The 72,089-nt window shown below is 34.6% G+C and overlaps 3 protein-coding genes and 2 non-coding genes across 6 annotated transcripts in view; 2 read left to right on the top strand and 3 right to left on the bottom strand.

Moving 5' to 3' along the window:
* LOC104596346 (uncharacterized) overlaps positions 1 to 16,430 on the bottom strand; it is a 17,907-nt gene extending 1,477 nt beyond the window's left edge. The window contains exons 1-5 of one of the 2 annotated variants that reach the window (XM_010257442.2): positions 16,292 to 16,430; positions 15,155 to 15,207; positions 9,194 to 9,677; positions 9,014 to 9,115; positions 8,493 to 8,553 (exon numbers count right to left, since the gene is read on the bottom strand). In XM_010257442.2, coding sequence (XP_010255744.1) covers positions 8,493 to 8,553; positions 9,014 to 9,115; positions 9,194 to 9,214 — 184 coding nt within the window. In that variant the 5' untranslated portion in view covers positions 9,215 to 9,677; positions 15,155 to 15,207; positions 16,292 to 16,430. Of the gene's footprint in view, positions 1 to 86; positions 7,664 to 8,492; positions 8,554 to 9,013; positions 9,116 to 9,193; positions 9,678 to 15,154; positions 15,208 to 16,291 lie in introns of those variants that run through there. The other variant, XM_088895329.1, reaches the window with a different exon arrangement.
* Positions 16,431 to 25,181: 8,751 nt separating this feature from the next.
* Positions 25,182 to 25,253, top strand: TRNAP-UGG (transfer RNA proline (anticodon UGG)). Its single transcript has one exon. It is a non-coding gene; the product is annotated as a tRNA-Pro (tRNA).
* Positions 25,254 to 29,290: 4,037 nt separating this feature from the next.
* Positions 29,291 to 35,084, top strand: LOC104596347 (Ribonuclease P protein subunit P38-like protein). Its single transcript, XM_010257444.3, has 4 exons — positions 29,291 to 30,140; positions 31,808 to 31,863; positions 31,958 to 32,150; positions 33,123 to 35,084. Exons 1-4 carry the CDS (start codon positions 29,352 to 29,354, stop codon positions 33,474 to 33,476), a joined length of 1,392 nt encoding a protein of 463 aa, XP_010255746.2. The 5' UTR covers positions 29,291 to 29,351; the 3' UTR covers positions 33,477 to 35,084.
* Positions 35,085 to 60,487: 25,403 nt separating this feature from the next.
* LOC104596348 (acyl-CoA-binding protein) lies at positions 60,488 to 63,472 on the bottom strand. The gene is made up of 4 exons (XM_010257445.2): positions 63,315 to 63,472; positions 61,073 to 61,190; positions 60,818 to 60,880; positions 60,488 to 60,729 (listed from the first exon to the last, which is right to left on the bottom strand). Exons 1-4 carry the CDS (start codon positions 63,324 to 63,326, stop codon positions 60,650 to 60,652), a joined length of 273 nt encoding a protein of 90 aa, XP_010255747.1. The 5' UTR covers positions 63,327 to 63,472; the 3' UTR covers positions 60,488 to 60,649.
* A 3,567-nt stretch (positions 63,473 to 67,039) lies between these two features.
* Positions 67,040 to 67,111, bottom strand: TRNAP-UGG (transfer RNA proline (anticodon UGG)). The gene has a single exon. It is a non-coding gene; the product is annotated as a tRNA-Pro (tRNA).
* Between the last annotated feature and the right edge of the window lie 4,978 nt (positions 67,112 to 72,089).

Here is a 72,089-nt window from a genome sequence, read left to right as displayed (position 1 = left end):
AGGAATAGATTTAGTCCTACGTCTCAAGAATGAGGCTATAGGAATATCATAGTGAAGAGGTGTAGGAGGAAAGCAAGATTCCCTACCTTCCTCTTCTTTTTTCCACATTCTTCATGTCCCAATCTTCTATCTTCTCCTTCACTTGTCTCTTTTTGCTGGAAATTCTAGAAGCAGACTAGTATTAACCAATAAAATGGCATTAGCCTTCTCTCCTACAAGGAGAGGGGTTTATATAGAGGAGGAAGGTGGTTAGGTAACTCCCCACCACCACTCTCTTCCTAGAGTGCCAAGTGTCAACTTAGAATGGTCTAAGAAAGGAAAAGAAAGCTCTTTCTTCGTAACACGTCACCCTACTTAAAGTGACTAAAGGGAAAAGAGCCCTCACTTCTTAAGGTGCCATGTGTCATTCCACTTAGGCTATGTTTGGTTTGAAGGAAAAGGTAGGGAAACCCATAAAACCAAACACAGCCTCAAAGTGATCAAGAGAAGAAAAAGAACCCTCTTGTTCTGATAGGACAGATGGCATCCCCTTTATAAATAAACGAGACACCTCAGAATTAAGTTTTATTAATTAATAGTTTTAATCCTTTTAGGGCCTACTATCCCATAAAATGGGCTCTACTGCAAGGCCATTAAATGCTTAATGAATCATTATTAAGGCCCAAATTAATTTAGGGCCTAATGTTCACTAAAATGGAATCCAGGCCCATTTCTTTATTAAATAAATTACCACAGCCCACTCATAGGACTGGGCTTAGAAAGGCTTTTTTTAAGCTGTAATTGGGAGTACTTTAATAAACTGCTCCCAATCCAGCAAAAATAAGGACTTAAGAAGAAGAACAGCATCAAGAGTGGTTTTTGCACCAAGGTGGGAACCAAGAACCATCTCAAGCATCTAAGCTTGAATTTTAAACAACAGAACCTAAATGTTAGAAGCCAAATATTTTACCTTTACTTCAGAATGTTGTTATTGTACTGTAAATTACCTATCCAGCTTTAGATTAATATAACCTCCAAATAGATGAAACAACAAAAAAAAAAAGTTCAGTAAAATAAAGTTTCTTCCTCATAAAGAGTCAACTGAGTTATCAGATTCCTTAAGATGAACCATTTAAGGAAAACACGATCCATCTCGCTGAAAACAGTGTTTTAAAAGCACAAGGGCAAGATGAGGTGTACGCCTATTTTAAGCAAAGGCATAAAATTAGAAAAAAAATTACAGCAATGCCCAAAAAAGATTGGCTCTTCCCACCCCTTATTTGGCCAAAGAATCTGCCATAGAATTAGCACTCCTCTTGGACCACTGAAACTGAATTTCCATGTTCTGAGTTAGCTCATTAATTTTCTTTTTTTAATTTAAGAACTTACACAGACTGAAGTCTTCCTTCTGCAGCCAACTAAGCCAGCCTAGAGTCGCCTTCCACCAACAGTTTTTTAATATTCAGCTGCTGGGCTCTTTTAATGCCTTCCAAAACTGCCAAAATTTCAGCTCTCGGAGAATCCCCCCAACCTATAGGACCTGAAAACATTGCAATAATTCGACCTTCTTCATCCCTGAACACTCCACCTATACCTGAAGGGCCTGGGTTTCCTTCACTGCTGCCATCAAAGTTCAACTTAATGAACCCCATAGTTGGAGGAGTCCAAGCTGGAATAGGGTAAGTATTCAAGGGAGCAGACCAAGCCACTTCTTTCCAATTTCTAATGATATCTCCTACTGAGTAACCTTCAAAGAGCTTCATAGTCTTGACCCAATGTACCACCCTCACAAAGATTAATTCAATGATGGCTTTCTTTTTCTTTCTTTTTCATGGAAAGTTCTTTGATTTCTTTCCTCCCACACCGTCCAACATACAGCTGCTCTTACACATTTCCACAAAATTTTACCTCTTTTTTAGACCCCTCACTGAAGTAGATTAAACAAGCTTTGCACATTTGGAGGGGAGGGCCACCAGTGCGGGGATAAACACCAATTAGGCCTTTTTCTTTTGAAGTCACAAGTGTTACACTTTTCTAGGACAGCTTCCCAACAGAAAGCACCTACTCTGGGAGGAACTGGTCTACCCCAAACTTCCAAGACTGGGAAAGGATAACCAAGGGCCGGGGGGAATTGGGTTAATTCTTTGAAAAAAGAAGAACAAGAGAAGATACCCGAGGGAGAAGGAACCCAAATCCTACTATCCAGCCTAGAGGGGTCAATTAACTACCTCATCCAGGATCTTAAGCAAATTTGCAATGGAGTCCAATTCAGAGTCTCTAAGATCCCTTCTAAAGCCTAGATTCCAAATAAGAGCAGAATTAGAAGAGGTCGGGAAGGTGGCTACTGGCTCATTTTTAAACCTTGCGAGGGAAAACAAGGAAGGGAACTGCTCTTTTAAAGGAGTGTCTCCCACCCAAATATGTTCCCAAAATTTCACAGTATTACCTGAGCAAAGGTCATACCTGATGAGAGGAAGGAAAGTTAGCATGGATAGACTTCCAAGGAAAAGCTCTTGTAGCCCTAGATGAGACTCCCGTATCCCAGCCATCTGCCTCTTGCCCATGAACACTTACGATTACTTGAGCCCACAGCTTATCTCTTTCCTTTGTCAGTCTCCATAACCATTTCCCCAAAAGAGCTTTGTTCTTTTTCTGTAAGGTTCCCAAACCAAGTCCACCATCACTTTTAGCTTTGGTAACCATATCCCACCTAACTCTATATGGTCCCTTTTTCTCCTCCCCTAGTTCCCACAAGAAATCCCTCATTAGTTTTTCCAAAACCCTACACACTCCCTCAGGAATTTTAAACACAGATAGAAAGTAAACAGGAAGGCTAGTCAAGGTTGACTTAATCAAAGTTATCCTACCACCCAAAGAGAGGTAGCTTTTCTTCCAAGATGCTAACCTTTTTGTGTATCTATCAATCACCGGATTCCAAAAACTCCTTTTACTAGGATTATCCCCTAGTAGAAGCCCCAAATATTTCAATGGCCACTGAGCAATCTCACAACCCAAGATTTGAGCCCTATCTTCCACCTCTCTAGCACTCATGTTAATGTCGATCACACAACTCTTATCAAAGTTGACTTTGAGGTTAGTCACTTGTTCAAACACATTAATCACCTTTTTTTAAATTCCTAACCCACCTAATCTCCTCCCCACCGCAAAACAGAATTGTGAGATTCGTAAATTGTAAATGAGTGACCAAAACCCTGTCCCTCCCAATTCTCCAACCCCTAACCAAGCTTCTAGAATCTGCCCTCTCAATAAGCCTCCCTAAAACTTCAGCAATCAAGGTAAAAAGGAAGGGGAAAAGGGGGTCGGTCCCCTTGCTCAATACCTTTAGAAGCTGGGAAGTGGTCTACCACCTTGCCATTCACCAGTATGGAGTAGTGGCAAGTCTTGATACACCCTTTTACCCAATTACACCACCTCTGCCCAAAACCAAAGGACTCTAGGACTTCCAACAAGAAAGACCAATCAACCAAATCATAAGCCTTTTCTAGATCCAATTTGCACACCAGCCCTTTCTTCCCTCTTCATTTTAAATCTTCCACACTCTCATTTTCTATTAAGATTTGATCCACAATTTGTCTGTTCTTCACAAAGGCACCTTGATTGGAAGAAATGATTGTGGGAAGCACCTCTCTAATTGTTCGAGATAAAACCTTAGCAATGATCTTATAGAGGCTATTAACCAAACTGATGGGTTTGAACTCTTTAGGGTGGCAAGCTCCCTCCTTTATTGGGATTAAGGCAATAAATGTAAAGTTCAGACCTGGATCAATCACCCCTCTTTCAAAGAATTCTGAGAACACAATTTGGATATCATCCTTAATTATCTCCCAATAGTCTTGATAAAAAGCCATCGTGAAACCATCAAGGCCTAGGGGCTGGGGCTTTAGCTCTATCCATTGAGAAGATGGCTTCCCTTATTTATTCTAGCTCAAACTTTCTTTCCAACCACTCAATCAACTCTTCAAGGAGCCTAGGCCAATTCAAACCTCCAATCCGTAATTTGTCATTTAGGGGCCTTCTGAAAATGGATTTGAAATGTTCCAAAAAATCCCCTGCAATCTCATTCTATTGGGTTAAAGTTATACCATCAACTACCAGCTTAGAAATGGAGTTCCTCTTCCTTCTGCCATTGGCTATAGCATGAAAAAATTGTGTTCCTATCTCCCTCCTTCACCCATTTGTGTCCAGATTTTTACTTCCAACCAATTTCCTCCTTAAAAAGTGTGTCCTCCAGATTTTTCCTCAACTCCCACATCAACTCTTTGTCCCTTTCCCCAAAACAACCTAGCTCTTTGCATCTAATTCCTTAATTTTGTTATAATCAACTGGTGTTTCCTTTCTTCTAACCTCCCAAAGTGAAGAATATTCCATTCCTTGATTTTGACTTTCAGCTCTTTTAACTTCCAATGGAATTTCATTCCTGCCCAATTTACGCTTGGATTGCTTTCATTCCACCACTCCTTCACTTTCTCCTTAAAGCCCAGGTGATGCAGCCACATATTCTCAAATCTAAAAGGGGAGGGTCCACTATTTCCAGCCTCAAACTTCCTTAGCAGAATTGGCCAATGGTCAGAAGCAACTCTAGGTAAAGCCCTTGACACCAGGTCTCCCCAATGTTCTTCCCAATCTGCAGTAAATAGGAATCTATCTAATTTGGAACAAATTGGTTCAGTCTAGAGGTTAGACCAGGTGATATTGTTATGTAATAGGTCCAGCTCCTTGAGTTCAAAAGCATTGATAAACTCATTAAACTTCCTCATACTGGTAGTATTCCTTTGCCACACTTTATTGCACTCCTCACTGAACCTAATCACATTGAAATCCCCTCCTAGACACCAAGGTCCTTCCCACAATCCTCTAATATCTCCCAGTTCTTCCCACAATTCATTCCTTCGTTTGTAGCTATTAGGGCCATAAACATTAGTTAAGACCCATTCGAACCCATCTTCCACTTGCTTGAATTTGATAGAAACTGAGAATCTTCCAATTAATTCTTCGACTCCCTTCACAACTTCATCCTTCCACAAAGTGAGTAACACTCCAGATGAGCCCCAAGAAGGGCTCATTACCCAACTAAGGCCATTTGCTCTCCATATGCTTCTAGCCCACCTCTTGTCAAAGGTCATGAGTTTAGATTCCTAGATTAGAAAAATGTCTGGGTTTTCTTTCCTTAGGACCTCCTTTATTAAAGCTCTCTTTCTTATATTCCCCAAGCCTCTCACATTCCAGCTCACAATCTTCATTACTCCAACTTAATCTATCCCCACCCTAACCTTCCTCCCTAAAATCCTCCTTTTCTTCCCCTACCCTTCCTCTCACTAAATTCTTTGTCCCCCTCCACATCCAATTTCAACCTCTCAACTTCACTTAACTTCCTTTTTCTCATCTTTCCTTTTTTTATTCCTCAAATAAACTTTCAACTCATTCGGATTTTTTAACTTGCAACCTAGATTTTTCTACAAATTCAGCTAGAGAATCATCTTTTCCTTCTCCCTTTTCAGTCTTTCCTCTTCTGTCTTCTTTAAGCCTCTCACTCATCCTCTCCTGCTCCATCTCTTCTTCAACTACTTTAGACCCACTATCCTTACTCTCAATCACCTTCTCCTTCTCTAACTCCACCCTAGTCAGATTATTAAGTTCTTCCATTATTAAATTCCACACCCTCTCACCCTCCTCCTGTATCTCCCCTGCACCACCAACTCTGTCAATTCCTGAACCATGGGCAATCGGAAAGTAAGCATGTCTGGAACCTGGAAGACAATCAACAGGGGCAGAGCCAGAGTTAGTATCAAAACCCGAACACAAGAACATACTTGGGTCTGAGAAAGGAGGACATTCAACAGCCGGCTGGGTTTCACAATTCGACAATAGAATAGGGTCTTGCAGGGCACAACCTAGACTTGATTCACCCTTATGAAAACTTCCGAGGCTCTACCGTTCATCCCCTCCTGAAATAACCATATTTGAAGATTGATAATCAGCCGTTGTCTTCTCAGAGGTCCCCCTGCCCATTGTTCATTTTCTGGCTTGTTTTTTTTCTACCCAAGGTTTGGTTTTCCCCCTTAGCATCCAAGGAGCGCTCGGCATCCTTTAACATCCCACAATCAGCAGATGGTTTCAGCACAGAGGTAACATCTTCAGCGTCCTCAGAAAAGAGAATGGCGGTACTAAAAGTGTCTTCCAACTCTTTATGACCAGCATTCTCCCCTAGACTATGGTTCTCTGCTTCCGACTCTCTCTCAAAGTCATCCTCCAGAGAATCACAGCTTACCCATCCGTCATCTTCCTCTTCAATATCTTGGGTTTGGCCTATCTTCTCCCATTTTATCCTGCTCCGCTTCTTTAGAACTTGCAACTGGAGCCCAACAAAAGTTTCACCTCAAGGGATTTTGTCCGTCTGAAATTTTTTGGCCTACACACGATTGCAGCACTTGTGGGGAAGATGATAGACCAACACTATGATCCTCCAATGCCTGCTTAGAGACCCGACTACGTTACCATTTAAAAAGTCACATGAGTCAGCTGTAACATCATGGCCCTCCTTTAGGGTTGACCCAGGCTGACCAAAATTTAAGCCAATTGGGTCAGAAAGGGTTGTGTGAATGCCATTTCTAGCTCTAAGTGGTCCCCTCCCCTGATCCGACTGAGTTCCCCTTCTAACCATTTCTGCAAAGGACGGATTGGTAGTAAAACCCTTTTTAATTTCAAAATTATTTGAAAACTTTTCCAAAAGATCCACTCGACTTTTGGAGCTTGACTTTTCAGTTTCCATAGAAGGCAGCTCCTTTTCTCTAGGCAGAACTTCCTCCCCAAGTTTACTGATGTGTCCATTCATCTTCTCCTTATTCCCACCAAGTGTTACCCATCTTGCCAGGTCATCATCGTCTTCAAGCTTCGATCTCCCATACCACTGTGACGCTTCCACTTCTGAGGCAACCCAGATCTTGTACCAGTAGCCATCTGCACAAAGACTGAACATTCTTGGCACAGCTTTGGGCTTAATACCAGCTATCCTTAGATTGACTGCTCTCAGATCTAAGGTCTTGAAAGAGAGAACACCACCCATCGCCAGCACTATTTTTTCCAGGAGGGTTTTTTGCCAAAAGTGAAAAGGTAAGCCCAGAAGCTTCAATTTGAAACTCCCATCAACAGAGGTTACTGTGTTAACCAAGGGGCACCAGTTTTCGATCACCACTGTTCCTTCCTTTGTTTTCACCGTGGTGAAGTCAATCACTTCATCCCCCACATCTAGAACTGCTTTCCTTTCGTTGAAGGGTATTAGAATGACAGTCTGATGGAGCCCAATCAAAGGTAATTTAGAAGTTCATAGACCAATACAAGAGGTGTAAAACACATAAATATGTATAAAAAAGTAACCAAAAAAGCAAACTTATAAAAGATGTCTGCCTAGCATGGATGCCTTTTGATGGAGACATTGCATAGGTTCAAGCAAGGTATATACCTCAAAATGCACTCTGCCAGTCTGCCTATGTGCCTGGGCATGAATTTCAAAACATTGTGCCTTACCTTAATCTTAGCAATCTAAAATCTCTCTCTTTGTCCCTAAAGTTCCTCTCTTGTTAAGCTCCAATCATTATTAAAATTTAGATCAAAAAGTTAAAAATACAAAAATTAAAATTACTTAATAATGTAATAAAACAAAATATCTTTTTTAGTTAGTTAAGACTTCAAAGCCACATATTCTAGTAGGTCATGATTAATAAAATATCTTCTATCACTTGTCTGTAATGTCTGCTTCTATGGCCCATTGGTCCAGATACTGCTTTGATTTATAAAGAACTTCATGTGTGTAAAAACCTTTGCAGTTCAACCATATCACAAATTAATACCCAAAGAAATAAGAAGCTACAAAAAGAAGGTTCTGCATATATTGAGAGTACTGACCATTGTCAATAGCAGTTCGGGCCCATGGAGATACAGGAATCTGTTAAGGGACATTGGAAGGATGATAAGAGGGATTAGGGTTCAGATAAGGTGGATCCCAAGGGAGGGGAACAGCATGGCAGACACACTAGGAAAGCAAATGGGTACATATAAGAAATAAGTATTGGGGAGATCATCTCAGGAGACCAGGGTGACCAGTATGATTATATACATGATAAAAGCTTGTCTTATTTGTTCTTCATTGAGAAAAGTTCTTTATTACCTTTTACATTCTTGATATGGAGTAAGATTAAGAGTATGCCCATATAATCATGCCAAATAAACAAAAATATCCAGGTTGAGTAAAGAAAGATTAGTGATTCACAATCCCAAAGAAATCATTCAAAAACTCAAACTTCATAACAACAAAAACAGAAATAAGAAAAAGGAATAGCTCGTGAACAATCTTATTCATGTCAAGACAAACAAGATGAATAGCAGCAATTACAAATAAAACCATTCAAATATTTCATGAAGATCTCATTTGCAAATTTCATAATAGAACAGAGGCCGCTCAAACCTTTATTGATTACAGATTTCCATTAGTATACCTTTTGCATCTTTAGACCTTGATGGATTTAATCCTTTTTGAGCATTTTGTGCTTTGTTGACCTGTATAATGTGTTCAATATAAGCTAAGCATACAACACAGTGGCTATAGTACAATAAAAGTTTACACAACTAACTTTTCTTTTTTGATTGTTGAAAATGCACAGGAAAAGGTGAAAGCACAAGTGCCAACTTACAGCATTAAAGAGCTTGACCACTTGAGCACCAGCAATAATTCAGAGATGCAAACCAAATTACTTGATAAAAGATTAGAAAAGGAAAAGAAAAACAAATTTTGAGGAAAATAAATGCCCCTTGCGACACAAAGCTCAACCAAAATCACATAACACGACATAATAAATATTAAATTACATTTGGCAATGACCATCCCTGTAGGATACATTTTTATTTTTGGTATCTATCTCATTCACATATTTAATTAGTAAACTCTCTTGCTAACAATGAAAAAAATGTAAAATTATATTAGGATTTTGGAAAACAGAGGGATTTAATAACAAATTACCAAATGTTTCTCCTTCTTAGCCTCCCCCTTAGACTTCCATTCAGCTTCTTCTTCAGCAAGCTTCTTGGCAACAAGCCTCTTCTGTGCGGACAAGACAGGACCCTGTGAAGACAGAAAAATCTTAGAGGGCTTACTTATTAATAAAGAAAAATCTAATAACTTGAACTGCTTACCACTTACCAGTGAATTATCTTGACACATTTGTCTTAGTGATCTTCATGAAGGCTACCCTGAATGCTCTACAACCTTCTGTGAACTTTGTCACTCCTGGCTGAGTTCTATCTTCCTCATCTTCAGAATCCCCCTTTTCTTCAACAGCACCAGGATCAGAGCCATCTATACCCTCCTCTTCACTAGAATTCCCAACTGAAAACTCTTTGTGATCAAGAGGCCTTGTATTAGCTTCTCCAACTTCAGGATTAGACTCATCGTCATCATCTGAATTGTACTCCCTTGCCCTCTTGCGAAACAACATTTTCATTTTCTTATCTATTTTGACCTTTTCTCCAGTACCCGAAAAGGCTTTTAATCTCTTCCTTTCCTTGCGACCCTTACTGCACCGAGATTTTCTCTTCTTAATGCCTTCTGTTTTTTCTGGCAGTTGAATTGCTGTATCCATGACCTAATATTTTGAAGTCCTATCTTCTTGGCTTCTAAAAAGATCCTAAGATATTGAAATCAATAACCACAAGAATTTGCAATTAGAAATTTCATATCAATACTAATCTAACATTTTTTAGGTCTGTTTTATGGGTGAATTTTACCATTGACCGAGTTGAAGGAAACATGAACTATGGGTTTTGGGGCAATAGGGACATAATTTATGCTTAGACCTTCAGAATTCACAAGACTTTGAAGAAAGCACAAGAAGGTTTTAGGATGTTAATGCTGCATCAAAAGTCCAAAACCATCGGTTGACTTTTTTGGGGAGGGTTTCATTTTAAGAATGGGGCGAGGTACCGGAGACAATATAAATTCTCTGTACAGACAATGAATGCAGAACAAAAGATAGTGGAAAATAACTTTGGTCTTAATGACCCCCAATCATGAGTATAAGTTTAGGTTTGGTTGTATTAATATTCAGACAGATTCAACTTTGCAACTTCACAAGTAATGAACCAATTTAGGTCCAAAATAAAACATTATGAGAATAGAACACAAGGCTAAAGATGGAGGCAAGACAATTGAGTCTTGGAAAGGCAATGTATAAGCCTCGAGGCAGTTTGAGGCATAAGCCTCAAAATAAAAATTTATTAAGGTCATATAGTCCATAAACAATAAAAGCATTAGAAAAACAAAAAAAAATTGAACTTTACATATTTTATGTGTGGCTTATTTATTATATTAATGGTATAATGACCGTTAGTTGTGTACATCAATCTTGCCATTGTGTCATTCTATGAAGAAGGGCAAATACAATTAGGAGAGTGGAAATAAGAGGTCAACTGGTGGAACAGGAAAAAGAGGTTGAAAAATGCCATTTTGTCTTTCTATGAAGAGCTTTATAGTGAGCCTTGTAAGCAAAGACCAAAGTTGGAAGGATTACAGTTTGGGACAAGGCTTAAAATTTTGCAATGTAGCAGCCTGTATCAACCGATACATACCGTTCTGGAAGGGGCCTGATACACAAAACATATAGAATTAGATAGTTTTGTGTTTTTTTTCACTCGTATCAGACTGATACGGGTATGTATCAGCCGATACAATACCAAAACAGACCAATACACACTATGTATCAACCGATACAATCCGAATTTAATTTCCCTCTCTTTCTACTTTTTAAATTCAAATTCAAATTCAAATTATCTCTTCTCTCTCATTTACATCACTTTTAATTAAGCCTTTGAATTTGAGACATCATTAAATGCTAATATTACTTAATTAAATGCTCATTTGAGTCACTTTTAATTAAGGCATCTGAGACGTTATTAAATGCTAATTAATCCAATATAATTTAATAAACCACCAAAATAGCTTGTTAAAAAACCATAAGTTGAAGGTAAGAAGTTTTGAATCCTAATCATTTATTCACAACGACAATTAGTCCACTATGCCATACCTTAATTAGTTGTCTTAATAATATGTATTTTGACTCTAATTAATGAAATCTTTTCAGAGTTATTGATAAAAAAATATATGTATTTTGACTCTTAAGTAATCTTTCTTCTCTTGTTAGATGTTTCTCAATAAATGCTAAAATTTGATTATTAAAATTTATATAATAAGGATTAATACAAATTATATTTATTTACTAAAAATTAAGGTATATATTAACTTATATACATAATAAATATTATCTAAATCTATATATAATAAATATTGACTAATAAATGGCTTCAAAAAAAGATTAACTGATAAATATTAATATATATACACACACATACATTTTAGTTCTTCTATTATTTTTCAACGTTTACCAATTTTGTCCTGATACTTTATAATTATATAAACCATTAAAGTATGGTTTTTATGTTTAAATAAATTAGTTATAACATATAAAACTCGTATTTGTTGTTGTTAACATTTTTCTAAGGATTTCTTGGGATTATCTAGTGTATCCATGCGTATCTTGATTTTTTGTCCATATCTGTGTGTATTCAAAGTGTATTTTGATACATCTCTTAAAATTACCTTTCTGATACACCTTACATTTCCAATACTTTGAACTGTGGTTTGGGATGCTTACTGATCTTATGCAGCAAATTTGGAAAAGCCCTTCTTTGAGGAGGTTAAGCAAGCAATTGATGAGATAGAAGGGGAAAAGGCCCTTGAGCATGATGGTTTCACCATTTTATTCTACAAGAAATATTGGGATCTCGTTAAACATGATCTGTTAAAGGTTTTAGAGGAATTCCACAGTTCAGAAGCTCTTGAAAGAAGCTTGAATGCAACGTTTATTTCTTTGATTCCTGAAAAGAAAGGATCTGCAGAGTTGAAGGACTTCAGACCTATTAGCTTGATTGGAAATGTTTACAAGGTTCTGGGTAAGAATCTAGCCACAAGGCTAAGGAAGGTGATGGGTGCTATTATTTCAGCATATCAAGGAGCTTGTGTTCAGAACAAACTTATTCAGGATGGAGTTCTTGTAGCTAATAAACTCATCAATTCAAGGAAGAAAAGTGGAAAGACAGGTTTGGTTTGCAAAAATTGATCTAGAGAATCCTATGATCATGTCAACTAGGATTTCTTGCATTATATGATGGCAAAAATGCACTTTGGTTCCAAATGGAGGAGCTGGATGAACGTATGTGTCACCACGCCAAAGTTCTCAGTGTTGATAAATGGTACTTCCAAAGGCAATTTCAAAAGTTGTAGAGGTTTGAGGCAAGGTGATTCACTATCATCTTTGTTATTTCTCATGGTGGTGGAGGGCCTAAGTAAATTGGCTGATAGAGGTTCAGACTTGGGTTGGTTGGAGGGTTTTGAAAGCTGTAGCTATGGCACTACAATGCCTCTATTACAGCTCATGGATGACACACACTTCTTCTGAAATGCTTCAACAACTCAAGTACTGAATTTAACACTCATCCTAAACTGGTTTGAGATGGTATCAGGTCTGAAAGTCAATTTATCCAAAAGTGAGATGTTAGCAGTTGGAGAAGTAACCGATGTTCATGAACTGGCCAAAATTTTAAGGTGCAACTGTGCAAGGTAGGTAGTTCCCACTTTCCCTACAAAGTACTTGGGGTTTCCCTTTGGAGCTAAATGTACTCCGAAGGCCATTTGGGACCCAATTTTAGAGAGGATGGACACGAAGATGACAGCTTGGAAAGCCCAGTACCTCTTGAAAGGGGGTAAAATCATACTCATCAAAAGTGTTTTGGCAAGTCTGCCTGCATATTGCATGTCCTTGGTCACGATTCCTTCAGAGGTGGCAGAAAAAATAGAAAAAAGGTGAAGGATTTCTTGTGGCTTGGTTGGAGGGATTAACTGAAATTCCATTTGGTGAATTTGGAGCAGGTTTGCAGGCTTATCTCTCGTGGTGGTCTGGGAATCTGACAGGTCGAAAATTTCAAAATTGCCTTACTAGGCAAGTGGCTATGGGGATTTTCGTTTGAACTCAACAACCTTTGGAGGAAAGTAGCTGCAGAGAAATACAGGGTAAGCAGCAACAGTTAGGATGCTGTGAGGCCACTTTTGCCATATAGTTGTGGTGTATGTAAAGGAATTTTTAAAGTTTTCCTAAGTTCAGCAGAGGCATAAAGTTTAAGTTAGGTGGTGGAAGGAAGTTAAGGTTGTGGTTAGACCCATAGTGTGGAGACAGTGCATTAAAGGACCTATTTTCTGCCCTTGGTTGCTGAATCATATGTGGTGGATAAGGCTGCAACTTGGGCCGGGTTGGCCTGAACCCAACCCGAAAAAGTTGGGTTGGGTTGATGCTTGGGTTAGGGTTAGGGTTGAAATTCATGAGCCTCACTTTAATTCGGGTTGGGTTAGGGTTGATCCCTTAGACAACCCAAGCCAACCCGAACCCGACTCTATAATACATGTCATATATAAATATATGTTATATGTAATATATAACATACATTGATTTGTTTAGATGCATGATATTTGTATAGCCCCCACCACATAGTATCATGTATTTCTTTTAAGATAATCGCTTCACTTAATCCTAATTGGAAAGACCAAAACCTTAATAACATTATTTTATGTTTTTTGAAAATTTCATTCTTCATCTCCTCTCTGTTGTTTGCCGCCAATAAAAGATCTATCATAAGTCATAACTCATAATAAACTATAGTCATTTCTAACACTTGTTTTTCTGAATTTTGTACCAAAAGAACAAAAAAAAACGTCAACAAACAAATACTAATGAAACATAGGATTAATATATGTAGTGAAAGTTCAGTTAAGATCTAAAATCAAGAAATTCTATGAGGTTTTAAGGGAGGGGAAGAAGGTCGGGTTGGGTTAGGGTTGAAGGAATTTAGTTAGGGTTAGGGTTGGGTAGGTTGGGTAGAAGGTCGGGTTGGGCTAGGGTCAGGGTTGGGGGTTTAGAACTTAGGGTTGGGCTAGGGTTGGCCTCAACCTGACTTGACCTGGCCCGACTTGCAGCCCTAGTGGTGGAAGGCAACAGAATTATCCGGAAAAGTGCCTCACAAAAGAGACAGTGCATTAAATGGCCAGCACAATTTGGTTGGGTGGTAGCCTTGGAAAAGTGCTTCACTAAAGAGATGCTCATAAAGAGAGGTTTCAACATTTCAACCTATGGTGCCTGTTATGCAATCAGGAAACAGAGACCTCAAACGACCTTTTTTTTGCATTGAACTTCAGTACAGCAGTGTGGAATCATTTCTTGAAGGCTATTAATCTAAATTGATGCTTCCCAAATACTGTTAAAGCACTCCTGGAAGTGTGGCAAGTTCCTAAAATGAGTAAAATAGGGAAATTGTGCTGATCATCTATTCCACTGAAAATCATTTGGGTTTTATGGTTTGAAAGAAACAACAGAATATTTTATCAGAAATCCACAACTAAAGCAAAGGTGATTAATTTGGTGGTTGCAACAGTTAAGGGACAGGTTGACTGTCCATATTGTATTTAAAGATAATATCTTTTTTACTTCGTTTTGGAATGTGGACTTTTTTTAAGTTCTTTATGGCTACACATGTACAGCTTCTCATTGTACAGATGACTATAAAATTTTGATTAATACAAAATACTTTACCCTTTCTCCAAAAAAAACTAACAAAATAAAAACTTGCCAAGATTATTTTTCTAAAATCTAAGCACTTTAAAAACAATATTATAATCAAATTAGCTAGTATTAAATACTTAATCACATTCCACAATACAAACTTTAAGCACACTATTAGATATACATACCAGCACACTACTAACCCAATAGTCAAATACAAAATATGGATCCTTAATGTGCAAATTTCTGTAGAAAATGCAAATTAAGAAATTAGAGAGCATGTAGCATCTCCATTGCAGTGGATTAGGATTACTCACTAAAATAGAAGAAGTGAACTTCATATAAAAATTTAGAAACTAATACCAATTGAATTCAAATAAGTTAATTATATTTATTGTGTCCAAAAGTTTCTATTAAAATCAAGACTTCATTTTCACTAATTTGAACATGTTTCAATAGTACTAACTAAGTTCATAAAAATGGAACTGCTGGACATTTACCAAATGGACTTGTTCGTCTGTTCCTGTTGTTGAAGACAAAGAAAGCAATTTACCTATGCAACAGAAAGACCAATAGAAAAAGAGTAAGGGAACAACAAAACAATTTGCATGTGACGTTTAAATCATTCTCAATAAAAAATCAATATACAAAAGCAAAATAAGATACATGTATCACGATTCACGAGAGTTACAAGGAAAAGATACCAATGTAAATAAAAAGCAGGTTTGTTGCAGCCCTAATAATATCTTGAAGTTTATAACTGTATGCTTATGCTTTGAACAATCAAGTCAGAACCAGAATTATGCAGATTGAAAACCAGACCATTCACCTCTCTGACATGCGTATAACATCTGGTCTAGTACAGTGTACAGAACCTCTTCAGAATTTTTTTTTTCTTGAAACAATAAAATAAAACGAAATATAACTTGCCATTTTTTTGCTTTTGATAGGTAAAACAAAAGTAAAACAGAATTTAGTGAATTAAACCCAAATAACATTGTTGGTGTTGGCTAATCTAGTTATGATGAACTTACAATGATATATAGAAACATCAAAAGGAAGTTTTATTTGTTCATTATTAAAATGAAGCACATAATGGAATATGCATCCATCCTTCGAATTTTGTTGGACTTTTGACCAAAGAAAACAAAGAACTTTGTTGGAATTAGGCTAGTCAGCTCAACTAAACTATGTTACCATTCAATTGCCAAGCCCGAGTTAAGATTTCACAAATACCAACCGACCCCAAGATTAATAGATAACAAACGTGACGAGATTTTAACTCAGAGTGTGAGCAATGCATTGGCTCAGCTTCTTTGCAAAAACCCGGAGGTTACTGTTTCACTGCTGGTTCAAACATTAAATAAATTATAACATTGCAAGTATACTATGAGCGTCGGAGTTTACTGCATTGGCAGGAAAAACAAATTTTAGGGATTCCAAATTTTTAAGGCAAAAAGTAAGAAGTCGTTAGAGTCTTTGGCTCTCTGCTGCTCTTCATAATTGTTTGAGCAGTTGAGGCCTTGGGGGATGAGTCCTTGAGTTTTTGTTGGATTGCAACACTACCACACTCCCTATGTTTCCCTATCTTTGACGCCCACAGAAGGAAGAAGAAGAAAGAGGCAGGACTGGACTACCTGTTCTCCGGTGGTGACTGGTTGCCGACACTATCTTCGAGTTCAATCTCAATATTCGGTGCGTTGGAGTTTGGACTTTGGAGTTTTGAATCTGTGTATCTCCGGCAAGCCCTAACTAGGGGTGGGCCCTGGGCCGTATGTGTGGTGTGTCAAAGGGGTGGGTTGGGCTGGGTGCGGGTTGAGTACCAACCGAAACCAGAAACCCGTTTGCAAATCATATTTATGGACGTTAATGGGAGTCCCACAAACCCGAGCCCGGTTCTCATGCAAGCAAAAACGAGTTCACATCTCCGCCCCACAGCACATCCCCGGTACATAAACGGGAGATGTTCCCAATACACGACGGGGATGTGCTGTGGGGGCATTGTGGGGGCGGAGATGTTGTCTCAGCAAAAACTTGGCTCATAAGTCATATTAGATACCAAAACCAAATGAATCCACACTGTGAATGTGTGCTGGGATTTTCTTGCTTTCACCATATTGAACATTTTTCTTTTTACTTTTTTATTGTTTTAAATGCATAAAAATATTTAAAATGATAATATATTTCATGTAAAACATCAGAAATTTCATAAAGTAAAAAACTTAAGTGAAAATAATAATAATAATAATAATAATAATAATAATAATAAACTCAGATCAGTCAGACATCGGAGTGTTAAGTTATGGCCTCTCGAAGTTTTCATATGTATGCGACCTACGACCGAATCACCGAGTCGAATGGGTCAGTGGTTTAACCATACGGATCAAACGGTTTTTGACCAAGTCAGCGATTTTTTACCTTCTCCGAGTTTTATTCAAACCAAACCCAAAATCTTGACCGAATAACAGTTTGAGCGATTCAACTAGCCAAATTAACGATAAATTGTACACATTGATATGAACCGTTTGCACCCCTATTTGTAGTGATTTTCATCTCAACTAGGGTTGTCATTTGAGTCAAGGGCCACTCAATAAGAGATTTGGTATAATTAGTTTGGACTTAAGATGGTTGGCCTACTTAAATGAATCAAACCCAATATTTAAAATTTGGTATATTTAATAATTGGATCAAGCTAAACTGAATATATAATAACACTTTAATCTCAATAATATCTAAGCTCATTTGAATTTTATATAGCATCTATGCTATATATATATATATACTTTACTTTTTATCCAACCTGTAAAAGTGATATCAAAATATTATAGTTGATACAAGGTTGTTTGTTTTTATCTTTTAATCTTATCCAACCTGTATGTATACATATATGTAATTATATATAGAGAGATTATAATCAATACATAATTCTATGCGAATGAGTTAAAGAGCCATAAATTTTTTTCTTTTTTTTTATTTGATTGCAGTGTTTTCGAACTGTCGTTTTAGACCATTTGACCCGAAAATTATTTAGGCAATTGATTTTGTTTCACGAATAACCCATTATTGGAATAAAAAATATTAATTCAAGCCGTCAAACCATTGATCCGTTCAACCCGGACAACAATTTGTGGTTTAGTAAAGATGCAAAGAAGATCTCAAAAAGAGAGAGAGAGAGAAAGAGTGAGAGAGAGAGAGAGAGATTTTATATCGAAGAGAAGTTAGATTTCATATCTAAGACATGTGTTTCTGTTAAGGCTGCAACTTGGGTCGGGGTGATGTTCGGGTTAGGGTTAGGGTTGACTCCTTAGACAACCCAACCCAACCCGAACCCGATTCTATAGTACGTGTCATATATAAATATATATTATATGTAATATATAACATACATTGATTTGTTTAGATGCTTGATATTTGTATAGCCCCACTACATAGTATCATGTATTTCTTTTAGGTCTCGTTTGCTTTTGGGTAAGTTACTTAGTTACCTGGAAAACACACATTTACCCATGTTCTTTTATTTGTCATGTAAATAAGGCAACGACCATTTTAGCCATAAAAATCCATTATTAAAAAGGGCACTTTTGTCCCATTCAAGTGTTGGCAACTTTCCCCCTATGTGGGAAAGTTATTTACCCACCTAGGATATGGGTAAGTGATACCCAGGAAAATAAACTTTCCCTGGTCCCTAGATAAATTTAAAAAAAGAACATGAGATTCTTGGTCAATGGGAATCAAAATCCCATTGACCAACTTTCCCCCCTCTCAAAATCCAAAAAAAGAATGCCCCCTTAAGATAATCACTTCACTTAATCCTAATCAGAAAGACTAAAACCTTAATAACATTAATTTATGTTTTTTGAAAATTTTATTCTTCATCTCCTCTATGTTGTTTGCCGCCTAAGAAAGATCTATCGTAAGTCATAACACTTGTTTTTTCTGAATTTTGTACCAAAAGAACAAAAAAAAAACGTCAATAAACAAGTACTAATGAAACAAAGGATTAATATATGTATTGAAAGTTGAGTTGAGATCTAAAATCGAGAAATTCTATGAGGTTTTAAGGAATGGAAAGAAGGTTGGGTTGGGCCCAACCTGAGCCCAACCCAACCTGAAATTGACTTTGGCTTGGGTTGGGTTGGGTTAGGGTGAAGGAAATTAGTTAGGGTTATGGTTAGGGTTGGGGGTTTAGAATTTAGGGTTGGGCTAGGGTTGGCCTCAACCCAACCTAACCTGGCCCGACTTGCAGCCCTAGTTTCTGTTGTTGCTGCCACCACCGTGGCTGTCATCATTGCCGTTAAATGTTGGTTCATCCTCCTCATCCTCCTTCTTCCTTTATTTCCTTTCATTTTTTTTTCCTTTATCTCCTTCCTTCCTTTCTTTCTTTAGTTCTTTTGCAATGGACAATCACTTGTAAAAGACTTTTTTTTTTTTTTTGCAAAACACTCATAAAAGACTAAGGAGTAACAATAGTTGTCCGATCATATTCAAACCGTTTGACCTGGATGGTTAAACCATTGACCCATAAATCAACGACCATTGTGGTTTCATTTCCGAGTCAATTTTTAAAACCTTGCATGATTGTTTGTTATGTTTATCTATGGAAATCAATTTTACTGCTAATTGGCTTGCCAAGTTGGGTCATGGTGGTTTGAGAAGTTAATGTTTTGGCAAGGTTTTAAAAACTGAACTAGACACCAAACTGTTATAAGGACCGGTTATTGGGTTAAATGGTCTGACATTCTGACTTGAAAAATAAATAAAATAAATAAACAACCAAAAAACCATTGTGGGTTTGACCGCCTGAATATACATTAACTTTTTTTATGGCTATGATGAGATGGGACTGTTAATAGTCCCAAATAAACTAAATGTACATTAACTTTTTTTATCTATATTTACTATATATATATATATATATATATTCTTTTCAAACTGAGCCTTATTAAATAACGATGCAAATACAAATATATACATTGCAAATCCCTATATACAATAGTTCTATAACTTGTATTTATACTACGCATATTTATATTTAACCTCTACCAAATATTTATATTTAGCCTTAGGAAACGAAAAACAGCCAGGCTTTTTCTTTTATATATATATATATATATATATAAATATATAAACCAGAGATTCAAAATAGTAGCTACACCCAATGGGAGTAGCCCATCCCCAAATGTCAGCACAAGAAAGACACTTAAGAAAGAAAAGCAAATAAGAAATCGAACTAAGATTTGAATGAGCACAATTAGCAAGCTAATCAGCAATTCGGTTCCCTTCCCAGAATATGTGTTTGTACTCCAATGCACTGTCCATTTTCTCGACCAAAGACTTGCAACCTTTAATGATCATTCTCAGTCTCCACGGAGGGTCCACCTGGTTTTTTAGACAGTCAATAACAAGTTTTAAATTGCCTTCAATGATAATGGAATTTTCGTTGAAATTGAAAGTAAGATTGTGAGCTTCCCAAGCTACACATGATGGCATCACTCCCAATGAAGCGTCGCCTAAACTTAAAATGACAATCCAAAACATCTGGACCGAACTAGATGATCAGATTGATTGACCCATAAACCGGTTAGTTAATCAGTTCCATTTCACCCTAAACCCGTTTTTGGCCAGAAATTGTGGATCTGATCAACAAACCACTGATTCAGGCGTCAAATCATCGATCCACACAATGGTTTTTTTGGTTGTTTTTTGTTTTTATTATTTACTATTTTTTTAAGTCAGAATGTCATACTGTTTAACCCAGGAACCGGTCCCTATAATAGTTCCATGTCCAATTCAGTTTTTAAAACCTTGCCAAAACATTAACCTCTCAAACCACCATATTATGACCCAACTTGGCAAGCCAATTAGTAGCAAAATTGATTTTCATAGATAAACATAACAAACAATCATGGAAGGTTTTAAAAACTGAACCGGAAATGGAACCATAGTGGTCGTCGATTTTCAGGTCAATGGTTCAACTATTTGGGTCAAACGGTTTGGGTGGTTTGAATACAATAGGACAATTATTGTCATTCTTTAGTCTTTTATGAGTGTTAAACACAAAAAAAAAAAAGTCTTTTACAAGTGGCTGTCGACTACAAAATAACTAAAGAAAGAAAGAAAAGAAGGAGATATACGATAAAAAAATGAAAAGAACGAGACAAAGGAGAAAAAGGAAAGAAATGAATGAAGGAGGGAAGAAAGAGGAGTAAGGGCCTACATTTAATGACAATGATGACAGCGACGGTGGCAGCAGCAAATAAACACATATTAGATATGAGATCTTGTTTCTCTCTTTTATGAGATATTGTTTTATGAAATCTCTCTCTCTTGAGATATGAGATTTGCTCTGGACCTTTACTAAACCATGCATTGTTGTTTGGGTTGAATGGGTCAACAATTTGATTGTCCGAGTCAATGTTTTTTATTCTTTTTTATCCCAAGAGTAAGTTATTGGTGAAACAGAACTAGTTGCCTAGATGGTTTTCGATTCAAATGGTCTAAAACAATTGTACGGGTATTGAATTGTCACATTTTAGAGTTCGGGAACCAAAATGACACTAGGCCCAAAGTATAAGGTACTAATTGGGAATTTTCCAGTATCTACCGTTAACTAGTTGTTAACCAGCTGTTAAGTAGTATTTGAAAAAAACACAAATGCCCTTTGAGTTTCATCTAATTTTCTTTATAAACCATGCAAATGTTTACAAAAAAATTAAAATAGAAGAAGCAAGGATTTGGGACTGTTAATTTTTTGTCAATGTTTGGATGGTTTATAAAGAAAATTAGATGACCTTCAAAGGGCATTTGTATCTTTTTCAAATACCACTTAACAACCGGTTAACAACTAGTTAACAGTAAGTACTGGATTTAAGGGTGTCAATGGACCGATTTTGGATTGACCCCATCCAATCCAAAATCAATTTGGATGGATTGGATGGACCAACAAGACAATATTGGATTGGACCAAATCTGGTCCAAATATTTATTAGATTGGATTGGACATGGTCCATCCATAATAAATTTATATTGGTTCAAACCAATTTCTGATCCATTGAAATAAGATAAGAATATAGGTATCAATGGATCGAGTTTGGATTAAAATCAATCTAAATCAAAACAAATTTAAACTGATTGGACGGTCCAAACATTGAATTGGACCAGTTCAAAATATTCATTGAATTGGACCAGTCCAAAATATTCATTGAATTGGATTGGACTTCATCCATTTATAATGGACTGACATAAGGCTAGATCGGATTGGACCCAAATTCAGTTAATTGACAGCATACGGTTTGAAAGTTCGGATATCTAATTATTGCATTTAAAAGTTTGGGGACTAAAACGACACTAAACCCAAAATACCAGTTACTAATTCGGAAATTTCCGAAGCTGACTTCATTTTTTTCCGTTAACACCGCTAGTCCGCCGCGAACCAAAACGTCAGGCCCAGCCCATCTCATCACTGCCATAAAAACAGAAAAACTCAAAAACCCAGTCCATGTCATATTGCCATCCATGCAAAAGCTCAAAGAACATCTGGGCCTGGAGGATTAGTCCAGACCATAACCTGTCAAAGTGGGCCCGTGTCCGTTTGTTTGACGAAAAAGTCCTGAAAGGCGGAAGTCAATGAATGAATTGAACTGAATGACTTATATTTTGTCTTGTAGTGAATGGATCATTACATAGGTCCTGATGAGCATGATCTTCTTAATACCTGAAATTGATGTTGGATTGATTTAAAAATTAAAATAATACTAATTTCTTTATTTATTAAAAGTTAAAACACAGCAATTAAGCAACAAGTCGTTCAGTTTTGTACTTTTGTTAGTCTTTTTAAAGAATAGGTCAATAATGATGAAGCTTATAGCCTTAGGTCTTCTGTCTTCACTCTTCGTGCATTGCTTCAATGGCACGAGGTGCAGTGGAGTCTCGTGCTCCATACCGTCCGTTCTTGGACTTTGGTCATCTCATCTCCTCAAATCAAAACCACATCAATCGCCGCATTGATCTCGAAACTCGACAAGGCAGCGAAACTCCCAGAGGAAAGTAAGACCCACCCGCCTACATTTTTCAGACCCCGACACCTTAATACACGGCTCAATGTAGGCAGGTCCTTTGCCCGGTGGTGGGACCCTGGGCGGATGGGACTGTCCGAGTGGGACCCACTCAATTCAACACCACCCATAGCCTCCCATTCTTTATTCTGTGAACCCACGAGTTTCCATGATCATTTTCTTGTGTGGCCCCACAGTACAATATTTGGACGGCCGAGAAGCATCAAATGATTCGGTGTGGTAGCACCCACCGTAAGCGAAACATGTACGACGCACCTCAAATCCTTGAAAATTGAACGATGGGCCTTGGGCCTTGCCGCCTTGGGGCCTTCAATAACTCGAGGCAATTATGGTTTTCAGCTCCTAGAGGGTACGATTATTAGAAAAAGGACGTCGTCAATTAATTGGCCCCGACACGATATCCATCAAAACACAAAGTACGTACATTAACAATAGTTTGATTGCCCTCGATCATGTGATAAATTACGTGACATGCCCTGGTTCTTGGGTTCTTTTGGGTCTGGGTGTACAGTGTACTGGGCCTACTGGCATCATCTGAATGGGAAAGGGTCGCGGAGGTTTCATCCTTCAACATTTTCCTTTCTGGTGTTGATATGTTTCAGCCTTTCGGGTGGGCCCGCTGCCCGCTGGCCATATCCTCACAAGCGAAATTACAAAAAGGGTACGATTCGATTCCATTCTCATGCTACGAATGGAAGCCTGCGTACTTGGGCCATGGTCCATAGGTCCATCCACTTGGACTGGAACTTGCCGCCCGGCCCACACCATTGTTTTATAGCGGTGTTAAGTGCTAACGGTTAAACCCATTCTGAGGACCATCGTTTTCAGTTCATCCCTGCACCCGTAACCATCCAAAACATGATTAAGTGTTGTTTGGTAACTTACTGAAATTGGCGCCCAAAAGCGGCAAATGTGAAAATGGGTTTTGATTTTGAATTTAAATTTGGTTTAAATCTTTTTCATGCAAATTTGGCTGCATCTGCTTCATTATTAGCTCTTAAAGAGGGTCTTCTCTAATTTGAATTTCTTTTGTTTTCCTTGTTTTGAGAATATGTATCATTGTCAGTAAGTAAAATACCGTCTTCTTCTTCTCCTTTTTTTTTTTTTTCTAATATGTGTTTTCTCAACCTTGTTTTTGTTTTTGAACAACAAAATCACCTATATATGAGTTTGTTTGAATCATACCAACTCACCTCACATTTAAATAGACTTAAATATCCATTTGAGTCACGAAATCAGTGTTTTCGAACTGTTGTTGATTTGGATGTCGAATTTTTCGGCCCAATAATCATTTAGGCAATCCATTTCATTTCACCCTTAATTCATTCTTTGGCCAAAAACCATTGATTTGATTAACAATCCATTCATCCGGATAGTCGAATTGTCAATTCATTTGATTCAACAATAACTTTTGACTTTTTTATAATTTTAATTATTTTTTAATTTATAATGAGCTATTCATTCAAATCGAACAATTGAAACGCTGGCCTAAGATGGTCAAAGCGATTCCGATTTTCAATCGGTTTTTAAAACATTGCACAATAATGAGAATGGTTTTATTTTTTATTTTTTAACGAAAAGTATTAACGTCACTAGAAAATGCATTATTTTCACGGACCTGATAGTTGTTTTTTGTTTCAGAAAAGCAAACCATTCACATTATTGAAGACCGCCAAACAAGTTCCAAAACAGTATTGAAGAGGGCATCTTCCAATTTGAAGGAAACACTTCCTGAATAGGTCAAACGCACAGATTGGGTTGTTGAAGAGGGCATCTTCCAATTTTGGAATATTTTCGGTATTTCACTTTCAGCACCTACTTTAATAGTTGTCAAACACCACCTTAGCCCGAGTGTTTGTAGGTTTGGTGTCAAGCTAGATCCTGTTTCTGTTTCCTCCTGTGCTGTGTTGTTGTATTAATTCCTTTCTTCTTAAATTTTCTTTCTATCATAAAACAAACACCACCTTAGAGACTTAAATATTATTGCACTAAAGAGGAAAACACAATTCAAATGAGGTGGTACGATAATGGCTTAAATGTTAGGACTTAGGAGAAACCAAAAAAAGATTAACCTGATATAATTAGTTCTATTAATATATATGTTTGCATTTTATGATTAATGATTTTCTTTTTAAATACATTGCAATAAATTAAAAAAAAAATAGGGATAAGTAGACCGCATTCCACCTCATAAATCTAAAATTACAGTCCCTTCTTACTAGCCCCCTATAAATCATATCATGCCCATGGATTTGGTGTCAATCCACCGACAGAATTCATCCCACCTGTACAACAGAACTAAGATTTCTAAGGGTAGGCTGAACAGTAAAAACTACAAAAATTTATCATATCTATGTTTTTGATAATGGTTTACCAAAACATTGGAGGGTATTGATTAACTCTGTTTATTATTAATTTGATTAGGTTAATAAATGATTTATTAAGCAAAGATGGGCATTTGGTCTAGTGGTATGATTCTCGCTTTGGGTGCGAGAGGTCCCGAGTTCGATTCTCGGAATGCCCCATTTAATTATTTTCACCACCTTAAACTTAAAAGACGCTTGTTTTTCAATAATATGTATTGACAAGTTGGTATTATTCTTTTTATATTTTTTGAAGAAGAAGTTGGTAATAGTTTCGTCCACTATACTTCCTTACATATATATTAAATGCATACCTTATCTACTTGTCAGTTGTCACATGCCTTTTCTCATCTCACACAAATTCTTCACCAAGAGGGGAGTTAAAGGAAAGGCCAAATTAATGTGTTGGTCAGGACTTATTATCATGCTAATGACACCAAAGTCTATAACATTAATATTATAATATTGTGTTCAAAATATATATTGGATCTTTCTTTTTTCTTATTTTCGCTCTTCTTGTTCTTAAAAACCAAGGATCAGGTCAAGATGGACCACTATATAAGGTTAGACTGTTATTAGATCCCTTTACAATATTGGTCTATGTTGACATTTAAAAATTGGATTATAATGATGGTTGAGCAGTTTTGGTTGGAAAAGGAAAATAAAAAATAAGGAATACAACTGACTTTTTGTTTTTAAAGTTTATCTATTTGGCTTTCAAATATTAATATATATTAAATAAATAATTTATTTCAAATTGAATAGGCTACAGGAGCTTCGGGTAGACCAAAAAGGACATGTGTTATAGTGAGAAACGACTTGAGCGGATGCTATTCTCATAATCCATATAGTTGGGATCATTGTTTTAAAAGACTCTTGAAGCGAGGCTATGAAAAAAGGCCTGAAGTCATTTGAGGCTTATGCCTTTGGGCCTTTGGCCTCAAAATGTCCATTCTTAGCCTCAACTATTCAACTTGCTAATGTGGAATATGAATGTTTACGTAAGGGCAAACATAAATTTAAGACAAAAAAGCCCGGTTTTGTATGTATTGGTGTAATTAGCAAATAAATAAACACACAAATAACAAAAAATGCATATAAAATGTGTAAGAAAATAGTTTGTTTTATTTTTCATGATTTGTTCTTACCCATTTGCCCATTTGTCCATTTATTATTATTATTATTTTTTGATTATTCCCTTTTTTCATTTATCTCATACCTAATATTTTATTTCTTCTAAAGCAATGAGCACATGCATAATATATATATATGGAATATGGTCACCCTTCACTAATGCATATTAGTGTAATAAATGAAATAGGAATGTCTTGTTCTTAAAACAATGTTGGTTCATATCCCTAAATTGAAAAGTTTGATGAGGAAAACAATAAAAACTACTTTGATAAGATTTTAATCCAAACTTTATTGTATGTTTGGGGTATCAATACCCCTTTTTAAGTTTTTTAATATTTTTTAAATTGGATAATATAAAATTAACATTGTAAAATTAAAAAAAAACTGAAAAAAAATTATACATGGTTCAAAGTGTCAATAATCAATACATCCCTTTCCGCTTATTGGGTGTATGGATACTTTGGACAATGAATCCATGTCTAATATATCATACAAGGCATATATAACCATAATTTTATGTTTTCATGTTTTTATTATTTATGGACTATATCCGTTTTTTTTTTTTTTTTCTCAAGACTTATGCCTCAAAACACCTTGAGGCTTACGCCTTGCATCTATGAGACATAACTGCCTCGCCTCCACCTTTAGCCTTTTTAAAACCTTGGTTGGGATAATGACCGACTGATGCCAATAAACAGATGAATATAACCATCAAAGTGAATAATCCGCCCAAGTTTTTTTATCTTAAAAAAAAAAAGATGAAGGTTTTACTTCTATTTATCATCATGGGGTATGTTGTGAAAGCTTTCATTAGAGCATCCTTGGGAACAATTGAGTTGATACACCTACAAATGTCGATTACCAAATATTTGAACTATTTCTTTTATTGATAATAACATATTTTACGGTTTTAATGGAATTGCTAATGGCTTTACGTCACAACCCCTCTAAGCTCTGAATGATTCATCTAAATTTTGTATTTTTTCTTTTGAAAATTTGGGAAAAACATGTGGCGACTTAGATTTATTCATAACCCATAGAAGAAGAGATTTAGTACAAGTTGAAGGGGTTAAAAGAGGTAAGGATAGATGGAATAGATGAAAACCTAAATGGACTTAGGTGAAAGTAGTAAAGTGCCCATGATTTTAAAATAAATATGACCGTAAAAAAATAATGGCGAAACAAGGTTTATGTAGCCGACCCATATAGTTATGACAAGGTTTAGATGATGATAAATTTATCCATTCTCATGTAATATATGAGTTTGGATATACTGACTATAACACATTGTTGGCCATGTTCATCAAACCACACATAAAAAACAGTGATTGTCTATATTATCAATATTCCTGATGTGCGGATTGGTGAGTGTGGCCAACAATATATTGTGGTCAATATATCCACACTCGCAAAAGCATGGGCATTTTTTTACACATTGCACGAGTTCCGTTTGGTATGTGTATAGAGTAATGTTTAATCTTTTTCCTCATTCGCGAGAGAAATAAAATCCAATTACATGGTTGAGAAAATTATGCAGTAAATAAGAGTTAGGGTCATCTATTAAAATACATTCCAACACACCACAAGGGCGGAGCTATGATTTTGTATTAAGGGGAAAGCTAGCAAGCATGGATAGAGGGCCAAAAGGTAGTAAACATAGGTAAGAGGGCCAAAATCTAAGCGCTTGTTTGGCATTGATGCCATTTGCTCTAGGAAATAGTGATACATCAGTGTCATGTTAGAAAAAACAATGCTTCCAATTAATGCTTGTTTGTTTGAAACCATTTAACCATATTTTAAAAATCGGTAAGGTGTGACTTGAAACAATGCTGAATTTAATCTTTGTTAGAGTTATAACTCATTGCTACCAACAGAAATATAAACATAAGATGACATTGATAAAGACACATCGTGGCACTGGAGATTGGCTCCGCCCCTGTCCCACCATGAAAGAGAGACCCCGTGTATAATGCATGCGGTGTGTGATGTTGAGAGGGTGTTGGAACATTTTATGATGGTAGACGATCATACAAAATAAGAGTAGGAAAATCTCCTATAAATAAAAACATATAAATACAAAGATGTTGTCAATGCACCGCTGCAAATGGCTATAAGCATGTTGCGAGGCTCGGTCGATGCCTTTGCAAATAACCCCTCAACGTTGTTTTGAATGAGCGTCTGGATCTTTTTCACAGAACGCATCTCAAACTGATTTCATAGATAGCATATCATGGCCACACATCGGAAAGTTTTCCGTACTTGTATTTATCATTGATGAGATATATTCGGAATACAGGGTGAGATGTGGCAATTGTTTGAATGCAGGGTTGTAGATTTGTAGTAGCCGAGCGCGAGGTACGTGGTATATTTGTGAATGCACCGAGCAGAGGACAACGTCGTAAATATGGGAAAGGATGGAAATGTCTAAATCTGATATCTCTTGGGAATTGGGCCAAGTTTTTGCATGGCCAGGCCAAGAATCTCTCCAGTTCACGTCCTGCCCTTGTCATCATGCCTTTTATCGCTGCTGATTCGCTCGGGGAGATGAAAGCCACGAAAAGCGCATGAAAATAATACACTAGTCACTACATGCAACGTTACGAGAGACTGTCCCTCCCTCCGTCCGGGTTCCGGGCTCCCCCACTCCTCCCCTCTCATCATTTCGCTGTAAAGATAACGATAATAAAAAGGTTTTGAGTCTTTTGACGTTTTGTTTTGTTTCTTACTTTCTTTCTAAGCCTGCTGTTTGGACACTTGTATAAGTATAAGCCCACCCCTGGCCTCACCTCAGACGGTCAGACCTCACCCCATTAATCAGTTATGGTCTTTAAAGAATTAAGGATTTCCGGATTAAGCAAGGTTTTATGGAAGCCTGGGATTTTGTCCATCCTATCCCTCTCGTTTGATTTTCTCCAACGAAGTCAACAGACAAACGGGGGACCTGTGTTGATGAAAGGGACCGTTAGTCCTAGTTTTAGTAAATTCGTGGTTTCCGAGGGGGCGTTTTGGTAAAAAGGGGAAACAAAACAAAATCAGTTTAACTTTTTAAAAAGCAACACAAACTTGGAAAGCTATCTCACATTTCCCAAACTCGATTGATCGAGAAGCTGGATTGCAGTCTCGTAATGGCGGCAGAAATCGCTGTTGCAGAAGAAACTCCGAAACCGTCGAACGACAACAGCAAGCTGCTTTCTTCGTATCTCGGCCTTAGCTTCGCCATTTTTCTAGGGTTTATCCCGAGAGCCTCATGGTCCTTGGTCTCCACGCTGCAGGCTCGGAATAGGAACCTGGCCATGAAGCTGTTCCAGGCGGAGGAGCAGATTAGGCAGATGAAGTCCAGGAGGAAAGAGGATTCAAAAGCCAACGCCAGGGTGGTCGAGATCTTCGCCAGTCATCGGAATACGTGGCAGCAGGAGGAGAAGAAGCTGTTGCAGCAAATCGAGGCTTCTGCGGAGGAAATCGCGCATTTGAGGGCCAAGGTTGATGAATTAGAGAAGAACGAGGTTGAATTGAGGATGTGTATCGACAAGTTGCAGAGGGAGGTGGAGGAGAGGGAGGACATGATTAGCTTGATGTCAAGGAAGACGGAAGATGAGGAGTACGCTGTCGGATCGGTTGAGAGGCTTGAAACTGACAAGGATTCAGAGATTGGAGGGTATGAATCACAGGACAGAGGAGGTTATGCCAGGTGTGTGGAGGATAATGGGTTATTCGGTGATTACTCTGCGGATTTCACCAGGTTTGGCAAGTTCAGGGTTTCGAAGGGGTTGGATCCCATTTCAGAGGAGTGCTTCTTGGAGAGAAATAGCGAAGCTGACGAAATGGCCCTTCTTTATTCGCAGCAAAATGGCTTCAGTCAAGATTTCTTGCCTTCGGCGTCGAAGCTGTGGGCAGAGAGGACGAACAGCTGGAAGGTTCGAGCTTCTTCCTCTTCTTCTCCTCCTCGTCTCCTCTTCTTCTCCCTGTTTTTATCTTTCAATAGCTTTATCTGTCTACGCGTTTACTTGCTAAAATTGTCCTCGAGTAGAAATGTTGTTGGATTTGCAGAAAAGATTTGGTTGCTTGCGCATTTTCTTTCATGGTTGAAATTTGGTAAGGATGATCTTTTAGTGAGGAGAAATGCATTTAGAGGACTATAAGAGTATTTTGATACTTGTTTTTTGCTGGTTCCTCTCTGTTATAGAAATCTGTTTCGCTTTCCTTTAGAGCTCTTCCCAATATTGTGGGCTTCAGGTCTCTTTGATCACCTTTCTTTAGTGCTTTTAGGTTAAATCCTCACCCTTCTTTTCATAGGTTGGGGTTTAACTCGAACGTCTATGTCTCATGGAAGACTAGCGGTTACAGTTGCAGAGTTTAATTTTGAGCTGAGCCTAAAAGTGGCACATGCTGAAACCCTGTTATAGCATTACTCATGGAAACTATAGAAGTAAATTGCTGCAACAATTTCTTTAATCTTTGGGCTAATATCTCTCCTCTGTTATCAGTTACCAAGTGTACATCATTCACGCAGCGTTGTCCCAAGTTTTACTTTTAGGGATCTTATAAATATTCTCATTAGAATTTCCCTCTGTATAGGCTTTCGTTTGATCTTTTTCTTTTGCTCCTCTAAATAATGCCTGGTTTGCTTTCTTTTCCCTTTTGTCTACATTCCGAGGTGCACAAACTCAATACCATCTTCATGGGTCGCACAATATGCTGCTCAATGCGGGACTCTTCTTGGTGTAAATCGGAATTTCCTCAAACCCGACTCTCCTCACCACATTTGGCTGCTACAGCTCAAGATCTGACTAAACCAAATTAACTGTTTATTTTGAAGCGTTTTCACCATTTCTACTTCTTCTCTTTCTATCTATGAGGTGCAGATTCTAGAAGAGATTGGACTCACAATCGGCTAGAAAATGTGATTCTCACAAGGATTAAAAGCTATATGTTACAAATGCAAAGTTAAAGGATTCTTGTTAAGATATTAATGTTTTTCCAATTTAACCTTAAAACATGTACGTCTTAATTGGCGAGTTTACCACTATTCAAGATCAGTTTACTTGACACCTTTGTTAAATAGATTCCCTAGGAAAAATTAAACCAATATGATATTATTATAACAACTCAATCGCCAAATGCTGTTCCTTTTTGGGGGCAAAAATCTGGGATTTGATCCAAGTCCATTGAAAAGGATCATTTGGTTCTACCATAGCTCCATCCAATTTACATGCCCATTTCTTATTTTTCCTAATCATTGACAAGCATGAAAAAATTTGGGGTTTATTTCTTTTGCAATGAATTTGGTTATTGGCAGTTTCTTGTGCAGCTTCTCATTGACTCATTGTACAAAGGACCTTTTATTTTTTCTTTAATACAGTTACACTTTACCTTAGGTTATTTCGGTAGAGTGGGATGCCATCATTGTTGGCATGACCCCATTTCTTATTTAACACATGACAAACTACAGATATGTCTTGATATCTTGGTACATAAGGTCAGGTGATGTCTATAACTTGAGTCTGTGGGCCATTTTTTAGCAACTAATGCACATGCTAGATGCGTACATATATTTATTAATTTTCAATATCTATAATTGCAGGATTTACAGTATGGATCCCTTGAATCAATGTATAATGTGAAGCATTTTGTGGCCAGGTAATTCAATAACCTCGATATAAAAAACCTTGTCAATGTTGGTTTCTTATACGTTCAGCAATTTACTAGTAAATACCAAATGTTTCTTGTGCAGAAGGGAGTCCCCCTGGAAGGTGGATGGCGAATCATCGGGAGTTTCCTCTAAGTTGAAATTTCTCGAGCAGGAATTACTGAATTTGGAAAAAATTGGCAAAAGCGAGCAATCAAAAGTTCCTCAATTGATGAGAAAGCAAGCCAAAAGATATCAAGCTCTGGCAGGAAAGATAGATGATTTATGCAGAAGAATGGTAAGACACAGCTCTGGTAGATTTTTCCTCTTATGCTTTTATGTGATCAACTGATCATTATCTCCTTTTCCTTTGATGCCTTTTAAGTAGATCCTGGTTTTGCATGCTGTGGAATTTTGTAGTACATATTTACCATTGAGTGTATGACAGAGTTAAGCGTAAATTTTGAACTACTTGACAGAAACTAGGCTTTTATTTTATAAAATATAATTGCACAAAGGGTTCCTTTTAATCTGTAATGTGGAAATTTGGGCATTTTCTATGAATTCAACTGTAAAAACCTAATGATGACGACCTGTAAACAGTTCCTCTGTTAGCAACCAAAATGTGTAGCAACGCCATGTCAGCCGTTGATTTCGAAATTTGTATGCTCTGCTGACTTATCCATCTGAAACTCCAGATTAGTGCAAAAATCTTTAGCCATTGGAGAATATATGATTCAACATTTTCGAAAAAGTTAAAGCATGTTGTCCCGCTTATGCAATTTTATAGGTATTGCCTGAATGATCAGGAAGTAGAATCTATTGTGGGCCATCATCTATACAGTTTGTTTTGAAGGGAAAAGAAAAAAAGAAAATTCCAGACCATGACAAAATTTTGAACTGTTTGAAGTCGTTTAATGGGGGGGGGGGTAATATTATGGTTTCCGCTTTCCACCCTGTATCAGATCTACCAGCCATCTGCTTTTCTCCATAAGTCAATGAATTCTCCACCAAGTCCCTAAATCTTTTTTTTTTTCACACACTGCTCCTTAGCCTATTGTAGCTTCACTGCTCACTATTTGCCTGTAATATGCTGTACAAATGCATATCTCAATGCTATTGCTTCTCACCCTATTTATATAAATTTAAAATTCAAAGTAGGTAGATGATTGATTTCAATTGTGTATGAGGTCTACTGGTTGTATTCCCCTCTTCAGTGTTAAAGAGGATAGATTTCATTCTTAAGAGTTTGTTTCTTCTCTTTCTCCAGCAAGCAAGTGATCCTTGCGAGCCGACTCTCAGCCCAGAGTTCCGAACGCAACGACAAACGGAGTTCTTGCTTGAAGCATTTCGCCTTCAACAACGTGCAGTGGAGACTGGGCAAAAATTGATTGCAGTACAGACAGAAACAGCAAGGAGCCAATTCGGGGACGAGCTTGGGGGGCAAGCCAAGGTAACAACAAGACGGTCCTTGGATTCCATTAGGAACAACTTAAGAGAAATCCAGAGAAATTTGGAAATTTGGCTGGCAAGAATTATGGGTGATCTGGAAGGTATCCTTGCCAGAGATGGTGCATCTCGTGTAAGGGAATATTATATTTCTAGATACCCATTTGTTCGATAAAAGTCCACAATGATGGCTCCTAACCCATGTTCAAAGAGTAACCATTTATCTCAACTGGTCGGGGCAGTGGAGATTGTAACCGTAAAATCTGTTGCAGTTATAGAACCTCACAGATAGACTATTTTAGAGTGGGTTACTGGGTATCCTGTCTAGGACTAGGAACCAACATATGTCCAAAAGATAGACTTGGTCGGATTACCCTATCCAGCGAAACCTCTCAAAAAAACTGAACACAGGACCTGGTATCCTCGAATCAGGCCTCTTTATTTTGAGCCCCGGTGGGACCCAATTTGAAGGGTCCTAATCCAGTGCATGTGATCGTCATGTGCACACACAAAGGCAGTACCCAAGTGGGGTAGTCATTCTGTTCCACTTCCACTCTACACAACAGCGAGGGGAGTTGAGAGGGGGGGACCCTTTGCCCTTTGTCGGATACTTTCTGAAACTGGACATATGAGCTTTAAAATTGTGCAGGCACTGAAGAGGGGTGTGTGGGACAGGAAAGGGACGGGTGATGATGTTGGACTAACTTGGCTTTAATTAAGTAATATAAATGGTTGTTGTTTGTTTTGGGTGGTTGCCTCATTGCCTGTAATATCAGTAGTAAAATGGGTTGGGAGCTGGAAGTTATTACTTTCGATCTGATGGCTTGATAGTTATCCCACTGCTACATTAAAAGCAAGAGTAATTGATTTGATGGGGTTATGACACGTCGCGAGCATTTGATGAATGGGAGTCAAAAGACTGATTAGACAGATACTTACCGAAAAAGGAAGGCTGATTGACAGACGTGACACTCTCTTGCAGAGCTTAGTTACTTTACCAGTCACACCCACCACTGGGAAATGAGTGAAAGCATTAAAAGGGAGCCGGTGGAGAATAATCAAATCACCGCTCTATATTTTCACCTGTCGCAGTGATGCACTGATGCAAACGCGGAAGGCTACCGGATCTGGTTGTTTTGGAGATGCGAGGTGAAGGGCCCAAGCCCAACAGTTGATAATGCTGGATTGGCTGTTGCAGACTTCTGGGGTAGTGAGAGTGCCTCTCACAAATAATCGCCTGTTGCGTGGGCACTGGGCGGACGTTCAGATACTATCCCACTTCGAGTTAGAAGAGTTACTGATCCTGCATGCTCCAACCGTCAATACGAAGAGTTAAATACTTCACCTGATCGAGACCGTTGAGCACTTCAACAATCACATAACCCGTTCCAAACTTTCAATGCTCCAATTATATTTCCAACGCTCTAGGACTTGGCTAATCGGCATGATCAATGTGGGTGTCCAACTGTCGATCATTTCCAGTTATGAGTGAGATAGCCACCTAGGGACCCAGACAGACTGCTCTGTAGGTCTTGTGGTCCAAGGTCTAATGCCGATTTTATGAATTCATGTCTCTACTTCAAGACCTTTTTTTCTTGGTAGCCCTCAACTGTTCCCTCGAAGTTATTAGTGATGTGATAGGTCCTGTATCACCATCTATTATACACACCTTTGTATTCTGTGCAGAAAAAAATCTTATTTGGATACTTGAGGTCATTATCGATACTAGCTGGAATTTTGGAACGAGACAGCAATTCGCAAGGAATATAGTTTTGTTTTCGGATGCTGCGTGCAGTGTGAAGACCAAATTTATGCCAAAGCCATGAACTGATTTGTGTTTAACTGTTTTAATGGGTAAAAAAAATACTAAAATCTAAAATGAGACGGTCTTAGTTAGTAAGCTGTGAACTGCTTTAAACTATGTTACTACCGCAGTAATTAATCCCAAAACCATGCCCCAACTCCATCACTGAAATCAGGTTAGGACCATTCCTTGCTGTTTACCCAATTGATTGTGCATGGGGCAAACGACTGTCCAGTGGAATGTACAGGACTATTTAAGGGCCCGACTTGTTTTCTTTTACCGCTTCATTAAGGGCCCGATTTATTGTCATTATATTGTTTATAAGTCTAATTATATTTGCCATCCGTAAATAACATGTTGGTCTTCTTCATTTAACAAGACTTGCAATTCCTAACGGAAATAACATGTTAATCAGTCGTCTACATTCTTCAGCCACAGTTAAGGTGGTGGATAAAACCTAGGCTCTCTTTGTTTTTTGGTAAATTATTTATCTGGGTAAAATGTACTTGACTAGTTTGGCAATTTTTTTTCAAGTGGGAAAGTTATTTAATCACCTAAAAGTTGGGTATCACTTACGCAATTAAGTGAGATCCAAGAAAATAAATTTTCCCTTCTCCCCACATAAATCTGAAAAAAGAACATAGGATTCTTGGTCAATGGGAACACCCCATCTCAAAATCCAGAAAAAGAATGTCCCCTTAAAATCACATCTATAACTTGGGCTGGGGCAAGATTGAGGCTAATGTCGACCTAGCGCTACCTTTTTTTTTTTGAAACCTCAACCAAACGGAACTTGATGCTCAAGTGGGGTTGATTTAGGCTATGATCTTGTGACCAAAGTGCATCCTCCCCCCCTCTCTCTAGAATAGATTCCAAATTTGTGGTTACAGTAAGGCTTAGTTTGGAAGGAATACAAATACAAATATATAAGGTGCAAAACCTTATATTTTGTATTGTTTTCTATGTATTTGTACAAATCACAGGGTCTAGCTGTAGTTCCCGAGTCAGCAAGGAGGAGCCTCAAAATTGGTTTTGAACAGGACCTTGAACCTTGGGGAAAATCCTTGAATTTTAAGGGGTATTTCTTGCCATGCCAAGGGTTGCCGACTCCGATTGTTTTAACACAAACTGACGTTCTTATACTGTGATAATTGGTGTCTTATTCTATCGATCTAATTCACCTTTTTTTTTTTATTTCCCTTTTATTTTATAGGGTACCCCATTTTATGTTAAAACTAGCTAATGGATCAGTATTTAGTGGTGAAATGGGTATATTTTGATTTTGAACCATTTATTGTAATACATATAGTCGGACCTAGATCTTTTAACCCTAGGAAGAGAACAGCTTGTCTTAGGATTATCGTCATATTGAAATGAGGAAGCTCATTCTCGGGAATATTAGAATTTGGCATTCAGAAGGAACATGTATTTCTTTTTCGTATCTTTCATGTTTTTTGTTTTTAGATCTTCAATCACAGGCACATGTAAGTTCTATTGGGTATTGGGCCCAATTCCATAATGCTATAGTGCTTGTGGGCTTAAAGTCAGAGCAAGCCAGGGCACCATAACCCATATCCATTGGCAGGGGTGGAGCCCGGGGGGACCCAGGGGAGCCATGACCCCCCTTATGGTTCAGAAACTCCCCACTGAAAAATAGCTTTTCATGTAAATTTTCTTCTCTCCCCACTCTCCATCTCAATGATTGGCCCCCCTTATAATAATTTCCTGGCTCCGCCCGTCCGTTGGGGCCTTTGGATTAAGCATGGCCTGGATTCACTCAAAATTCATTTGATGCTTTATATCGATAAAAGTACTGCAACCTAATATATCATTTCAACTTGTTCACATTTCTCTGTATGATTGTTTAATAATAAAACCTTGCAAATCTGAAGAATTGATTTTGAGTTCACATTTCAGTTTATTGGTCAGTTGTTTTTCCCGTATCATATTTTTTCCATATCATAGTCGAATATCTGAATCCATTGATTATATTCAATTTTAAACTGCACCCAAAGACTAATAGGGTCGACTTAGGATCTGGATATACCGGCCGAATTTCAACTTACCCAGAAAAAAAAAAAACAAAAATTTATCTTACCCAGTTACATTCCAATTGGTGGTAGGATTGTCATGTTCTGCTCATTTGATCATTAAATAGAACTTAGGAGGCTTATAAAAAAGGGAAGGGTCCTTTCCCTACCTTTTCTTTCAAACCAAACACAACCTTAAAGTGGATCTTATCTTACCCAGCTTTTGCCCATGGGCCTTACATGAAGAGCATGTATGCCTGATTCTCATCGAGGAAACATGTAAAAATGACAACGGGTGGGGATCATATTTCCTGTCCCCGACCCTGATTTTGAAATTAACCTCCATCCCCGTCTCCGATACCTGTTGGGGATAAAATTTGTCCTCATGGGGATGGGTTCCCCACAAGGACTTGAATCCCCGAAATGTTTTTAGATAACAGTATTTTTCTTGAAAATTTAATTTACTTAAAATAAATAAAAATTTTAAATTATAAATAATTTCATATATGTATATATATATATGTATGTATATATATGTGTGTGTGTTTTAACCTAAACCAATTTATTGCAAAAAAAAAAAAAACATTGTCTTGGTCAAGAACTAAATGTGGTCCTTACCGGTAGAACCACTAACCTATTTAACCAGGAAAATGGGCTATGGTTAATACATTAATTTGTTTATTTTTGTATTTTAGCTATTTCTTTTTTTACTAACAATAATTCTCATTTTTTCAAATATATTTTTGTTTATATGAAGAATATATAATAGTAACACATGTTCAATTTTTCCATAAAATTTATAAACATTCTATATTTTTATTTTTTATTATTTAATTTATGTTTAACAAGAGGAAATGCAATTCCAATTTATTGTTTGATATTTGTTTCTAATATTGGGGTTGAATCAATTTATTAGATTGATTAGCCGACCACCCAATTCAAGATTGTAGGTTCATTTACCACTAAACCACTTGCCTATGGTGACCTAGCTAATTAAATCATGGTGCCATTTGACATGGTTAGTGGAGTCATGTGTTAGACACTAATGCTTTATTTTTTCCAATTTTTTATCCCATTTCCATCATTAATGAAAATAATTCTCATTTATCACATTTTTTTTATATGATGAATATATAATATCATTGAATGTACCCAAATTTATCTACATTTGGAGTCACGTGTTAGACACTAATGCTTTATTTTTTCCTAATTTTTATCCCATTTCCATCATTAATGAAAATAATTCTCATTTATCACACTTTTTTATATGATGAATATATAATAACATAGAATGTACCCAAATTTATCTACATTTTTCTATAATTTGGTGTATTTCATTATTTAATTATAACATCATGTGTTGATCCATTTGATATCGACAATTGAACCACTAATCCACCACTTGGATAGAAAAAACCATTTTGTTTTTTTGGTTGATTTTAAATCTTGTATTCCATTTTCATCATTAATAAAAGTAATTCTTATTTTCATATTTATTTTTGTTTAATATTATGAATATATAACACTAGAATTGTATCAAAATGCTTTATACAAAGCTTATATTTTTTCTTCGTGTTTCTATATATATTTTTTAATATTTATTTCATAGTTATGACATCATAGATGGACCCATTTGATCTAGAAGATTAGATCGTTAACCTACCATCTAGATATGAAATTGGTTTCATTTTTAGACTGGTTTTAAAATTTGCATTTAACTTATATCACTAATAAAATAATTTATTATTCATCATACTTATTTTTTATTTATATGATTAGTATATACTATTATAGATGTGCCCAAAATTGTTTCGTATTTTTTGTATTATTCTATTTTAAAAATTTTATTTTTAATTATACATCATGAGTTAACCCATTTGATCTGAAAGGTTGAACCACTAATCCACCCCCTATATAGGAAAATTGTTTCATTAATAAAATTAAATCTATTTTATCATACTTATTTTTTTAATATGACAAATATATAGTAATAGAAATGTGTCCAAAATTTTCAAAATTTCTTTATTTTCTATATTTTTATATTTCTAATTTTTTATTATTTATTTATTATAACATGAAATTATCCATTTAACCCAAATGATTGAAGTACATACCACGTAGATGGAAAAATATGATTTTTTTTCTAGGTTTATTTTAAAAATATAAAATTTCATTATATTAATAACTATTGTATATCGATTTTTTAGTGGAATTTAATGATGAGAAACAAAAGTACAAATGTTGGATTGAATGTGTGTGTGTATGTGTGTGTGTGTGTGTATAGAGAGAGAGAGAGAGAGAGAGAGAGAGAGAGAATGTGATTTATTTAATGACTTAAATGTGAGACTTGATGGGAGGTAATAATTGAATGCACTTAATAGTATAATTTTAATTGCATTTTCTACTTAAATCTTGTATTCCATTTTCATCATTAATAAAAGTAATTCTTATTTTCATATTTAATATTATGAATATATAACATTAGAACTGTATCAAAATGCTTTATAAAAAGCTTATATTTTTGTTTGAGATTCTATATATCTTTTAATATTTATTACTTTGTTATGACATCATAGATTGACCCATTTTACTTGGAAGATTAGATCGTTGACCTACCATCTAGATATGAAAATGGTTTCATTTTCAAGCTGATTTTAAAATTAGCATTTAATTTATATCACTAATAAAATAATTACTATTCACCATACTTATTTTTTGTTTATATTATTAAGATATAATATTATAGATGTAGGGGTGAGCATTCTGTTTCTTTAGTTAAAAATCAAACAGAATAAATTGAAAATTTTTAAAACCAAATTAAAAAATAAAAACCAAATCGAAACCGAATAATAAAAAAGCCAAAATTTTCGATTTGGCTTTTAGTTATTTCGATTAAAACCAAATTTTAATAATGTATATACTATATTATATACATTATAACATATAATATATATTATGAAAGCATATTTCATTATATTATATGTTAATATATAAATAATATTATATATTATACATTATATATTATATATTATATATTATATATTATATATTATATATTGCATATGATATACAAAAGTTCAGTTTATTCGGTTAACCGAATTTCTAATTTTAAAAACTAAATTAACCAAAACCCTAAAAAACAAACCAAAATTTTCAGTTCGATTTTAACCGAATTATGCTCACCCCTATAATAGATGTGCCCAAAGTTGTTTTTTATTTTTTTGTGTTATTCTATTTTAATTTTATTTTTAATTATGCATCATGAGTTAACCCATTTGACCGGAAATGTTGAACAACTAACCCACCCCCTATATAGGAAAATTGTTTCATTTCCCATCGGTTTTAAGTTGTATATTCAGTGTCAGTCATTAATACAATTATGTCTATCCTATCAAACTTATTTTTTTTAATATGACAAATATATAATAATATAATTGTGTTTAATTTTTCAAAATTTATTTATTTTCTATATTTTATATTTTTTTGTATTTCTAAATTTTTATTATTTATTTATGACATCATGGATTTATCCATTTGACCCAAATGGTTGAACTACTTACCCACCACCTAGATGGAAAAAATATGATTTCATTTCTAGGTTTATTTTAAAAATATCAAATTTCTTTGTATTAATAATTATTGTGTATAAATTTCTTAGTAGAATTTAGTATTTTGAAACAAAAGTATTAATGTTGGATTCAATGAGAGGGGATGTGATTTATTTAATGACTTACATGTGAGGCTTAATGAGAGTTAATTGAATGTATTTAATAGTATTATTTGAATTATATTTTCTCCCCTTATAATGGAGGTGAACCAAATTCAAGCGGGGCGGGGACTTCAATCCCCATCCCCGACCTTGACCCTGATTGAGGATTCCTATTAATCCCCGTCCTCATCCCCACCCCGCCAAAACAATCCCCATCCTTGACCATATCAAGTTGGGGAAGTCGAGTCCTCGTCAGGGACAAGGAAAATTACCATCTCTAGAAACATGTGGGTTTTGTTCTACTAGGCAAGCCTAATTGCTTGAGTCCCTCTCCTTTCCCATTATCAATTAGAGCCTAGAGGACTCAACTCTGAGAAGTTCTATGGCAGAAAATTGGCTTAGCAATACCCAGTATCATGTCCTTAGAGGACATTCTTGATTTCTAGTTTGAAAACATAAGAAATGAGGCCAATCATTTATTAGAAATAGATATAATTTTCTTGAGCCAAGCCAATTTATTAGAAACAAAATTCGGCTCAGAAATACCCCAATATCATGTCCTCGGAGGACATTATTGATTTCTAGTTTGAAAACACAAGAAATGAGGCCAATCATTTATTAGAAACAGATATAATTTTCCTAAGCCAAGCCCCATATCCTTTTGTTTCATTATATCCAAAGGTGGAGAATTCAGTGGATTGGATTAGGATTGAGATTTTGTTCAACTTGAAATAGACTAAGGTTGTGTTTGGTAACATTGTCACTTCTACTTGCAATGTTTAAGGTTGGTCAATACAAATTTTTGAGAAATCCTCTTGTCACATCACACGAGATAGCCACTTCCACTAAAAAAATATAGACATTGTATTGGGTGTTGGCATTTATAGTAGAAACACCGAATTTGAACATTTCCTTAAGAAACAAACAATGATACCAAATGTTGTATTGATAATTAAAAACATTTGTGGTAAAAAAATACATATTCTCATAAAATTTGTATTGACCAACATAAAATGTTGCAAGTAGAAGTGACAATGGTATCAGAACACAACCTAACCTACAGTTATTGAAATTCAGGCCAAAATACTGTAAAATGGAGCTCTTGGCGTTGGTTACAAAAAATAATAACAAATGGTATTATTTGTTAATGATATAGTTAGTGAATGTCACTTCATATATATTTGTGTTATCTCTTTTAAGTCTCAGTCACAATATTTATTATGATTTGGTTTTCATAGCGTATTTTGGCTCTCTTTCCAAAGGATGGCATATGACTGAAATTCAGGCCAAAATACTGTAAAATGGAGCTCTTGGCGTTGGTTACAAAAAATAATAACGAATGGTATTATTTGTTAATGATATAGTTAGTGAATGTCACTTCATATATACTTGTGTTATCTCTTTTAAGTCTCAGTCACAATATTTATTATGATTTGGTTTTCATAGTGTATTTTGGCTCTCTTTCCAAAGGATGGCACATGACTGAAAATGCTAAATATTTCTTCTTAAGCTTTGATGTGATATATATATATATATAAGTAAATGTGCACGTGTTTTGCACGTGGCAATTTTAGATGATGAAGATAGTAATATACATCCAAATTATTTTAAAATTTGTATATATTTCTATATGTATAAAATAATTTTATATTACAGATGTCCCAAATATTTTGTATTTTTTGTGTTCTTATCTTTCTTTAATTTTTATTATTTAATTATGACATCATGGATTAACCCATTTGACCCAGATGGCTGACCTTACCCACCACCTAGACAAAAGGACAATTTCATTTTTTGGTTCAATTTTGAAAAAAAAATGTGATTTATATTGTTAAAAGTATGGGATATAGATCTAATAACATAATTTATTGGTGAGAAAATATCTTAAATATATCATTTAATGAGAGAGAATGGATATTAGTACCTCAAATATATAACTTAATGAGAGAGATTTGAATGATGTGAAGAATAATTGTTCAAATTACATTTTTTACCCTCACAATTAAAAATGGACTAAATTCAAATTATATTTTTTATATTTTTATATTTCCATGTGTATAAAAACAATTCTTATTTATGACACTTGTTTTTGTTTAATATGATGAATATACAATATTAGAGATGCACCCAACTGATTTTTTTTATGCAAAATTTATATATGTTTTTTAATTTTTGTCATGTTTTTAATTTTTATTATTTAATTATGATATCAAATATTGACACATTTGACCTAAAAGTTGAACTGTTGACTTGGACCAAATAGGAAATCAATTTCATTTTTTTGTTGGTTTTAAAATTTGTATTTCATTTGCATTATCAATGAAAACAATTTTTATTTATAACACTTTTTTTTTCTTTTATTTAACTATGACATCATGGATTCACTCAATTGGTCCTGATGGTTGAATTGGCTTACCCACCATTCCGATGGAAGAATGGTTTCATTTTTTTTTTGTTAATTTGAAAAAAAAAAAGTTATTGAAACCTCCCTTGAAGTTTTTAACCGTTGTTGAAATCTCCCCTGAAGTTTGGTGATTGCAATTGCCTCCCTTGAATTTACTAATATAGTTGCAAGTAGACCCTGCTCCCCCTCTCTTAGAGTCATCTAACAAGAGACACACAAATGTCCAAAATACCCATGTAGTTATTATTGAGGCTAGTTTTTGCATAACAAACAATACAAACTTTAAACAACAAAAGAAGTTTAAAATTGCAACTTTACCTTTGAGAGATTCATATGAAAGGAAAATTTATAAATAAATCAATTTCGGAAAAGATTGGAAGGGTTTGGGGTATTGATTGACATGAAGGGAAAACTTGGAAAATAAACATTTTAGTCAAAGTGACTACATGGTTATTTTGGACATTTTCATGCCTTTTGTTAGAGGATTATAAGAGAAATGTTATACTTGCAACTATGTTAAAGTTCAAGAGAGATGGCTGTAATTACCAAACTTCATGGGAGGTTTTCAGCAATGGTTAGAAACTTCAAGGGACATTTTAGCATTTTACCATTTAAAAACATGGGTTTCATATTGTTAAAAATTATTTTTGTATTTGATAAAGATCTAATTATTAGAATTATTAAATAAAAATACCTCAAATACAAGATTTAATGTGAGAGAGTGTGAGTTAATACCTTAAATATAACACATAATGAGAGGAAATTAAATAAGGTGAAAATTATAAATGATATTACATTATTAGCTCTTAGAATTAAAGAGGGACTAAATTCAAAAATAGGGGTAGTTTAGTAAAGTTATATTGTATGTACTTTTAATAGTATACATAAATATACTATATGTATGTTTGTATGTATAAAATAAAAGTAAATATACACAAAAAATTCTAACTTCACGTGGAAATTTTAAATTACAATAAAAATTATTATTAGTATTAAATTTTGTATTCTCTTTCCATCATAAATAAAAATAAATTTTATTTTAACAGTTATTTTATTTAATATGATGAATATATAACATTAGAAATATTCCCAAATGTTTTGGACAAAATTCTATACTTTTTCATTTTTGTGTTTTATCTTTTTTAATTATTTATTATTCAATTATGACACCACGAGTTTATTTGAAAAGTTGGATAGTTGACCCACCATCTAGGTAGGAAAATAACTTTGCTTTTAGATCAATTTTAAATTATATATTTCATCTACATTATATAAATATTTTTTACTTATTACACTTATTCTTTGTTTGATATAATTAATATATTAGAGATATGCACAATTTTTTATAATTTTTATATTATTTTGATTTTTTGTACTTTTATTTACTTTTTAAAGATTTATTATTTAAATATGACATCAACGGTTAATCCATTTGACCCAACCCATGACCCCAAAAGGAAAATAATTTGATTTTTATATTTTCTTTAGTTTTTAATTTTTTTGATTCTTTTTATTTTCTATTTTTAAAATTTTATTATTTGACTATGACATCATTTCATTTTTAGGTTGATTTTAGATTTAACATTCCACTTTCGTCATTAATAAAAGCACTTCTTATATTTTATACTTATTTTGTTTAGTATAATGAATGTACAATATTAGAGATATGCCCAATTATTTTCATTTTTTCTATATTTTATATTTTATTTATTTTAATTTTTTTATTATTAAATTATGGCATTGTTGATTAACTCATTTAACCCCAAATGGTTGAATTTCTTACCCACCACCGAGAGGGAAGAAAATGGTTTTGTTTCTAAATTACTTTTTAAAATATTTATTTTATACTATTAAAATTAATATTGTGGATTTAATTTTTAGAATTTAATGATGAAAAAAATATATCTCAAGTATAGGATTTAATGAGAGAATATAACTTAGATATGAGATTTAATGAGAGAGAGAAGAATAGGAATATAGTTTTATTTCCAATTAGTTTTAAATTTTATAATCCAATTCCATAATTAATAAAAATATTTCTTATTTATCATAATTATTATTGTGTAATATGTCGAATATATGATATTAAAAACGTTCCTAAATTTTTCTTTAATTTATATATTTTTTGAATTTTTATCTATTTTTGAATTTTGAATTTTTTATTATTTAATTATGGCAACATGAGTTGGCCCATTTGACCCAAAATGGTTTAATTTCTTACCACCACCTAGATAAAACTTTATTTTTTTTCATGTAGATTTTAAAAGTATAAGTTTTTATTTTATTGGAATTATTAATTTATTATGTATGGATTTAATTAGAAGAATTTAGTGATCAAAATAAATAAAAATGTTTTAAATATATGATTCAATGAGGGTGAATGGGAGTTAATACCTTAAATATGGGATTTAATGAGGGAATTGAATGCATTGAATAATAGTATAAAATTTACATTTTTACCCTCACAATAAAGGGACCATATTCCAAAAAAGGGGTATTTTAGTAAAAAAAATTCCAGAAATTTTAGAGGCCATTCGTACTTTTTATAGTGGTATAAATTAAAGAGGCAATAGTCCCTCCTATTCAAACATGTGGCACTCCAACTTTTTAGGAAAGAGGATCTTAAAAGTGGTTAATTCCACTTTTAAATAGAACAACTACCTTAGAAGTGGGTTATTCAAATTCATTTGACGCATTCCCATTTAGACATGTGGCACTTTTGATTTTTTATAAAAGTGGATCTCAAAAATGGTTAATTCCACTTTCAAATAGAACAACTATCTTAGAAGTGGTTTATTCAAACACATTAAATCCACTTTGAAGTGATACAAACATGGCTATTTATCAAAAAAAAAAACACATAAATAACTCAAAATAAATTTATCAAATAAATAGTAAATACCAATTAAAGTGGGTTACTGTTTACAAATAAGACCTCATTTGATCTCTTAAATTGTATTAAAAACAATATAAATTAATCATAATTTTCAAACAAAATAGGTTAGAAGGGATTGTGAATTACAAAGATGTAAGACCCGTATTAATTTTTCTAATTTAATTTTTATAGTTAAATAGTAAATTTCATACTAAATGATTTTGTAGTTGCACTGTACTTTTCCATATTAAAAATTATATTTAAAATATAAAACATTAATATATATCCGTGGTTAGGTTATTCAATTTTGATCATTTTACAAATGGGCAAAGTGAAAATGATCCAACTTGGTCGAATAGGGAAAATTTTGAATCAAAGCTGTCCTAAAATACTAGAAATTAATTATTGTTATTTTTGTATTATAAAAAAATTATTAAACGTAGTATATAAAATATGAATAATTGTTAATTATTTAAAATTTTGAAACTATAAAATAGTTGTATACTCTTATGTGTTTTTATTAGGGTCATTTACTAGAACACACTGTATAGTTTTACATATTTACTTAAACCTACTTTATAGTTTTCATTTTACAAAAACATCTTATATATTTTACAACTTATTTACTTAATCAACCTTTCATTAAAGAGTGTTATTTTTTTTCCATTAAGTCCATATTTTTTATTCCAAAACTACCCTTAACACTTTTTTTGTACAAAAAACAAAATTGACCAAATATAGCCAATAGAGTGGTTGCCCGTGTCTTATTAAGGGCAAAAATGGTATTTTTATTTTTATTTTCTTTTGATTAAATTTATCTAAATGAACATTAGGGTCAACACTATCATTTTCCATTATCATCTAAAGGAATATTGATTAAATCCAATGCAAATTATAAGTGGTGCTTTAGTAAAATGCTAACTATAGGGTAGATTTTAGTTAATCCATGGAACTATAAGGGGTATTTTAGAAAATGACCCTTTCTATTATTTAGCTTTTGTTTAATAAATCCCGTGCACCGCACTGGTCCCTGCTAATATATATTAAAACAAGGAAGTCTAGAAATTTTCTCTTTTTTTGATTTTTTAATTCCATGTCATTTTTAAAACAACCAATGAGATGCACTTTCCAAATAACCTAAATAATCTCTTCTCCTAAAATTTCTTCTAAACTACCTCTCCCACTTTCTCCAAAATAATCTATAATTCCTATTTATCTTCTAAATTATCTCTAATTCCTATTTATCTTCAAAATTATCTCTAATTTAGTAGAGATTTTCTCTCCTAAATTATCTCTAATTCCTATTTATCCTCTCCCTTACTTTTTATCTATATCTATCTAAAGAAAGTTTGGATTAAAAAGATTAAGAATTATTTAAATATTCTAACAAAATTATAAAATAACTTTAAAATATTTATTAAAATCACAAAAAAATAATTTTATATTTTTAAAAAATATATCACAAAATTATGTATAGACAATTTAAATTATGTTTTTCCGGATTATCAATTTAAATGTTTTTCAAATATTTAATAATATGTAATAGTTTTAAATAAATAAAATTCAAATAACAAAAATTTAAATATTTTATAGATTATTTAAATATTTACCATAACTAGATTTTAAATAGTTAAAATAACAAAATTATGTAATAAATTTAAAAAAAAATTCTTCAAAGTAGACAAAAAATTATAACATAGTATTGAAGTTAATAATAATTTAATATATGACAAAATTAATAATGAAATTATGTAATAATAGTATAAATTATGATTTTATGCATAATTAAATTCAATAAATAATTAATATTTTAAAATTTAAATATTTTACATATTATTTAAGTATTTAAATAACAAAATATTTAACATAACTAGATTTTAAATAGTTAAAATAAAGAAATTAAGTAATAAATTAAAAAATTCTAAAAAGTAGAAAAATAATTATGACATAATATTGAAATTAATAATAATTTAATATTTGTACATATATTGCAAACAACTAATTTCACTTATATCAAGTAATAATTCGAGAAAATAAATTAAAAAAAATAATATTTATTAGTAATAATAATAATAATCTTAAACTCTTAATCTGTATTTATAATATAATTATATATACTAAAATTAATATTTATTGTATTTTAGTAATAATTTATTGTTTTTTGTGATAAATGTATTTTCAATGATTATGTATAAATTTGTTTTGTTTTGTTATTTAACAGAAAACTTTCAATAATTATTGGAGATTAAACTAATATTATTGAAAATTTTAAATTTAACCTATTGTATTTTTGTTATAACTTATTGATTAATATTTATTAGAGATTAAACTATTATTTGAGATTATACTACTTACTGACTAAGTTAATACATTTTTAGTACTTATTATATTTTTGTAATTATTGTAATTATTGTAATTATTGTAATTATTATACTTATTGCATTTTTTTTCATTATCAATATATTTTCAATAATTATGAATTTTTGTTGTAAATTTTCAATAATTATTGGATATTAAGCTATTATTATTTATCAGAGATGAGACTATTAATTTAGCTGAAATTATGAGTGTTCATGAGTTGGTCTGGTTCGATCGTAGGCTATTTGGCCAACCAAATTGACCTGGTCAGGTTGGGGAGTTGGTTAGTTGAAACCGACTGACCTTTTGTGAAAACCGACCCTCTCAAATTGTATCGATTTGGGTCGATTTTTTGGTTTGGTCAGTCGTTTCAAAAGATTTAAACTTAAAAATTATAGTGCAATTATTAAAAATTATATTTAAAATATAAAATATTAATATATACCCATTGCTATTTATTAGAGATGAGACTATTAATTTAGCTGAAATTATGAATGTTCATGAATTGGTTTGGTTTGGTCATAGGCCATTTGGTCAACCAAATTGACCTAGTCAGGTTGGGGAGATGGTCAACTAAAATCGACTAACCTTTTGTGATAATCAACCCACTCAAGTTGTATCGGTTTGGGTCATTTGGTTTGGTTAGTTGGTTCAAAAGATTTAAACTTAAAAAATTAAATTAAATTTTAAAAATTATAATGCAATTATTAAAAAGTAAATTTAAAAATTATATTTATGATATAAAACATTTTAGACTAAGAAATATGGAAAATTTCCCGCTTTTCTATATTCAAAATATAAAATATTAATATATATATCCATGGTTAGGTCGTTCGATTTTGGTTGGTTTACAAATGGCCAAAGTGAAACTAATCCAACTTGGTCGAATTGGGAAATTTTTGAACCAAAGCTGACCTAAAATACTAGAAAACCGACCAACTCGGGTCGAGTTGATCGGCTTGGTCGGTTTCATCAATTTGATGAATAAACCTAACTGAAATTAATTATTGTTATTTTTGTATTATAAAAAAATTAGTAAAAGTATTATATAAAATATGAATAATTATTAATTATTTAAAAGTTGAAAATATAAAACAATTGTGTACTCTTATGTGTTTTTATTAGGTTCATTTACTAGAATAATACACCTTATAGTTTTACATATTTACTTAAAGCTACCTTATAGTTTTCATTTTACTAAAACATCCCATATACTTTACAACTTATTTACTTAATCAACCTTTCATTAAAGATTATTTTTTTGCCATTAGGTCCATATTTTTTATTCCAAAAATACCCTTAACACTTTTTTTGTACAGAAAGCAAAATTGACCAAATATAGCCAATAGAGTGGTTGCCTGTGTCTTATTAAGGAAAAATAATATTTTTATTTTTATTTTCTTTTGATTAAATTTATTTAAATGAACATTAATTAGGGTCAATACTATCACCTAATGGAAGATTGATTAAATCCATTGCAAATTATAAGTGGTGTTTTAGTAAAATTCTAACTATAAGGTAGATTTTAGTAAGTCCATGAAACTATAAGGGATATTTTAGTAAATGACTCTTTCTATTATTTCACTTTCGCTTAATAAATCCCGTGCACCATGGGTCTCCGCTAGTATATATTAAAAGAATGAAGTCTAGAAATTTTCTCCTTTTTCTAAATTTTAAAATTTTTATTCCATGTCATTTTTGAAACAACCAATGAGATGCTCTCCTTCCCCATAAAAAATTACGTAAAAGCTCTCTCTCTCTCTCCCACATGTTCTCAATAACCTAAATAATCTCATCTCCTAAAATTTCTCATAAACTACCTCCCCACTATTCCCCACTTTCTCCTAAGTTATCTCTAATCCCTATTTTATCTCCTAAATTATCTCTAATTCTTATTTATCTTCTCTTCCACTTTTTATTTAGGTAGAATGATGTTGTAGCCCATTTTATAAATTTTAAATCCAAGAGCGCCTATTTGTTAACATTGGGGACACTGCAAACCTCCCCTTTTTTTTTTCAAATTCCTAGTGCACCCCCTTTCCTACTTAACAGACATTGCATGTCAATTGTATCTTAAAGTCTTGGACGAAATTATCCCCAATTCTATACAGGTTGGTATGTTTCGTCTGAAAGTAAATTGCGTTTATTGTTTTGTGATGTTCTTTGAAGCTAACTGAAGTTGTTATGTTATGTTTAAAACTATTCCACTGTTTTTCTTTCTCTCAAGAAGAGGAGGCAAGAGAGAGAGAAAGAAAGTTTACCCAGGTATCTTCATCTTTATACAACTCTATTACTGTTTTTTCTTTTTCTCGAGAACAAGAGGCAAGAGAGAGAGAGAGAGTTTGCTCAGGTATCTTCATCTTGATACAATTCATTGGGAGAAATTTTTTTATGATTTTCCAGGACTAATCATATCATTTTCATGTTTTCAATTTGAACATCAAAACCTCTTGGCTTTGCTAATTGGGAATGCTCGAATCGATGTCCATTGTTCTATGCCATTTTCAACCGCTCTTTAGTTCACCGTTTTCAGTGTTTCTCCCGATAATACAAAGCAACAAAGGGAGAAAGAGACAAAACAAGCCCTTCTGGTATCTTCATGTTGATGGTGGAAGAGGGATCTGTGGTTGGTATGGGTGTCCACGGTTCGGTTAACCGAACTATGTTGGTCAATTTATTGTTGAGAGTTCTAAGTGGGACTGATTACTTGGTCCTCCATGCATGCCATACCTACAAAGCAGGTATTGTCATTGTTTCTTTTCCCTATTTTGTGTATCTCTATCGGCAAAGTATGCTTTGGGGAGATGCTTTTTCTTTGCTCATACAAGTTATGCTTGCAAATAGTTTGAAAATTTTAGGTATGATGCTTGTTTCACTAATTTGCTACATTGTTTCAATTTCCCATAGCAAATATCAAGTAAAAAGGCTAAATGCTAGAAAATAAAGAATGCAAATTGATGGAGGGTGATTTGACCCGATCCCTTGAGACGATGACACGTGGACATGATTCAGCACCACAGCCTGACCGTGACTAAGTAGCTAACCCACAGGGCAGCTCGCTACACCATAGCTCGCTATAGGGGGAGCTCGCTACAACGCGAGCTCGAGGTCCGCTGAGCTACTGAAAGGGAATACTCCAATACAACTCTATCCCAGCTCGCTTCAACACTTAGGCAGAAAAACTGCTCCAAAGGCAACCTTGAGAGGGGTCACCTCGAAATACCCCAAGGAGCACGCTACAGGATAGCTCGCGACTAGACCTGTTCATGGGTCGGGTCGGGTCGGGCCGGGCTTTTACTGTGTATTAACAAATTTTTTTAAGGCCCAAGCCCGAGCCCGGCCCGACCATCGGGCCTACAACTTGGGCCCGAGCCCGACCCTCATAAAAAGCCCAAAGCACGAGCCTGGGCCCGGGCCCGAAATTTAGCCTATACTATTATTATTATTAATGTTGAAGCAGCTGAATAGAGAGAGATAGATTGAAATTATAAAGAAAAGAATAATATATATATATTAAATTATAAATATATATTTTAATAAATATTATATTATTTATATATTTTATATAATAAATAAAATGCATATTATATTTTATAAAATATATAATACTGAGTTGGGTCGGGCCAGGCTTTTTTGACAAATCCCGAGTCCGGCCCGAAACACAGTCGGGCTTATTGTGTTAAGCCCAAGGTCAGGCCCACGGGCCTAATTATATGACCAAGCCCGGCCGGGGTGCGGGTCGGGCCGGGTCGGGCCGTCGGGCTACCCAGCCCATGAACTGGTCTACTCGCGACTAAGCGACGCGATGCTCTCAGGAAGCTTCTATCTGACAAGACCGTACCCGCCAGACTGCGCCACGTCTCCTGACCGACGGCGTAGTCCCTGCCAATTCGACAGACTGCACCCACGTCTCTCGACAGATGGTGGTGTGCCTGTCCTCCCGGGACGTGTCACTCACCCGATTGGGTAGTACCCTACAACGGTTACCTGTGCAGCTCTGGCAAATAACGGCTGCGACAGAGGTCTAGTAGCGGTTACGCCCGATTTGACAAGAACGCCTATATAAAGAGCGCCTTAGTGGAAGGGAATGACTCTCTCTCGAACATCTGAGATCTTATCTTGAACTTACTTGCTCTCGAGCTAACTCAATGATCTAGCGCGACCTACACTCTTAGCCTTTTTTACACTCTTTACTATTTTCCCCAGCGTTCTAACTTGAGCATCGGAGTATTCCCACCGGGCAAGTCCCCTGGGAATTCTTCACCATTTTCTTCTCAGGTGTCGTCCGTTGCCAGATAGGAGCCAGTCAGCAGCCAGCTAGGAGCGCCCAGATTGTGTAGCATCACAAATGATTAGAAATATAGTGAAGTCTACAAATTAGCAAAACAAACAGGCATACATCGAAGCACAACAATCTCTAATCCAGGGTACAGACTACAATATAATAATAAAACTATCGTGTTTATGTGTGTCTTACCTCTAAAACAAGGTAATTGGACAAGGACAAATGACTGAGTTCGAATGGATGCTTTCAAGCGCGGTGCCAGCTCACTCATGTGGTTTTTTCAAGATGCAAACGATTGAAGCTTTCTTCCAACATGTTGTAGAACAAAACCTTGGTTGTCAGAGGTAGTGGATGAATATGGGAATTCAAATGAGCCGAACTAGACCTGTTCATGGGCAGGGTTGGGCCGGGTTCGGGCCGAGATTTGCATATGTATCAATAGAATACACTTAGGACCGAGCCTGAGCCCGGCCCGACCATCGGGCCTAGGTCTTGAGCCCGAGCCTGACCCTTATATAAAGCCAGAAGCCCAGGCCCGAGCCTGATTAGATATTTGAAAACAATTTTATTTTTATTTTTTTATTCAATAAAAATGTTTATTTATATTAAAAACCTTTAAAACTCAAAAATAATAAACATCTCACTAACACTATTACTTGAAGAAAAAGAGAAGAAGAATAAAGAAAAATATTGTATATATATTTTTTATTAAGTAAAATATATTTTTATTATTTAATATATAGTATTAAGTCGGGCTTGGGCTCGGACCTGACTTTTTTGAGAAAGCCCGAGACTGGCCCGAAAAAAAGTCGGGCCCGGTGCTTTAGGCTCGAGCCCGAGCCCGTGGGCCTAAAATTATGACCAAGCCCGACTTAACAGGTTGGGCCGGGCCAGCCTGTTGGGATACCTGGCCCATGAACAGGTCTAAGGTGAACAAGTCACTAATGGCGGAAAAAATCTGGCTTTGAATGGTATAGCAAGAAATCAATTGAATCATTCTAAATTAGCAACCCAAATCAGTTTTGAAGTTCATATTAAAAGAAAAAAAAAAAAAAGAAAGTTGAAATTGAAAAATGAGGAGATAAACTAAACTTTCGAAAGGATAAACATATAACGAACTAAGTCTCTCTCTCTCTCTCTCTCGCCTCTTATTTTGGGAAAAAAATTTGAAACCAGTTAACATTGAAAACAGTGAAGGCTGTTGTCAATAGAGAGAGTTCGATGAAGATGAAGATACCTGCTGTTGTAAATGGAGAGAGTTCGATGAAGATGAAGATACCAGGACAAACTACGTATCTTTCTGTTGACTCTTATTCTGGGAAGGAACACCGAAACCGGCGAACATTCAAACGGTGAATGCAGTTTGCAACAGAGGGCTTTCTATCTCTATGTTGGTTATTGTTCAGGGAAGACACTCCGACAGTGTTGAACACTTAAAATGGCAAACCAGGGGGAGGCTTGCAGCGTAGAACACTGAAATGGCAAACCAGGAGGAGGGTTGCAGCGTTGAAAACTGAAAATGGTGAACCCGTAGGAGGCTTGCAGCGTAGACCACTGAAAATGACAAACCGGAGCAGAACGATTGAAGCATTCTCAAACTCTTTATTGTCTCTTTCGGAATAAATAGTGAAAACTGTGAAGGTGATTGTAGCGTAGAAAACTCTGGAAGTTAGCTTCGAAATGGCGGGAGTTAGGCGTATAACGATTGATTCCAAACCCCTATTATCGCGAACCAAACAGGGCCTAAGACTTGGATTTGGTCGACTTGGCATGGTTGAAGGAGAGTATTAATACTAGGGGTGCAAATGGATCGGATCGATCCGATCCAATATGAAGTCCGATCCTATTTTGTTGGATTCAAATATCTCCATTTTGGATGTTTGGATCGTATCATATTCAGATCACCCCTATCTTATCTGATACATATATGTTATTTGTTCATTTATTTATTTATAAATATATTAGTTATATTATATTTTTGTAAATTTGTTATATTATTTATTTTTTTTGTAAAAAACATGTATATATATTTTTAAAATTTATGTTTTATTTTTTAATTTTTTAGTTATATTGTTCATTTATTTATTTATAATTTTTATGCTTTATTTTTGTTTTTCTTTATTTAATTTTTATGTTTTATGTTTTGTTTTAATAATTTATTATTATTATTTTTTAAATTGGATAGGATCAAATCAGATATGAATATCCAACTTTCTCATCAGATAGAAATTCAAATCCATGTCTGTAAGGGATATGCTCTTAATAGTATTAGATTGAATTCAGATATACCCTAATTTGAATATGATCCGATCCGTTTGTATCCCTAGTTAATATTTCCCACCTTAGGAATTCTTTTCTCTTGGGAAAGTTCCCGATTAGTACCCTGTACTTTGGGCCTAGTGCCACATTGGTCCCGGTACTTTAAAATGTGACAATTCAGTGCTCAAACTTTTAAAAGGCGACAATCTTGTACTTGTGCCATTAATGAGCTTGTTAACCAACCATTAAGTGGCATTTGAAAAGACACAAATGTTCTTTGAGTGTCATCTATTTCTCTTTATCAGTCATTCAAATGTTGATAAAAAATGGACAATCCTAAATCCTTACCTCTTCTATTCACGAAAGTTGGGACTGTTCATTTCTTATCAATGTTTGGATGGTTGATAATGAAAATTAGATGACACTAGAAAGGCATTTATGTCTTTTCAAATGCCACTTAACAACTGGTTAATGGTAGGTACTGGATTGACATGTTTTAAAAATTCGGATACTGAATTGTCGCATTTTAAAGTTTGAGGACCAAAGTGGCACTAGACCCAAAGTACAGGGTACTCATCGAAAATTTTCCCATTTCTTTTCTTTTTCTTTTTCCTTTCTTTTTTATGGATAAGGAATTGTTTTCATGAGGCTGAGATATTAACTACACCAAGAATGATAATTCATAAATCTGACACTGGTGGAAATGTATCGGACCAAAATAGCAGAGGAAGAATGTTATGGTCCCGCGCGTAGGATCCCGTCATGGATCGGTCCACGGTGCGAAAGCCCTGCTTCCCCTTGCGCCTTCCCTTGCGTGCAGACCCTATTGCGGAAACTGAATGGGTGATTTGTCCAAGAGACCACCCGAACTCTCCTCACTCTTTTCTTGACTGCGAAAACTGAATGCTTTACTTCAATTCGTTGCTCCTTAAATAGAAGATTACAGAAGAAAATTCCTAATTAAACTCAAACTCCAACTTGAACTCAAACTCCTAATTACCTACTCCTATTGGTAACACACTCTTACTTAAGATAAGATAAAGATAAGGATAAGATAAGATGATGGATAAGGGATAAGATAAGGATAAGGTAAGCTGGCGGCGAGTTGGCTTGACGTGTCCAGATAAGGGTGGGCCCACCCCTATGAGCTGTCATGTGGGCCCCGCTCTGTTGCTATTTCCGGGTGCATGCACGCGTCTCATGGTACTGCTGCCGCGCAGTGTGTGCACGCGGCTCATGGTGCTGCTGCCGTGCGGTGTCGTGCGTGTGCGCGGTGCGTGCTGCCGTGCAGTGCGTGTGGTGCGCGCTGCGCGCCATGGTGCCACTACCGTGCGGTGCCGGGCGTGTGCGCAGTGCGTGCGGTGCACGCTGCTGCCTGGCGGTGTGTGCTGCGCGCTATCGGCGGTGCGTGCTGCTGTGTGGCGCTGCCAGGCGGTGCTCGCTGCTGTGCGTGCTGCTGCCTATGACTGTGCCGCAGTGCGCTGCCGGATGGTGTGACCATAACATTACACCCCTCTCGGACTACGAGCTTGTCCTCAAGCTCGTATTTCGGATACATGGCTTGGGACTCTGCGAATGGATCAAACGGTTGCACACTATTTCTCAGTCCACCAACAGTATGAACAACAGGGACTGCCCCGTCTCTCAGTGCATAACGCTGGATTATTTGATGCAGACCCCAACCACCTTCTTTAGTTTCCAGCTCCCAGGCGTAACCATGTTTTACAGTGACTACACGCTCTGCTGCACTTAGGCCAGCCGCAAGGACATTGAAGTGTTCCCTACCTCCTGGGTCATATAGTTTGAAGTAGTTTTGTGGAAGATCCACATAACAGAAATCACATACTGGACCACGACCCCGGTGTGCTATGTTGTGGATCATAAGAGTGCACCGGGTATGCTTACAGTAGAGGACCTCAAAAGCGGCTTTACCGAAGAGAACCATGCGTTTTAAAATATCCTCTCGGCCTTCCCCATATATATTTTCCTCAATATTACGAAACATAGGGCTGTCCATGAACACAAAATCTATGCCATCAATATAAGCTTGGAAGAAAATTACCTCTATATCCTGCCCCTCCACCTTACATCTCTTGCGCACTTCTGTTTCTTGGATTTCTGTATAGTTACCATACGGTGGTGCCGCAACCATAACTTTATGTCCACGTTGAGCCAAGGCCTTCGGTAAAGCCCCAGCAACATTGCCAAGCCCACCTGTCTTCGTCAAAGGAGCGCATTCTGAGGTTCTACTATAATGTTTGTGACATCGTCCCCGGCCAAAGGAGGAGACTTTACATTTTCATCCTCCGTGCGCTGATCCTTGGAAATAACTGCGGCTGTAGGGGCAGCGATCTGTTATTCGTTGCATGCCTTTGCCCAGTCTGGACAGCGTCTGTTCTTTTTGGCGATTCCCTCCGAACTCATTTCTTTGATGGAGAGGAATGCTTCCAGCAGGCGTCGCATCTCCCGGACGTCTTCCTTGACTTCACGAACCTCCATGCTGGTTTCTGCAAGTTGGTGTTCCAGTTCGTGGACCTTGGAAGACAGCTGCTCCATATCGCCCATGACGTTTGGCTCTGATACCAATTTGTTATGGTCCCGCGCGTAGGTTCTCGTCACGGGTTGGTCCACGGTGCGGAAACTGAATGGGTGATTTGTCCAAGAGACCACCCGAACTTTCCTCACTCTTTTCTTGACTGCGAAAACTGAATGCTTTACTTCAATTCGTTGCTCCTTAAATAGGAGATTACCAAAGGAAATTCCTAATTAAACTCAAACTCCAACTTGAACTCAAACTCCTAATTACCTACTCCTATTGGTAACACACTCTTACTTAAGATAAGATAAAGATAAGGATAAGATAAGATGAGGGATAAGGGATAAGATAAGGATAAGGTAAGCTGGCGGCGAGTTGGCTTGACATGTCCAGATAAGGATGGGCCCACCCCTGTCGTGTGGGCCCCGCTCTGCTGCTGCTGCCGGGTGCGTGCGCGCGGCTCATGGTGCTGCTGCCGCGCAGTGCATGCGTGCAGTGCTGCTGCCGCACAGTGCATGCGTACAGTGCTGCTACCGCACAGTGCATGCGTGCGGCTCATGGTGCCGCGTGTGCGCGGTGTGTGCTGTCGTGCAGTGCGCGCTGCTGCCTGGTGGTGCGTGCTGTGCGCCATGGTGCCACTGTCGTGCGGTGCCGGGCGTGTGCGCGGTGTGTGCTTCCGTGTGGTGCGCGCTGCTGCCTGGCGGTATGTGCTGCGCGCTATCGGCTGTGCGGCGCTGCCAAGCGGTGCCCGCTGCTGTGTGGCCTGCTGTGCGTGCTGCTGCCTATGACTGCGCTGCCGGATGGTGTGACCATAACAAAGAAACCTTCTAATAAGGTAATGTATGTATTACAATCCAGAAGGATTTGTTATGTGACATCTCAGACTTGGCATGGTTATGGTGGGTTATGTTAACTTTACCAACTAGTAATCGATGGATTTTCAAGTTTATTGATTCGCCATCGTCATAATCACTATCTAAGCATTTTTCCAACTTCACATGAATAGGTTTGGTCATTCTGTTCTGTTACTGGTAACCAATAGCCTTAGGAGTTGATTCCGATTCCAGACCCCTATTCTCATGAACCAAATGGGAGCCTAATTTCTTTCTTTATTCATAAGATAATTTCAGGAGAATCAACTCTTTCACCCGAGGCTGTGTTTGGAAACGATGCAAATGGAGTGTAAATTCCGGTTCAGGGTAAATTTGCATTCTGCTTCATTTTTTGCCTGTATTTGATAATATTACATTTATGCATTCACAATGACAGATTAATGAATATTTACATTGATAATAAGATGTAAAAGTACATCAATAAAAAAGAAGTAAATTTGCATTCAAGTGTGCTTTTGATAAAAAAAAAGCATATACTTTATTGGAATTCATGTTTGCATCTATTACAGGCTTACAGCTAAAAGTCTGTTTGGTAAGAAGATAAATTTGTTAGTGCAAAACTAACCTGCCTTTACAATTTATATGAACCATTTTACAGTCTATATATTTAAATTCACACTTATTTACATCGGTTTGATGTGGACCACTGCTTGGACATAATTTTAATAGAGAGGTGTGATAGGTTTGATGTGGACTGAAGGAGGAAAACACATGGCCACTGGCTAGTCCAGAGGATACCTTATTTAATGGCTAATCTTCGGTGGTGTTTGAAACCAATGTCATTCCTCAGGTATTTTCTCAGCAAAAATGGTACTGCATATGCATGCCATTTTCTCAGAAAAGTTTTTTTTTTTTTCAGGTTTTCTATTTGGTACCATTGCTGATACTGCCATATAGGTGTTTTTCAATATCATGTCAACATGCTACACCTTTTCTGATTTCTAAGGCGTGGCCTGAGAAAATGTTTTTCAGAAGAACGGCTTACCAGACATTCGGTGTTTTCCCCCCAAACAAAAAAACAGATTTCAGATGTAACACTGACGTGATAAAAAAAGGGCATTGATGCCAAACACCTACAGTCTTGATTGGTTGTGCCATTCATTCATGTTGCACAAGTAGGTAGGATCGTCTACAACAGTGGGGCTGAACCCAAATCTGCAGGCCAGTGTTCACTCGTAATTGATTACATAGCCTATTGTACGCAACTGTGCGAACAGCAGAGCCTGAGTGATATTTCTACTCCATACGATTAGGATTCTTTGTCCTAGTCCTAATTCTCCAATGAAAAAACATTTATTAGCATCTACTAATTTCTGCCTGTGCATCACATCAAGCACTTGCAGCTTTGAAATGGCTGATTCATTTGGTTGTTCTTGTATAAGAATTGAATAGAGAGATAGAAGACAAGGAATGGAATCTGTTGCTTGCCATCTCCATCTCCCAAACAATTTTTGCTTTTCATAATGTACGTATTGACTAATACTTAACAGTTCAGCAGGATCCCAAGAAGGCCAAGTTGACATCAAGTCTGTTTTACTTTTAAGCAGAGAAAAGAACAAAAAAAAACTAATTCTGGTGGGCGATGATCATTGCAAATTCAAACTTAAAAAACGACTTTTCTCTTTAGAGATTCAGAATCACCTGAATTGGTTATCTGGAAATATAACATCTAAATTCTACCAATATTTTTGACAATCGGACAGAACTGTGGTTGACGCTGAACTGGATACGGATTTAACCAGGATTGAATCACTTTCCAGCTCCCAACCAAATAGAGCCACCCGGATATGGTAAGGATCTGTTTACTTTGGACAAAATCAATTGAAGCACAGGCAAACCCGGGTTGAATCACAGTCTAATTGCAGACTCGGGCCCTTTCTGGTTTGACATCCACAGTCCAGTTTTCAAAACGTTTCATTCTTCTTCATCATCCAAAAATTGCTTCTTTATGTGTAAACCGGCCTAAAGGTACCATGAGTCCACATGTCTGCTCTTCTGTGTGTGGAATTAAACACCAACAACAACCAAAAGAGTAGCTTACTAATATTTGCATGCATTTAACTAAGGAGTCCACACTCCATTTGGCATAATATTGTCAAAGTACAATACCTGATAAACCCACTAAAACTGTGTTTCCTGTCAAAGACATACAATCACATAATCCATTTCAAAGTTCCACATTATGGAAACAAATATCAAGCGGAGGCAGCTGCTTCTTCCTGCAGTTGCTTGACCTTGGTGATGTAATCGCTCATTGCTTCCTCCTGTGATTTTCCTGTCAAGAGTAGTGAATGTGATGAGAAATTGAATACATCCCATAAGAAATATAAGGCCAACTAAATATTCTGAGTTACATCTCGTACCTTCAACCGCCTTCCATGCATCCCACTTTGCTCTGTCCCTCATATTGAACAACCCAGGGCGGCCTGCAGAATAGATGGAGAAATTAATAATTGAAGAATAATCAAGGATCAAAGAAATGGGTAACTGTGTTTTATGCCTGCCTTGCAGATTTACTCAAATGGGTTGAAACTCTGGCTTGGAAAAATAAAGGTGTCAAATCCATTATTGACAGGAATTTATTTTCAGTGGTGTGTAATGATAAACATAACACATACTGGTGTTCACAGGTCCAACAGTTGCTTGTTTGTAGAGTCCATAAAGGATGAGCTTATTCTCATTTGTTGTGGTCTCAGGAAGGGTCTTGGCCTTCTCAGCATACTCTTCAAACTCTTCCTGCAAGGGAGCCAAACAATTCCATGTAGAATATCAAGCTGTTAGACGAATGTTCTCAAAGCATAAGATGTAAATCTGAAGTTTGTTTACACAAGGCAGGAAATAAAATTAAAACACAATCAGCAATTAAAATTCGTTTTTATATAAAGTGGCTTTTGATTGTCTTTTTTTAATGGATTTTATTACCACCAAAAATTAAACGCCTCTACCAAATATACAATTTTTGATGTCATTTAGCTGTGTGAATGACAAAATTAGTTGTGTTGTCAACTTAATGTCAATATCATTGTTGTTTTATCTTTATCTGTATGAATGACAAAATTAGTTGTGTGTCAGTTACAATTGTTGTTGTCATTCATGTAGCCATTGACATGGTTCTCAAAAACAGAGTGGAATCCATGTTCCCCAATGCCCCAAAAACTTGAAAGTAGTGGACAGGTATTTTTCTCACTCCTCCCCCACTTAAAAAAAAAGAGAAAAAAATTAAGAAAGAAAACTAGTATATTCCCTAAAAAGAATCAAACAAGGATATATGGCTGTGCCACACCTTTCATGAAACTTTAGGGTCTCTTTGGTTCGCAGCCGGAATTGGAATCAAAATCTCTTGGAATCGGAACCAGAATGGTCCATCCCCATAGTCTGTTTGGTTCAAACAGGAATCAGAATCAGAATTGTTATAAGATGGAATGGGATTTCATTTCTGAGGAGGGGGAGGGAATGGCCATTCCCTCAAATGGAGGAATGCCATTCCAGCAGAAATGGCCCCATTCTGATTCCACCAACCAAACAATTGAACCCATTCCAATTCCAGACTCCTATTCCAGTGAACCAAATGGGTCCTTACTCTAGAAAATAGATGTGTTTGCATGGAGTTTCAATGGGCTCCACCACTTCAAATAACAAATAGCACTGCAATGGAATTTTGCGTTTTCATAAATTATCAATCTTGCTAATAGATGTTCGTTATGCTTAATATGAACAATATGAAAAACTGTCACAATTTGGTCTGGATCAGGGTCAAAGGCACCAAGTCATAAGTTTCTCAGCATTAACATATATGCATGTTCAGACAGATAGATGAGGCAGGTCTCATTTACCACTTTCACATGGCAACTTGATAATTCCAGTTGTCCTGGAGAGCACTTGATAAAAAAAAAAAAAAAAAAAAAAATCTGTATTCAACTTGGTTAAGTTACATTATTTTATTGCCTTCACATTAGGGGTTCCTAATCAGATCTCAACCCAATTAAAAAACTCACCTCTTTCTCTCATATCTCAAAATAAGAAAAAATCGAAAACCCTCAAAAGAATAAAATAGATGTTTTATAACAAGGTTTGGAAAAGTTCAAGTCAACACAGGTGAAACCCAATAAGAGTCAGTCCTTGACATGGCTTCAAAAGAATTTGGAGAAACTCTTACTGACTCTATCTATTCTACTTGAAATAAACGCATCCCACTTCTATCCTAAAAGGCTTTCCAAGAGTAGTTCAACAGGCAATGTTGTGTACAGAGGAAAGACAAGGTCAAGTGATCAGACTACCTCCTTGTCCATCAACCCATTCTGACTGTAAATTTCAAGGTGCAAATCTCAAGCCAACTATAGAAGAATTCAACAAAGAACAATACACCCAATTGACACGCAGAAAAGTTCAACAAACTTGCCAACTCTATAATTCTGTCCCCCAGATTCTATGTTCTAATTTGTTCATCAAGTACTACACAACAATTTCTTAACTTCGATAAAAAATCTGCATACTTCAATTAAACATTTTCTCGACAGAGGCAACCTCGTTCGTAAACTTTGCATTCAAAGATTAAAAGTTCAAGTCTTTAACTAATAACATTGGGATATCAGTCAGAACAGAAACAACATGATATCATGATAAAATGCCTTTCTGATCTCAGGTATAATGACAACTCCTACCAATCCAAAGAAACTTTTATGCGATCAAACATAAAAAATAAATGATTTATTCCAGAAATTAATAACAAAGAAACCAAAACACGGAATCTTCGAACATAGCATATAATAGAGGATAAGAGCTAGAAATTGATTGCAACACAATAAGAGCAACATGGATGGATAGATTGAGAAGTAATTAAAACAGGAAAAATGAACAAACCTTCAAGCCCATCTCGTCTTTCTTTCTGCTTCACTCGTAAGCCAGAGATGAGAGAGAGTTTGTAGGCAGTATGCTCAGTGTGTGGAAGCAGGGGAGGAATAAATAGAATGGCAGTACGAAAGTAACCTGGGATTTCATCATAAATACGTCAATGCCATTTTCAGAGTTATATTGACTTGTCTAGGAGACGAGGTTCTACACGGCTCGTGTTGCTGCGGCGGATATTTTCATAAATAAGGGAGAAGATGCTCAAACCACCACTTGCATGAATCCAACTATTTATTTTCTTGGGTTTCTAAAACAACAATCATCGGTAAATTACAAAGATTCTCATAACTTTCACTTTCCAATAAATGTCCTCACTGAGTTCTGTCAATTAGCTTAAAAAGAGATTTTCATTTAGCTGTTTAAAAATTTTTAAATCTCTAAATTATTATTTTTTATTTTTTTCTAATGATTTATGATTGTATTAGCTTTCTAAATATAATATTGAATCCTCTCGGCTTCGGTTATTTTAATAGATCCTTATAGATTTTTAGTTGGATTCAATATTTAAATGAAATGGTAGAGGTTTCTAGCTAGCATGGATGATGATTCCTCACACCTGATTTTGTGAAAATCGATGATTGCTGAAAAATCACTCTTTTTTGTTTTTGTTTTTTTGTTATTTGGTATTCCTCTATGTCAGCAGATTATTTAGGAATCATTTTTAAGATTGTTTGGTATTGATTTTCAAGAGATGATTTTTAGAACACTTTCTTGTTGTTGCCACATAAGATGCCACCTCACCCAACAAAAATGGTGATTCCTCACCCAAGCCAATATTGGGGATCTATATTTTGCTGATTTTCCAGAAATCGACATAATCAGCCAACCAAACAAAGAAAAAAAAATCATTGGTTCTTCAATTTCTGATGTGGCACGGATTTCTGGAAAATCATCATCCATGCCAAACATCATGTAAGATTTTGTTTGTTTTTATTGATTTATTGGAGAAAATAGTGGATGGTTTTTATCTTTTAAGATGAAGAGAGAAATTCATGTTAGTGAAATGAAACAAGAATTTAAAGAAATTTGTTTTTTTAGTCAATGAAATGATTATTGTTATTTTATTTGGTTTTGTTTTGGATAAAATGAGTTTTTTTGGGGTCAATTAGGGTTTAAGAGGAAAAGGGTGAGGAGAAAAAAGAAAAGTTCATATGGGCATTTTGGCATTTTAACCAAGGTTCAAATTTTCGATATGTTATGCCCGTATCAGGCATGTCGTACCATATCGCTGGTCCGATACACCTATTTTATAAGTGCTTCGGGAAACCCCCTTCTTTTTAATAAAAAGTATAGTTAAAAACAAGCCTAAGAAACAAATTTAAAAAAAAAAAAAAAAAAAACTAAGAAAACACAAAGGCGTGTGGTTTAATTACTGATAAGCCTCTGCTGATACATAGTAGTATAGGGGTCTTTGTAATTTACCCAAAGATGTTTCTGTGTAAATTGTAGTTTACCACCTTATAATTTAGTTATAGTGACACTTGACCACCTAAACTTTGGGTTGCAGTTAGAATAGTTCCACCCCTTAATTTCAAATTCTAATACTTTGCCCCCTTCAGATTCTAATACTTTACCCCTCCCCAAACTAAAGAAAAAAACCCTAGACTGCCCTTAATACAATTTTGTAGAAAATGAAAAATGAAGGAAAAATAAAAAATTGTAAAAAAATGCAACAGATACAACAAAAAATAAAGAGAAATGAAAAATAAAATAAAATTCAAAGAAAACATAAAATTACCAAAAATATAACAAAATAAAGAAGAAAATACAAAAGCACTTAATTAAAACTGAAAAATAACAAAAGCACAACAAAAAGGAAATTGAAAAAATACAACAAAGCAAACAAAGAAAAAGAAGAAATTACAAAAAGACAAAAGAATATAGAACTTCATATGGATATTCTCATAATTTTTTTTCTCACATGCTAAACCCATTAACAGGGTGAGAGAAAAGTGCTAAAATTTGGTAGTTCAAGATGGGTCTTTGTTGCAAATGAAGATATAGTTTACCTAAAGTCCAGGTTTGATATTTTTTGAAGGATTATTTACTAAGATGTTCCCTATGATTTTGCCTATTTATTAAATTAAGATCTACCCTTTAGTTTGCATATTACTAATACATCCCCATTACTTTGATAATACAGGGTGTTTGGTTCTTTGGACATTTATTAAAAAAACATTGCCACATTAGTAACATTTGGGCATTTGCATTTATGACCATTGTTTGGTTTTAATATTTATCAAATAATAAACATTGAAAAGAATAAATGCTTGGATTTATGTGCCTGAGCCGTTGGGGTAAACTTCAAATTCTTGTTTCCCCCAACAACCCAACGTTTACTGAAATGTATTGCTTACTTGAGCTGATGTGATATCTTCAATGGAAGAGTTAAAGACATGATCCAGTGCATCGTGGGTCCATCTTGCCCTATGATAAGGAATTTTCCCTTTTCATCAGTACCTTGAACTTTAGGGGTTGTGTCAAATCAGTACCCCAATAAGAATGTGTTTAATAGGCTCCTGTTGTTAACGATCTGTCAATTAATTTTGGAAATGTCAAAACTATTCATCAAGTGTTATCTAATTTTCTTTATCTGCCACTTCCATATAAACCAATCTAAACAAACTCCTTCCATTTAAATCATGATTCCAGTAGACTATGCCGTCATTTTTCACCTTGATTCCAAACAATCTTGTTTTCTAGATTGTGGAATGATAGATTACCGGTTAGTGATGATGAATCTGTGGTTAATGAAGTCAAATACAAACACAAGTAAATTATGAAATAAGCAAAGAAGAAATTAAGTTATACCATTGTGATGGATTTTAGAATCCAAACACAACCTTCCTAGCTAGCCGAGATAGGAATGTTGCAACAATAATCCAAGATGGATTTTAGAATACACAAGAAATTTTCATCAGCTACATAAAAAAAAAAACCTAAGAATATACAGGAAATCGTAGCAAATGGCAGTTTTAGCAGTCACCGAAACTTGGTCAATTCCTAGCACCATTATTGGTTTGTTCGAATCTATTCCTAGCACTGTCGTAGCAATGGCACAACTCTTCAATCTCAAGGTAAAAGACAATGAACAATGTCTTCTTTTAAGGGTAGTTTTGATATTTCAAAAGTTTTAAGTGGCACATGTCATCACGTAATACAAAGAACTAACAAATTATTAACGGTAGGGACCTATTAGACACATTCTGAAAGTTCGAAATACTGCATAGACACAATTTGAAATTTGGGGGCTGACTTGACACAACCACTAAAATTCAGGGTAATGATCAGAAAATTTCCCTTTTTAATTAATTTGGCCTTTTCTTTAACTCCCCTCCTTGTGAAGATTGAACGGGATCTGCTCCTCACACTTGGGGCGCCTCACATGCACATCCACCGTGCATTGGGAACATCTCCTGTCAAAAAATAACTTATAAGTATGGAAGATGTTTCCAATGCATGGTAGGATGTGTGTGTGAGGCGTCCTATGTGAGGAGCAGATCCGGTCTTGATGAAGAATTGGTGTGATGAGAAAAGGCATGTGACAGCTGACAAGTAGATAAGGTATGCCTTTAATATATATATGTAAGGAAGTATAGTGGTCGAAATTATTACCAACTTCTTCTTCAAAAAATAAAAAAAGAATAATACCAACTTGTCAATACATATTATTAAATGGGGCATTCCGAGAATCGAACTCGGGACCTCTCGCACCCAAAGCGAGAATCATACCACTAGACCAAATACCCATATTTGCTTAATAAATCATTTATTAAACTAATCCAATTAATAATAAGCAGAGTTAATCAATACCCTCCAATGTTTTAATAAATCATTACTCTTGGGTTATGCATTGTCTAAGAAACTAAAAAAAGCCCAAAAATAGAGAGTAAGTTGCATTTTTATTAAGCTAAATTTAGAAAATATTTTTTATTTAGTTTAATTATATTTTTATTATTTTTTATCAATTTTAAATGATAAAATAATTTTTGATAAGTTTCTAAGTGCTTTTTTATTGTTTTTTATTTTGTTAATTTTTATCAATAATTTAAATTTTAATTTCTTATAAATTTTGTAAAACTAATTTTACTATTTTTAGAGTAAGTTAATAAAACTAATTTATTTAATTTGTTTAAATTAATAAGTTAACCATATAAAGTTGTTGATTTTTAATTTTCCCTTATTAAGTTACATTTTACATTTTTATTTTTAATATTTTCTTGACAAATATTACTTCTAATATGTTAAAAAATTCTATTATTTTTATGAAAGTTTCTCTTATTTTATCAATTAGTTAAAAAACTAAGTCCTTTTTTTGTTTTTCCAAAAAAATTCCCTAATGTAATTGTTTGTTTGTTATCTTCCCTTATTTTTTTTTCTAATTTTCTAATTAACAAAATTATTTTTAGTGGAAATGTCCCCTATTTGCTCTTTTTATTTTCAAAATTGCATAACCAGGTCGAGCTGTTCAAACCATATCTACCCAGTTCGGTATGAACTAATAATCAAAGCTAGTGGGTGGATGGTTTTTGCGTATTCAAGTTACCCGACCTTGCTTTTTAGTTTGAAAATTTCATAACCGGGTTGAATCATTTAAACCAAATCGGTCCAGTTCGGTATGAACTGATAATTGAAGCTAGTGGCTGGACAGATTTCAAGTATTTAAATTACTTAACCTTGCTTTTTGTTTTGAGAATTGCATAATCGGTCAAACCAAATTGATCCAATTTGTGGTATGAATTGGTAAAAGCTAGCGGATTAGATGATTTTCAAGTATTCAAATAACCCAATCCATGAATTTCATCTTCTTGATGCATAGCAATTTATCTTATACTTTATTCTTCTCATGGGAAATTAACAAAGTTGGAGAAACAACTTGATTCATTTGATCTATTATTCAATGTTTTAAAAAATTAGGTTCATCATAATGGAGCTATAAGACAAATAGAGAATTAATGTTCAAAAAAAATATATTTAGAAAATTAGAAGTGAAAGTTTTACATAATTTATAGGAAACATTTTTAGTGAATTTTTAATAGAACCTTTTTTTTTTGAAAATATAACATAAAAAAGTATGTTATTAAAAATTCAATTAACAGTTTAATTAATATTTTAAAAAAACTAGAACATGTTAATTAATAATATTTCTTTTCAAGATATATTTTCTAAAAATTTATATAACAAATGTGGCAAACAAAACCAGATCAACAAACTTTGTTTGAAATGATAACTAAATAAATTGGGTTAATCTCTTTTTGGGTTATGTAATGATTCAATCCATTAGGGTCATCATCTTAACCCATCTTGTAATTAAAATATTAAAATATAATTATAACAAAATTTGTAATTAATAATTAGATTTATTAATATACTTTTATTATTTATTTTTTTTCTCTTATTTTAGATATTTTTTAATCATACTGTTTCAATATTTAAATGTTAAAATTGATCTGCCCATGTCAGCAGCCCTCTCCTTGCAGGAAACCAATTAGATGAGCCTGAATTAAAGAGTGGGCAGAGACATGCCAAACTTTACTCAAACTGGACTCTCATCGGTTCATCTAGGTATGCTTGCTTAAATAACCTCTTAAATTGGACTCTCTTCCCGTACTGCAACTGGATTCTCTTTGGTCCACTGTTCTTCAGGCTCCTATTGTATGAAATTGTACTCTCATTGATTCATCTAGGTATGCTTGCTCAAATAATCTCTTAAACTCGACTCTTGTCCTGTTGTACTGCAACTGGACTTTCTTCTGTTGTTCTTCGGGCTTAACCTGTAATGTAAGATCATTCATCTCAACTTGCAAGAAGCATCTAGGTCTAATTTTGCGCCTTCCCGCTTGCTTTGCTCAGTCTAGGTATGAATTAGTTTTTTTTTTTTTTTTTTCTTTTTTGCGTTTAAAACATATTGGTGATGACTATATATGAGTGGAAAAGAAAACAACAAATTAACATGGAAAAAAACGATGAAAAATTTCTGCAACTGTCACTTATAATAGATTGATTTTTCACATGAATCTCCTTTTCTAGATTTTTGTACGAAAAATGTTGAAGAAATATTAAAAAAATTATTATTAACTAAGAAAAAAGTGTATTAAAAAGGAAAAAACTGAAAAAAAGGAAAAATCATTCGGATTGACGCAGGACCTGTATTAATGATCGGGCGAAGAAGATGATCAAAACGGGTCCCGCACGACCTAATTTCGATATGTACTCGGGTTTACCCAAAATCAACCTGTGTGCCTCACGGGTTTACATAAGCTGTGCACCACACAGTTTTCTCATACCGTGTGATGCACGACACAATAAAAATAGCATAATCTTTTCAAAATACATTTAATTACATTTAAGAGTAATTAATACTAATTAATAAATACATTATCTTTATAATATACTTTTTTAACAGTAATTATAGTTTAAGCTATAAATAGCATAAAATTATTGCTGCAATTTTATTTCCATAAAAACAAAATAATAATAATAATAATATTATTATTATTATTATTATTAACAGTATTAGAAAAATATAGTATCTTAAAGAAATACAGTATTGTATTTTATTAATTAGTAGTACTAATTACACATATTATTTATTAATTAATAGTATTAATTACTATATTTATTAAAAACATAGTATTAGAAAAAATACAGTATTAATTAGAAGTATTTAAATTGCAATATTTTTCATAATTTTTAATAATCAACAGAATTTTTAAAAATACTGTATTTATTAATTAATAATATTAATTATAGTACTTTATTTAATTAATAAATATAGTATTTTTCATCATTTTAATAAATACAGTAATTTAAAAAATATAGTATTTGTTAATTAACAATATTAACTACAGTATTTTGATAAATAAAGTATTGTTTAATAATTACAGTGTTTTTCATAATTTTTAATAATCACAGTATTTAAAAAAATACAGTATTTTATAATAATTACAGCATTTTTCATAATTTTTAATAATTATAGTTTTTTAAAATACAGAATTTAAAAAATATAGTATTTATTAATTAAAAAAATGTGTTTTTAATAATGGCAGTATTTATTAAAAAATATTAATTAAAATATAGTTTTTAATAATTACAGTATCCTTAATAATTAGAGTGATTTAAAAAATACAGTATTCAGTAATTAATTGTATTAATTAAATAAATTAGTTAACTGTGTATATCTATATATATATATATATAATTTAACTATATACAGTTAATTATAGTATTAAAAAATACTGTAAATACAATATTTAAAAGTATTTATTAATACTATAAATATTAATTAACAATATTTTTAAAATATCGTATTTATTAATTAATAGTATTTATAGTATTCATTAATACAGTATTTTTTTAATTAATAAATACATTATGTTTCTTAATTTTTCGTAATTTTTAATAATTACTGTATTTTAAAAAATATAATATTTGTTAATTAATAATGACCATATTTTATTTAATTAATATTTGGAATATTTTGATAAATATAGTTAATCACAGTATTTATTATTTATAGTATTTTTTAACAATTACAGTATTTTCATAATATTTAATAATTAAAGTTTTTTATTAAAATATAGTGTTTGTTAATTAATAGTTACAGTATTTTATTTAATGAATATTTATAGTATTTTGATAAATATAGTATTTTTTAATAATTACAGTATTTTTCATAATTTAGATAATCACAGTATTTATTATTTATAGTGTTTTTTAACAAGTACAGTATTTCCATAATATTTAAAAAAAGTACAGCTTTTGTTAATTAATAAATACAGTATTTGTTATTTAATAATTACAGTATTTTCATAATATTTATTCATTACAGTATTTTTCATAATATTTTGATAAATATAGTATTTTTTTTAACAATTATAGTATTTTCATAATATTTTAATACATACCGTAAGTCGAAATGATATAGAAATGAATTTCACTCGGTAGACAATGATTATATGTAGTTTGAATAATTGCTTAGAAATTCCTCTACATAAATATAATTTTGTTACATTTTATCACATTGCATAATACGTTGGCAAAAATTATTTTATAAGTATGTTTCATTTTGATCTTATCTTATACATTTGATCATATTATAATATATGTTTTGCCTTTAGTATAACTTTTTCATTTATTATAAATGTTATTGGAGCAATTATTTATTTGGGCAACACTTCCTTCTTATATTCAAACTCGAAAAAGAAAGAAATTCTTTTATTACCCAATACCACCATTTTCAATTAATTCCTAAAAAAATGCAGAAAATGCAAAAGTGGTTATCCACAACCACTTCTATCTACATTCTATCAATCTCACTTAATAATTAACCCTCTAATTATCATAACAAAAGAAAATTATCCATATTCTAGTAATTATTGAAAAGCTATTTTTTGAAATTTTAATACTTATTTAAAATATTAATAAATATAAATTTAATAGTATTAATTCCATAATGTAAACTTAACATTACTAATTACTCATACTTAGCATGGGATCATTCACTAGTATATATATTAAAGGAAGGCTTTCAGGCTACAGCCCCCATCATTCAGACATGTGGCATTTTCAGATTTAGACACATGTCATTTTTTAAGAAGTTGTTATTAAAGCCCACAATTCATTACCACCATTCAAACAAGTGACCTTCTCTTTCTTCTTCTTCTTCTTCTTCTTCTTCTTCACTGTGTTTGCACCAAAAATAGGGGCTATGCCCCTTCATCTTCA

Source organism: Nelumbo nucifera, chromosome 1 (genome assembly GCF_055504915.1).
Source record: "Nelumbo nucifera cultivar China Antique chromosome 1, China Antique-T2T, whole genome shotgun sequence".
NCBI lineage: Eukaryota > Viridiplantae > Streptophyta > Magnoliopsida > Proteales > Nelumbonaceae > Nelumbo > Nelumbo nucifera.
The sequence above is the reverse complement of the archived record's forward strand: the minus strand, read 5'-3'. Positions and strand labels throughout refer to the sequence as shown.

Excerpts from the sequence above, each read along its gene's own strand:
- LOC104596347 (XM_010257444.3), top strand. The coding sequence starts at position 29,352 with ATGGCGGCAGAAATCGCTGTTGCAGAAGAAACTCCGAAACCGTCGAAC. Across the intron at positions 31,864-31,957 it reads GTGAAGCATTTTGTGGCCAG|AAGGGAGTCCCCCTGGAAGG; the intron begins GTAATTCAATAA and ends TTTCTTGTGCAG. Across the intron at positions 32,151-33,122 it reads ATGATTTATGCAGAAGAATG|CAAGCAAGTGATCCTTGCGA; the intron begins GTAAGACACAGC and ends CTCTTTCTCCAG.
- LOC104596348 (XM_010257445.2), bottom strand. Across the intron at positions 60,881-61,072 it reads TGTTGGACCTGTGAACACCA|GCCGCCCTGGGTTGTTCAAT; the intron begins GTATGTGTTATG and ends TCTATTCTGCAG. Across the intron at positions 60,730-60,817 it reads TGCATGGAAGGCGGTTGAAG|GAAAATCACAGGAGGAAGCA; the intron begins GTACGAGATGTA and ends TACTCTTGACAG.